The sequence below is a fragment of the Natator depressus genome, chromosome 8 (genome assembly GCF_965152275.1).
Source record: "Natator depressus isolate rNatDep1 chromosome 8, rNatDep2.hap1, whole genome shotgun sequence".
In the NCBI taxonomy this organism is placed as follows: Eukaryota; Metazoa; Chordata; order Testudines; family Cheloniidae; genus Natator; species Natator depressus.
In genome coordinates, this window is record NC_134241.1 from 11,221,640 (window position 1) to 11,276,653 (window position 55,014).

General features: G+C 43.4%; 1 protein-coding gene and 1 long non-coding RNA gene across 3 annotated transcripts; one reads left to right on the forward strand and one right to left on the reverse strand.

Annotated features, from left to right (window-relative positions):
* Positions 1-244: 244 nt before the first annotated feature.
* SLC25A48 (solute carrier family 25 member 48) lies at positions 245-35,441 on the reverse strand. Its single transcript, XM_074960420.1, has 9 exons — positions 34,977-35,441; positions 32,302-32,345; positions 29,038-29,099; positions 25,205-25,276; positions 20,437-20,689; positions 11,302-11,550; positions 9,129-9,262; positions 3,875-4,004; positions 245-1,458 (listed from the first exon to the last, which is right to left on the reverse strand). Exons 1-8 carry the CDS (start codon positions 35,096-35,098, stop codon positions 3,882-3,884), a joined length of 1,059 nt encoding a protein of 352 aa, XP_074816521.1. The 5' UTR covers positions 35,099-35,441; the 3' UTR covers positions 245-1,458; positions 3,875-3,881.
* A 17,047-nt stretch (positions 35,442-52,488) lies between these two features.
* Positions 52,489-54,720, forward strand: LOC141992742 (uncharacterized). 2 transcript variants are annotated; one of them, XR_012640636.1, is made up of 3 exons: positions 52,489-52,649; positions 53,145-53,224; positions 54,344-54,719. It is a non-coding gene; the product is annotated as an uncharacterized LOC141992742 (long non-coding RNA). The 2 variants fall into 2 exon arrangements; XR_012640637.1 differs by having other exon boundaries at positions 52,648-52,721; positions 54,344-54,720.
* The last annotated feature ends 294 nt before the right edge of the window (positions 54,721-55,014 follow it).

Sequence of the window (55,014 nt, forward strand, 5' to 3'; positions counted from 1 at the left end):
AAACAAGTAGAACCCCTTTCTTCCCACTTCCTCATGCACTTATTCAGATACTTTGTTCCACTGTAGGGTTGCCAACTTTCTAATGGCACAAAACCAAACACCCCTGCCCCTCCCCTTCCCCGAGACCCCACCCCCACTCTTTCCATCCCCCCTCCTTCTGTCGCTTGCTCTCTCCCACCCTCACTCACTTTCACCAGGCTGGGGCAGGGGTTGGGTGCAGGAGGGGAGTGAGGGCTCTGGCTGGGGCTGCAGGCTCTGCGGATGACGGCTTTGAGGTGTGAGAGAGGGCTCTGGGCTGCCTCAGCCCTGGGCCCCTGTCATGCCACTGACCGGATTTTAATGGCCCAGTCATCGGTGCCGACCAGAGCTGCCACAGTCCCTTTTCGACCGGGCATTCTGGTCAAAAACCGAATGCCTGGCAACCCTATTTCAGTGGGATTACTCACTTACTCAGCATGAAGAAGGGTGGCAGAATCAGGTCCTTAACTGATATTATGCATTACAAGAAACCCTAAGGCACAGTGAATAGATGTAATAACATTGCAGGTGTCAGGCAGTCTTGCTCTGCTTATACTTCTTAGCCCACAAAATTAAGTTCTATAATGCACTGGACCTGAGGCATGTTCCTATGTCATTTCTAACACAGCAATTCACATTTTTACACAAAAAATAATCAATAGATACACACATCTATTCTACAGGATGAAATGGAATCTCTAGATACATTCGGTACATTTTAAAAATTGTTTCATGTGATGTAAATTCTCTATATAACTGGGAGAATAATTGTTTGCTCTTGTTCTGTTTATTTTGATCTATATTTTCATCTTTCCACAAAAAAGATATGTCCCAAGAAATAAAGAGTTAAAGAAAGACCGTTTTCATTCTTTGCTCTTTGCAATTCCATGTGTCAGAGCTAATCACACGTTAATGTGTAAGCTGCTGGAAAGTGCAATTTTTGGTGCCCTCCTTCCAGCATCCAGCTTTGAGTTAATATTTAGGCCAGTGTTTCTCAAACAGGGGCTGGTCTTCTGTGTCCTATCCTGGAGCAGTACTGGGAGAATGCTGGGGACGGGAGCAACCCTATCCAGCAATCCTTGGCTGAAATGGCCCCACAGGAATGGCCAGTTACTGAGCCTCGGAGGGTGAAATAAAGGAGACAATAGGGAAATCTTGCAGGGCAAACAAATGTGAAGGTTTTATTGGGATCCGGCAGTAAGAGTGGCCCCAGCCACATGGATCTGTGACTGGACTGATCGTGGAGACATTATTCCTCTGGTAGAGATGGGCATGCTCAGAAATGGGGACAGCAGGCAGTATGTTCTGCTGGCTCATCCCCCTTTCCTCTGCTGAGGCTTGATCCTATGCTCACTGAAGCCGATAGTAAAGCTCCTACTGACCTAATGGTGCAAGATCTTGGGTCTAGTTTCTAAGTCTTCTGTGCTCCTTTGCTCTGTGCTGGGAAGAGAAGGGAAGTGTATTGGCCTATTCTTCTCTTTCCAGCATTTTAGCAAATAAAACCAAAGTCTGGCTGTTTAAGGCACAGACGCCATGCATGGCAGGACAATTCAGATACACAGTTCATAGTCAATCTTCCCATGACTTTCCATTTTAATTCATTCATGTTCCATTTTACACAGAATAGGCAAATAAATGACATATAATTTAGTTTTCATTGAAAGGAAATAATATTCCCAACCGTCTTTAGATGAGAACGATGTGTTTCAAAGTAGGTAATGCGGAGAGAATGACGCTTTAAATGTAATCAGTGATGGAAGGACTTTTGCTCAAAGGGCGCTTGCACTGGATGTATTTTGTTCTTCATTTATGGAAAACTGACTACTCTGGTTAGTCTCAGCAGTAGCAAATGCGAGGCCCAAGAGCAGGCAGCAGATGAGCATCCTAGCCCAGAGAGCCACCTCCCAGTCTGGCTGGTCCTCAAGTGGGGTGAGACTTTGGCCTTGCTTCTACTCCTTTTTAGGCCTTGTGGTAGAGGGACCCTCTTGGCCCCACTCCCATTTTGTCTTGGGCTCAAGGGGAAGGACCCAATCCAGTCTCATGGCATAGGGAAAGCCTCCTAGAGCCCACATGCTTAGCAGCTCCTTTCTGGGTTTAGGGGGCGGGACATTTTGGCCCTGCACCTAGTCACTGTTCTTCTAATGTTGGAGAGAGGAACGGAGGGAGGCCTGCAACTCCCTGTTTCCTTCTTCTGGCTCGGTGGAGGGGAGTGGGAGCACCCTCCTGGCTGCTACTCCATTCCCTTCTCAGCTTGTCTGCAGGGGCCACAAGGAGGGGGAAATTCTAGGTAGAGTTGCTCCTGTTGTTTCCCCCACCGAAAACTCATGGAGCAACTTGATGGAGGGGACCGAGGGGACTATACCTCAGAGCTCCCAACCTCTGCTCACCTAATGCACTGCCCTTCTGCCCACTATGCTTCTGGCCCCACAGCCCTTCCCCCTGGGGGTACAGGACCACAGTGGGCAGGACCGGCTCCAGGCACCAACAAAGCAAGCACGTGCTTGGGGCAACACATTTCCAGGGGCAGCACATTCATAGGCGCTGACTTTACCCAGCGCCGGTGGGTGCTTGCGCGCCCCCCCCGCCCCTAGCCCCACCCCGACTCTGCCCTTTCCCCGCCCCCATTCCAACCCCTTCCCCAAATCCCTGGCCCCGCCTCCTCCCACAGGCACACGCCGCTCCGCTTCTCCCCACGCAAAACAGCTGTTTCGCAGCAAGCCTGGGAGGGAGGGGTGAGAAGCGGAGTGGCAGCAGTGTGCTCAGGGGAGGAGGCAGAGGTGGAGGTGAGCTGGGGCGGGGGGGTGGGGTGGGGCGGGGAGCTGCCGGTGGGTGCAGAGCACCCACCAATTTTTCCCTGGGGGTACTCCAGCCCCGGAGCACCCACCGAGTCGGCGCCTATGGGCACGTTTCCGGGGGTGGCACGTTTCTAGGAGAGGCATTCCGGCCAAAAAAGAGGGGGGGTGGCCAAAAAATGTTTTGCTTGGGGCAGCAAAAAACCTAGAGCCAGCCCTGACACTGGGTCCTATTTATTCCCACCTGTCACCAGAAACCTTGCATCTGCCTCTACTTGCTAGGCTGCAACAGCCTGCACCAGACACCTGCCCCTTAGGAAAGATAGCATGAAGATTTTTTAAAAGTGTGAGCAAGGGCAGTTATGGTGATCCAAGTAAGCTAAAGGCTCAAGGGACACAATAGACCAGACTGAGATCTGATATGAGGAGTTTCTGCTCCACGGATTTAAACGGGATTACAGCTACGCCCACTATGTTTGAAGCTGAGCCATATTTTAGAGCCAACCTTTTGGGTCTACTGGGAGCTTTGTCACCTTGACTAAGTCACTTAGGCCAAGGTTTTCATGCTGGGTGGCTAAAGTTAGGCACCTAAATCCATATTTCGGCATCTTCGGGTACGTCTACACTGCAGCTGGGAGGGTCCTTCCCAGTATGGGTCGACAGGCCCTCGCTAGCTCAGCTGAAGCTAGCATGCTAAAAATAGCAGTGTAGCCAGGATTAGCATGGGCAGAGGCTCACAGGGTCAGGGCGGGTTTGTACTCAGGCTATCCCAAGCTGCTGCTGTGTGACCCTAGACATGTCACTTAGTCTCTCTGCACATCAATTCACCATCTGTAAAATGGGGGAAATAGCCCTTCCCTACCTCACAGGGGTGTCGTGAGGATAAACAAATACATGACTGTGAGAGGCTCAGATACTATGGGGAGGGGGCCACATAAGTACCTTAGATAGAGGGTTTTCAGAAGTTCTGGACAACCACAACTTCCACTGATTTCAGTGATGAGGTCTCTATTTTTAATAGCGTTGGTGGCTCTGAAATCAATAAAGATCTTTGTGAAGCTGACCTGGGTGTTAAGGGTTGGTCTCAGCTTGGTCTCCTCTTAGTGCTTTGCGTGAAAGTTCATATCCAAGAAACATGGCTGCACTCATCGGGAATCCTCGCACTGCATTGACTGTGATGCCCCTAACAAAGACCTGTTCAGGAGGGGAAAAGATGACAGCAAAAGAATAGGTCAGATATTTTTATGAAGGCAACACCGAGCTAAATCATCGGGGAAATGTGAATAACAAAACATGGTAAATTGTGATCTGCTCATAGACATTTTGTGAGCTGGAGGAGTTAGTGCCTTAGTTCCTATGCTCATGCATCTGTGCATTTTCTGCCTGAGCACCAGAGAGTCAAAACACAAGTTGCTAGTTTGACGGGGCTGCATACATACTTTGCTGCTTCTACAGAATGCCTTCCAAGCAGCAGTGAAAAGCAGGAGGTGGCTCTCAGAAGTTTCTTTTCCTGCATTAGGTAAAAAGTGGGCTAACTAATACGTGTTTAAATCTTTGTGACCAGAAAACAGGAAATCTAAATCTTCTTCTTAATCGCCCCTCTCTTATCTGTCTCTCCCTTCCTCTCTTGCACATGCATTGAAACTATATTGAACGAGCTGAGAAAAAGAAAGGCAAGATTACAGGGCCGCTTGCCTTTGCAAATGAAGTGCTCAGAATTTATGGGCTAGTCTTCAGTTGCACCAGAGTTGTGTGTGAGACAACTGGGACTTGGGGAGAGAGAAGAGGAGGTGTTACAATGGGGGTTCAGTCTCTGCTGCAAGCTGGAGAAGCCATAGGTCTCTTCCAAGAATAGCTGGAATGCCCCTCTCCTATTCTCAGGAGACATGAACACACCATCCACCTAGCAGGGCAGGAGTAGGTGGCAGAGAACCAGCTACACTGGCTCTATGGGGCTCCAGGAACATAGAGTCTCCTAGCCGGGCCCTGAATGCAGTCACTTATGACAGGGCAGTTCCCAGTTTCTCCTTCATGGCAGCTTTAAGGCCCTGACCCAACAAAGCACTTTAGCACATGCTTAAAATTTAAGCACATGAATAATCCCATTGACTTCTGCGGAGGCACTTGTGGGTTTAAGGTTAAGTACATGCGTAGATGCTTTTCTGGATCAGGACCTATACCCCCTTGTCTTTGCTAAGGGTTCCAACTCAGTGCAAGTAGAATATTTTGTAGTTTTCTCTTCTGCTTTCACAAAACAATTTCCAATCCAAGGAAAAATGTTCGATTGTTCTGTGCCTTATTGAGAATTCGTTCACATGACTGTAGAATGGACTCAACAGCAATATTTCATATAGGCCAACACTTCCAAATCTGATTTTCTAAAGTCAGGGGCCTAAGTACATATTTAAGCATCTCTTTTATTTGGGTGGCAAAATATGGATTTAGATACCCAGGTTTGATAATTTTGGTCATCATATTTTGAACTGATATGTGTTTCTGAGAGTGAAAAGGGCTTCATTTTTTGATTGCTTGAACAGTAAAGTGGAAAAGGGGTCATTGTATTAATAACAAACTTCACTTCTAGTGCTAACTTGTATCCTGTTTTAAAATTCTGCCATCCCACATACCACTATTGCAGGGGTGGGCAAACTTTTTGGCCTGAGGGCCACATCGGGGTTGTGAAATGGCATGGAGGGCCAGGTAGGGAAGGCTGGGCTCCGCCCCTCCCACTTCCCGCCCCCTGACTGCCCCCATCAGAACCTCCGACCCATCCAACTCTCCTCTCCTCCCCTTGTCCCCTGACCGCCCCCTCCAAGGACCCCCTGCCCCTAACCACCCCCCCGGGACCCCACGCGCTATCCAACCCCCCCTTGCTCCCTGTCCCCCCACTCCCAGGACCCCCTGGGACCCCACCCCCTATGTAACCCCCTTACTCCCTGTCTCCTACCGCCCCCCCTCCCTGAACCTCCACCCCATCCAACCGCCCCCATCCCCTGACTGCCCCCAGGGACCTTCTTCCCCTTATCCAACCTCCCCTCCCCCCACCCCCTTACCATGCCGCTCAGAGCGGCAGGACAGGCTTTTTGGAAAGCCTGGGAGATTGGTGGGCGCAGCTGCGGGGGAGGGGAGACAGCGGGGGAGGGGCTGGGGGCTAGCCTCCATGGCCAGGAGCTCAGGGGCAGGGCAGGACGGTCCCGCGGGCCATAGTTTGCCCACCTCTGCACTATTGCACAGAGCTCACTGTACTAAAAACCAATATCAACTTGATTTTACCAACACCAATTTAACTATTTTACCAATTTAACTAATTCCAGAATGTTTAGTGGAGTGTTTCAGTTAGCAAGCTACTAACAGAATCATATTATTAAATAAATTCACTGATAAAATTATCATTAATATCTAAATTTAGATTACTGAATTTTGGAATAGGAGTGGGGACCAAAATCATAGAATCATAGAAGATTAGGGTTGGAAGAGACCTCAGGAGGTCAACTAGTCCAACGCCCCAGCTCAAAGCAGGACCAGCACCAACTAAATCATCCCAGCCAGGGCTTTGTGAAGCTGGGCCTTAAAAACCTCTAAGGATGGAGATTCCACCACCTCCCTAGGTAACCCATTCAGGTGCTTCACCATCCTCCTAGTGAAATAGTTTTTCCTAAGAGCCAACCTAGACCTCCCCCACTGCAACTTGAGACCATTGCTCCTCGTTCTGTCATTGGCCACCACTGAGAACAGCTCCATCCTCTTTGGAACCACTCCTTCAGGTAGTTGAAGGCTACTATCAAATTCCACCTCACTCTTCTCTTCTGCAGACTAAATAAACTCAGTTCCCTCAGCCTCTACTCAGAAGTCATGTACCACAGCCCCCTAATCATTTTCGTTGCCCTCCGCTGGTCTCTCTCCAATTTGTCCACATCCTCTCTGTAGTGGGGGCCCCAAAACTGGACGCAATACTCCAGATGTGGCCTCACCACTGCCAAATAGAGGGGAATAATCACTTTCCTCAATCTGCTGGTAGTGCTCCTACTAATGCAGCCCAATATGGGGTTAGCCTTCTTGGCAACAAGGGCACACTGTTGATTCACATCCAGCTTCTCGTCCACTGTAATCCCCAGGTCCTTTTCTGCAGAACTGCCGCTTAGCCAGTCGGTTCCCAGCTTGTAGCAGTGCATGGGATTCTTCTGTCCTTAGCGCAGGACTCTGCACTCTCCTTGTTGAGCCAGATTTCTTTTAGCCCAATCCTCCAATTTGACTAGGTCACTCTAGATCTTATCCCTACCCTCCAGCATATCTACTTCTCCCCACAACTTAGTGTCATCCTTGAATTTGCTGAGGGTGCAAACCATCCCATCATCCAGATCATTAATGAAGATGTTGGACCAAACAGGCTCCAGGAGAGACCCCTGGGGCACTCCGCTTGATACCGGCTACAAATAAATGCATTTAAAAAATCCTTCAGTCCTTACAAAGGGAAAACTTAGAAAAGGAAAAAGGAATTTTGCCTGATTGTAGTCCAGTACTAGGAAGTCTATCATTTAAAATAACTAGCCAGCATTTTCTTTGAAATCCAGAAATTTGCTAATCAAATAAAAAGGCCCCAGGGAATAGAACCCAGCTTTACAAAGCGTGGAACAACTGATAGTCCCACGGTGCCACCAGGAGGCTAAGCAATAGTACACCCAGAGAGCAGTATGCAGAGTAGGCACTACAGGATGTACAGCCCAAGAGATTCAGAGTGACAATACCCTGTGGCCCTTTGAGTGGCCCAGCTCCTGCCCAGCAGCTACCGCCCATGGTGGTCAGACCTGAGCCCAGGTGTAACCGCTAGGCCACACCACTTAAGCCCCAGTGCCTTATGCCACTGAAATGTACGATACAGTGTCTGAACATGGTGGAGTTTGTACTATGGGGTGGGAGAGTTGTGTGTTTTGGTTTTTGGAGATGATGGAATTTTATATGACAAAGGTGTGACTCCTGTCCTCATTTTTTAAAAGTCACATTCAAGGACAAAGATAAATATCAACTGAGATTTACAGAGAAAGGCCTTAGGACTTGATCTTCCTATATTCAGAATGAACATGCAGGATACTGAGTGGGCAAAGGGGCCACAATTCCTTTTTGTACACTCCGAGGTTACTTGGGGTTTTAACAACCCTGTTTCTATCTCCCCTAATATAAACATCCAAATCAGGGTTCGACATCTCCCAGCAATGCTCCATTACTTTGTTTTCACCCAATAGGACACTGACAGAAATAGGTTTTCCCTATGAAACTGTCCTTGTATTCAGCTCTCTGGTGGACCTGCAGATTCCCTCTCCTAGCACCAGAAATGACAGCAGCACAACCATGACTGGCTGCAGACTCTGTACATTGAAATTTGGCCATCGAGGGTAGATGGGGTAAGATCAGAAAGACAAAATGCTGAATTCCTGCAGCCCTTATTCCTGTGACTGTCCAATCATTGTTTTACATGGTTACTTGCTGTATATTTGTCCATGCCCCATACTCCCCTGCATCATATGAGTGAGAATAAATGGTGGAAACAGCCCTCATCTGGGAAAAGGATCAGACTCTGAGCTTCTGTGGCTGTTGGTCTGACCTACTGGCATGTTGCAAAAAGATGCCAAATATTTAGCGGCTGACAATTGCACATTTGCCAGTTATTTTTCTAATTGGTTATTTTTCCTCTCAGAACTTGGAATTTAGCACTCTTTAGTTAAGAACTACATAATGTTTTGGTGAAGGCTTAAGATGCACATGGCATTCAAGTGTCAGAGACAATGACGCAATGTTCAGTCATCGTCGGTGTATAATACAGTAAACCCGTTGGGCTTCATTCTCTGCCATTCCGATTTAACAGCTTTTTACACCCACTTCCTCCTTGCGTGAAACGACTTTAGGTGCTAAAGGGCACCAGAGAAACAGACCCATCAAATCTTATCCAAGAATAACTAAGTACATAATAATTCTGGGTGAAATCCTGGTCCTAGCGAAGTCAGTCGCAACGTTCCCATTGACTTTAATGGGGCCAGCGTTTAACCTCATGATGAACAGCACTCTAGTCTCAATTAAACCTTTTAATTTCAATCGTGTTTCCCATGGAGTAAAGTACTACTCAAAATGGGTAGCAGAACCTGACCTTACATCATTTAAATCTTTGGTTCTTTAGGACATATTCTTGTCATCAATATTATGACTTGTAATTAATTGTACTGGCTTTAATGATTGATTGTCTAACTGCAGTTTGGATAACAGCCATTTCATTTTTCACTAAAGATTAATGCCTAGTAGCAATTTTTTTCTTGCAATACCACTTACTTTTAAGCCCTCACTATGGTAGCTCTGGGAGATGCAATCAATGACTCCTTTGTATTTGTTTAAATAAACCCCATCAGCTTGAAGTCGACTTTTCACAACATCCATCGGAGTAGCAGTCCCCCAGGAAATTGCTCCTAGAAATAAGGAAAAGAGAATTCCTTCTGTATACTGCTGCGGTGCAACCGTGCTGCGGTGATTATGACTGGAGATATGTGGGTAATAATATACTCTCTGCTAGTGCATGCCTATACACACCCTTCCTTAACCCCAGCCTGCTACCCCCACTAATTCACCACTCACCTAGTGCATCCAGTTGGTGGCACTTCCAAGAAGGATGAATACACTGCAATGATAGTGTAAAGTAGCATTTCTGGCATCAACATGGCATTTCTGGGGGTAATGTACCACATTTCTGGACAAACTGTTTGAGGAACTGGTTGTCAGTGTAACACAGGTAAAGAGCAAGGCAGGTAACCAATTACAGGCAGATCAGAAGTACCCTGTGTGTGGAGATACTGCTGCAGTGCCCAGGACTAAGACTTGAGAAAGTACCACTTAGTACAAATTTGTGAAGAAAGGCTCTTCCCCGCCCCCAACCCCAAAACTTCCCAGGCTCCACAATCTACAAAAATGTACCCAATTTCTAACCAATTTAGGTTGCTAATAGAAGCAATTTAAAATAACTGGAATCCTGGGGGTATATTGAGAAAGAGGGCATTGGTTAAGAAGGTGGGTGTGGATGAGGTACTGGTTTAATCACATGGGGATGGACTGAATCTGAATCCTGTTGATTACTCCACAATCGGATGGGATGTTTTTCCTGGTTGCAAAGGTCAGTGGGGCTTACATCGCTTATGACTGAGGTCTTCCAGTTACTCAGGATCTTGCTCACGTATAGAAAACCTAGTCCTCTATTTGCTCCCTTTTTGCGTCTGGAATGTGATGTTTCCATGCTGACAGATTTAATGGTTTGAGAAAGTCTCATGCATATTAATTCAGTATTATAATGAAACCTGTGGTCTTTCATGCCAGTGACCGTGTGATTGGGTTGTATGGGGGAGATGGATGGAAGGAGTGTGCCTAGAGCTGTGCCAATGTCCTGACATACTAGAGAATTTGTTCAAATGAACCAGTGCTCTGTTTGTCTGCAAGTGAAACAGAGCCAGTGAGTTGTAATCATTACCAAGGCTAATAAGTAACTGTCTTCATTTGGGATCCAGAGATTTAGGAATTATAAATAAACCATTAGCTCGTTTAAGGGCAATTTTGTATATCTCAATGTATATGTAAAAGTCGTACTGGCCAGCATAAACAGAGAAAGCAGGCTTCAGCCTCCAGCACTGAGACAAGATTAGCAATGACTCCCTGAGTTTTGCGGCTTCTCCTGCTGTGGATGCATGTTTATCCTTATGAGGTACATACAGGGTAACACACTGCCTTCCAGGCTTATGGGCCATTCAAAAAGCTGAAAGGCAAGAGTGAACTGCAGTCCACTGACGCTGATACTAATTACACAGGCTTAGGGCCTGATGCAAAGCCCATTGACATCCATGGGAATCTTTCCAATTATTTCAGTGGGCTTTGGATCAGGCCCTTAGTGAGAAGAAAATAAAAACCTGAGGCCCTAATCTTGCAAGTAGTTATATAGATGCTTAACTTTACCCACATGAGCAGTCCCACTGCACACAGAGTGGGGCCTGATGTGAAATCCTGGCCCCATTGAAGTCAAAGACAAAATTCCAGTTGACTAGAAAGGGGCCACGATTATATCCTGAGTTCATAAGTCACTGGTTCAAAAGTACAACATTAAAGGCCTGAATCTCCAGGGTAATTCCACTGACTTCAACAACACTAGGCCCGATTTACGGCGGTGTAAATGAGAAGAAAATAAGGCCTTAAAACACTGACATTTTATGATTCAGATTGATTTTTGCAGAAAATTATCCAATATACAGGTACATATATTGTGCCTAATATACAAAGACTAAACACAATAAAGAAATCTTACCCTGCCAATAAAATTAATGCTTTGGCTGTTCTGCTTTTTACTGGTTTTGGGTATGGCAAGGATCTGACTAATACTTACTAGTACGACTTCTATAATGTTTCTGAAGTTTAGATTAAGCTTCATGTTAATTTGTTTCCCAACCTTGTGAAACAAAAATGACCATACCTGCTATACCTCCTGCTATCCACACAGAAGAGGGACTAGGAGATATGCATCCCTCAGGAGTAATCCAGCCACAGAGAAATGTATAAGGGATGAAGTATAGGCAATAACCAGGAACATCCCTCAGAAGCATTGCGCCGGCACCTCGGTATATTCCTGCTAAGCCCTCCTGCCGAAGGATTGAACTAACACAGTGAATTGGGCCTCTGTATGCGGGAAACCCAGTTGCCCTGTGCCTTAAGTTTATGTTTGCTGCAAAAACAGATACAAATCATTTTAACAACTGCACATACTTTGGGCATTCTCACATTTTAGTTTGTTTAACTTCCCTTATGTAGTTGGCAATTTTGACATCGAAGTGACTTTGGCATTTTTGAAAACGTTACCCAAATGTTTTAAATTAAAGAAAATATGTAAACTTCTTGTATTTTATATAGTATTGCTAATTAAATACCAAAAGCCCCCTTAATATTTTAATAACAGGACAGTTATTAAAGAAGCTGACAAAAGCCAGGAACTCCTAAGATGCAGAGTGCTTTGCCCTCATTTGTGTGTGTGTTTTTCATTAAGAATTTTTTCCCCAAAATCAGAAATCTGTTCTGTATTGGAGATCAGCAATATAAATCTCACTGAATCTCTACCCAAAGAAATGGGCTCATTATTATGCTGGCCTAGGCTAACTTGTGCCTGCCTGTGGATATCCTGCCTTGGGTGTCATTTCCACCTGGTAATAAATGTATTCCCTTTGAAGTTTATTGCTACAGCTACCCCGGCAACTATTTTTCAAATATATTTTTAATGTCACCATTCATTCCACTTGTATGTAATGAACAGAGATTGTCAGGATACCAGATCTCTCTTGTGTGCAAACCTTTTGTGGATAAACACTAGAAATAAATTCTATAGGCAGTGATATAAAGTTACAGATGATAGATGCATCTCTCTGGTACATATACGTCAAATATTGGTATTCTAATAGAATGTTTATCATTCCCCCTAAGCTCTTCTCCGTAGCTCTCTTTGGTAAGTATATGTATTTCCGTGAGATTCAGTGGAACCTCAAAGTTACAAACACCTGAGGAATGGAGGTCGTTCCTAACTTTGAACAAAACGTTATGGCCGCTCTTTCAAAAGTTTACAACTGAACGTTGACTTAATATAGCTCTGAAACTTTACAATGCGGAAGAAAAATGCTACTTTTAACCATCTTAATTTAAATGAAACAAGCATAGAAACAGTTTCCTTACCTTACAAGTCTTGTTTTTAAACTTTCCCTTAATTTTTTTAGTAGTTTACATTTGACACTGGACTGTACTGTGCATTATTTTTATTTTTATTTTTTTGGTCTCTGCTGCTGCCTGTTTGCATAATTCCAGGTCCAAATGAAGTGTGCGCTTGACTAGTCAGTTTATAACTCTGGTGTTCATAACTCTGAGATTCTACTGTATAAATACAGATATACACTCTCTCTCTGTCACACATCCTAATGAAATATATATACCAGTACATAGCAAAGAGAGAGACTGAAAAACTTATATTAAAGGAGTACTAGCAGCTAACAATAAAAATCTTAGTAGGACACTAATATTTGGCCTTTGAGTTCAGAACTCACTACTTACAATCAAAATCATTGTCAGACATGACAGCTTTCCAGGAGCTCAAGCTACACTTTTATTTTCTGTCTCAGCTGCCAGCACTAATGATGATTCCAAATAGCTCTTCATTGCAATAAATATATTAGGCCAAATTCTGATCTCTGATACACTGGTGTAATTGAACAACAGAGTCATTGATGTCATTGTAGTTACTCCAGATATACACTGGGATCAGAGAGATCAGACTTTGGACATTCAACATGAGAGATTAGCTGAATCAATCTTTTAGTACATCTGAACCTGAATGTTTGCAAAGAAAAGTTGTGTCTATGTAGTTAGAGTCAGGAAACAATACATTGCTGGTTGTGGGCTTTTTTTCAAGTATTCCCACAAGCTCAGCAAGAAGCAAAACTATTGCCTATTCTTCACATGTCTATTTGGGACCTTTTTCTTTGCATTTTATACAGTATGTCAGTTGTGGTCTGTCTCTCAGCCCATTACCAGTGGCCTTTGGTCTGGAGCAAAATTCAACAAGTTGAAAGAGAGAAAGATCATAACAGAGTGAATTAAAAGCCAATATTTTGGGTGCTGTTCCTATAAGAGGTTCTAGAAAATCCATTAACATTTTTAGAATGCCATGTTATTGCTGATTAACCCAGCTCATACTGGGGAACTACACAAAAGAAGCCCACCTTCTAAAGAGCATCATTTGTTACTGCTGACTCAATCAGGCAGCTGACTGAAGTGACACAGCTGAACACCTGCCTCGAGTTAAAAAACAGACAATCACAGGAATACAAAACAGAAAAGACCTGTGGTCTCACCCCGCCCACCTCCTGCTCGTCAGCAGTATGCCATAAAGCACGTTTTCTATTAGTATTTTGTCCAAGCTAGTATTAAATGTCCCAAATGAATGGCCTTTAACCATCTCCTGTTGAAGTGGTTGAAACGATGGCAACAGTATGTTCCAGAAAAAGTGATTTAAATCTCATTGTTTCATATGGGAGACAATTCCATCACCTAGTGCATCTTGCTGTCAGGACACTTTGCCTGATACCAGCTCAACTTTTCCCCTTCTGAATTTCATCTCATGAAGACTAGGAATGGTCTCAAGTGCCACGCTCTACATTGCCCAGTGTTTATACCCTTAGACCTTTATAGGCGTAACAAATCCCGCCTTATTTAAGTAGCTCTTCTCTGAACTGCTTCTTGCTTGTCAAAATCACCCTGCGATGCCCAGAAAGCAATGCAATGAAGCTATAATGATTTACACCGGCAGGGGAGTGGGCTCAAGAGTTTAGGTGCAATTGTTCCAGATCCAGAGGGAGGAGGGGTCCTTTTGGCTGGCACTAGGACTTTCAGAGTCTGAATTCAGCGCTAACCAAATTTAACTTCAGGAAGCTGCTTAAAGAGGGTTCTGGTCTTAGAATTAAAATAATGTTTCAGTGATTCCATATACACAAGGGCATAAAGCCATTTTGACCAACAGTTACCTTCATATGAGAACCTGAAGCCTGAAATCAGATTCCTGATGTGAATTCAAACTTGCCCTTTAGAACACCTAGTTCACTAAGATAGCCCATTGGTCATTTGCCTCAGCTGCTTGCCTGAGCAAACATATCCGAATACTGTACAGTTCCACCATATCTTTGAGAGATGACTAACCTAATCTCAAAAACAACCGTGGGCCTGAAATCCAGCATTTCCACATTGTTGACCTTACCAGGAAAAACATCAGACTGCATTTCTTAGCTTTCCATGCCTCAACAACATAGATAATATCACCTAGGCTAGCCAGGGGCATTTGCCATTATACTGTCATTTATAGCAAAGCATATGTGATTAGTATAATCCACGACCATGGCTTTGATGTTAATTAATAGTTAGATTGTAAATATTTTAAGTACCACAGATAGCCGGAGTCATTGCTGGACTCATGAAAATAATATTCAGTTTTCAACAGCACCTTTCTCTTTTCTCCTTTTTATCATCATTTGTATTTTGGTAATGCTGAGGAGCCCTCATCGTGGACCAGCACGCCATTGTGCCATGTGCTGTACAAATACAGAACAACAAAACAGTCCCTGACCCAGACCGCTTATTTTTGGTGCTCAGAAAGTTGCAGGACTTACAGTAGCTGAGTCTTGTATCTTTGCAGGTTTGCCCACCCTGCTGACAAAACGCCACCTCCCTAACACGGCAACCTCCTGGACATGGTAATAGGTTTCCTTTTATATAGAACACTTGTGTCAGATGGAAAGTACCCACGTGATATCTTGCCCTAGTTATTCGCAGGTTAAAGGGCATGGCATTTTCTCTACTCCTCAATCACAGCCTCCTCTCTGGCCCATTCCTCTGCGGTTTGCTAGAGCAGGGGTGGTTACAGAAAAACACCACTGCTTTTTTGTTTGTTTTTTGTTACAAGGATAGAGTACTTATTTATTTGTCCTAACTCATCTGTCCAGACCTCTCAGACCCCTCCCCACAGCCCTTAGTCATTGACTTTGAAACCTTTATTTACTTGGACTGGGAAAAACAAGTAAAGAAAAAAGGAACAAACTGTTTCTATGTTTTTTATATATTTCTCTCCACCTCTGCTCTCCCTCCTTCTCCTCTGTCACTCACAGAATTTGGGGTCAAGGTGTAGGGCTCTCTTTTCGGGTATTCAGACCATGCACATTTTGATGAGAAACAGTTGACTCTTCGCTAACCAGGAGCATCTTTTAAACCTCTTTAGCCCCAGTTAAACATGTATCCTGTTAGAAAACACTTTGCTCCTTTATCTGGGGACACAAAGTACAGCAAATGTTTTGTTCCTGGGTGCCTGCTCTATACACTACTGGAATACACTCAAAATTATGACCTAACAAAAACCACAATTCTGCTCCCCTTCCAACACCAGCTACCCTCTAAATATGGAAGTAAGTCTTCAAAGAGACTTAGTCACTGCTTCTCACTGTGTATCGACAACCCTTATAATTAAGCTCCCCAAGTTTCTATCACAGTTTTGCCTGCTCTGCCCAGCATAAATAGAAACAACTCAAGAAAATAACCCTAGAAAATAACTCAAGTGTCCTTTGTATTTGCCTTCCCAAATCTCAGCAATCCTGTATTTGCAATGCCTCACGTGCCAACTGGAACCATTCTGGAAATGGGCAGAATCTGGTCCAAGATTTTTAGAAATGAGCCAAGTTGTCATGGCTTTTATACCCAGTTATCTGTTGTCTCATCATTTCTGATATCTTTGTAATATTGCAGCAATGACAGATCTCAGCACCTTTGTGCTCTAAGGTATTAACTGGATTAGACATATGGTCTCACCATTCTTAAAGCATGCCTTCCCTCTCTGTGATGCATAAGGGTTTGGAATATAGCTTTTTCAGAACAGTAATGTAAAAATAAATACAATGAAAGAGTCAAATAACACCCACACAATAGGACTTGCACAGTCATTGGCACTACGATTCCTAAGGACCCAAGGCCGAATTAATAGAGCTATTACAATTCCTACAGTGAGAATGGTACACCAAGAGTAGCAATTGTATTATCCTGGTATAGAACAATGAATTCTGGGAAGTAGGTAGCTGTTTTTCAAAGTTAAACAATTCAGAATTTTGGCAGTACTGAAGTCAATGGAAAGCCTCCAATGGACTTCCGATCAGGCCCTTAAGCAGTGTATTTCTATAGTGATTTTATTTCTCATAAAAAACATCATCAAGACATTCCCGTTTAACCTAAAAAATCTTCATTCAGTTTTACCTGCAACTGCCTGCAGTGATGGAAAGCTTCTGACTGTTGAAGGAATGAAAAGAGGTGGGAATCATATTTATGAATCATGTATAACCATAAATGCTTAAGCCTGTGGCAGGTTGCACATGGCAGCTTTTCAGGACCAGGCACATCATTATCACTGCTTTTGGTTTTAAGAACCAAAAAAGTTTCTATGTATAAAGAGCTGAGGGGAGCGCCTGGGACTTTGTTCCATATTGGGGAGGGATGCCAGGCAAAACTGTGCTGTGTGGCTGTACTCCACTGATGGGCAAGTGGGAGAATTTGCTTTTTCCCCAGATGGAGAAGTCTGTTTACAGATAAGCTCAGCCGCAATATTTTATGTTTGTGATGATCAACTGGCACAAGGTTTTGCTTTTGAAAACTTTGTGTAATGTTATATTTTGTAGAATACCATGAATGCCACGGGACTGAGTGAATAGTTTATGGGCAGAGGATTCAAATAGGTCCAAGGTTTCAAAGAGTGTCCTGCCTTGAAATAAGAACGGGTGAAGCCAAAGGAGTGGAAATAGTGCTAGAATTACTAACAACTACAATCTGAACAAGAAAAGATTCTAGGTTCATCAGTGCCCTAGGGCAGCAAGCAAAATTTAGTCTTGCCACCTCCCTCACACAGGAAAAACTGTGTCACTGATGTTCTTGGCAAGCGGGAGGATTCAGCAAATATGAGTTAATTTAGTTTCGATTCCCCATTGGACTTCTGTAAGAGAAGTTCTCTGACATGCACAGAAAAGTGGAACATCATTAAATTCAGTGGTGGTTAAAAATATTCCACTGGATAACAACCATAACCACTTTTTTAAAAAAGTATGTAAAACGGAGGGACTGCAAAAATCTTGTTAAGAACATAAGAATGGCCATACTGGGTCAGACCAAAGGTCCATCCAGCCCAGTATCCTGTCTACCGACAGTGGCCAATGCCAGGTGCCCCAGAGGGAGTGAACCTAACAGGTAATGATCAGTGATCTCTCTCCTGCCATCCATCTCCACCCTCTGACAAGGCTAGGGACACCATTCCTTACCCATGCTGGCTAATAGCCGTTAATGGACTTAACCTCCATGAATTTATCCAGTTCTCTTTTAAACCCTGTTATTGTCCTAGCCTTGACAGCCTCCTCAGGCAAGGAGTTCCACAGGTTGACAGTGCGCTGATTGAAGAAGAACTTCCTTTTATTTGTTTTAAACCTGCTGCCCATTAATTTCATGTGGTGGCCCCTTGTTCTTATATTATGGGAACAAGTAAATAACTTTTCCTAATTCACTTGCTCCACACCACTCATGATTTTATATACCTCTATCATATCCCCCCCCCTTAGTCTCCTCTTTTCCAAGCTGAAAAGTCCTAGCCTCTTTAATCTCTCCTCATATGGGACCTGTTCCAAACCCCTAATCATTTTAGTTGCCCTTTTTTTAACCTTTTCTAATGCCAGTATATCTTTTTTGAGATGAGGGGACCACATCTGTAAACAGTATTCAAGATGTGGGTGTACCATGGATTTATATAAGGGCAAAAAGATATTCTCCATCTTATTCTCTATCCCTTTTTTAATGATTCCTAACATCTCGTTTGCTTTTTTGACTGCCGCTGCAGACTGCATGGATGTCTTCAGAGAAGTATCCACAATGACTCCAAGTTCTTTCTCCTGATTAGTGGTAGCTAAATTAGCCCCCATCATACTGTATGTATAGTTGGGGTTATTTTTTCCAGTGTGCATTACTTTACATTTATCCACATTAAATTTCATTTGCCATTTTGTTGCCCAATCACTTAGTTTTGTTGTAGCGGAGTTGGTCCCAGGATATTAGAGACAAGATGGGGGAGGTAATATCCATTCTCTCTCTCACCAACAGAAGTTGGTCTAATCAAAGATACTCCCTCACCCTCCTTGTCTCTCACAGATCTTGTTGGTGGCTGTGAGGGATTGTACTTAACTTCTGCAGGAATCTCACTCAGGAAAACTGGTTTGATTGGAAGTGTGTTGTACTCATTTTAAAATGCTCAGTGGTAGGACAATAGCACACAATTTGCTACAGATGTGGATGTTCTGAGGCTCAGTCCTTCCACTGCAGGGTGGGTGTAACACCCATTGGGGCCAACAGACAGGAAATTCAGGCCCCTAGCATTGAACTGAGATGTCAAACCCTAAACCATGCATCTATTTTGTCTTCAGGAAAGCTGCTTTCCTACCGTCTCAGGCTGGAGTAAGCTTTCCTGAGAGAGGTGGGGTGGTGAAAAGGCACAAAGGACAAACTAAATTTGTTAAAAATGCAAAGTTAGTTCTTGCCCAAACTTTTAACGTAAAGGGGGTTTCTGTGGAGATAATTCACTAGGACTTTATTTTTAACAGTTAGATGCAATGCCTCCCAATTTCATATATTTGTCTCCCTTACAGACTGTGTGTGTCATCTTTATGAGTGCTCACCTTTGCGCCGACTCTGCTCCTATTGACGACAATTTATCAGTGACTTCAACGGGAGCAGAGTTAGGCCAACAATGAGCACTTCCAAAAATCCCACCTTGAACTGCATTAAACGTGAACTAAATAACTGAGTGGGTGGCATGCTCTGGAGATACTTTGTATTGACGTAGCATATAACACTTACCTAGTGACAGAACTGAATTAGAGATTTTTTTTACCCTGAGCGTTCTGTTTTCCTGTAGCCTAGATTCTAAATAATGTGCTTGAAAATGGAGAATTTTTTTAATCCACTTGATAAGCATAGTTGCTCTTCTTAACATTAATGGGAGTTATATGAACACAAAGGGTTTGAATATTCTCCTGCTTTCTGCCCCTAGAACTCCTATGGACATCAGAGGCAGTTTTTGCCGAAGGAACAAAGGATGAAAATGCCCATAAACTAGACTCCATCTTGCAGTCTCAGTTGCATTATACAATGTGTTCTTGTGTAGCAAATCTATAGGAAAAAAAAATCATTCTCAACAGTGTGGATCTTCATGATAAATGGTGAGAGGATACTACCATGAGCCAAATACTATAGTCCATCATCAGTGCTTATTCAGGCAAAATTGCAATTGAAGCTTGAGGAAAGACTGCAGGATTGGCTCACATTGTTCCACCTCCTGTTGAGTCACTTGTTCCACAAACAAACAAAAAATCAGACTATTACTGAAAACAAAGGTTACCCTGTGTCTCAGGTGACTGTGCCTTTAATGCACTGTCTAATCCGTGGCTGATCACCTCTCCTTCAAGGCCTGGCTGGTGCAACTGCTGCAAATTAAAATCTTTCTGGATTCATTGCAGTTTATGACAGGTTTCAGAGTAGCAGCCGTGTTAGTCTGTATTCGCAAAAAGAAAAGGAGTACTAGTGGCACCTTAGAGACTAACCAATTTATTTGAGAATAAGCTTTCGTGAGCTACAGCTCACTTTAGTACTCCTTTTCTTATTGCAGTTTATGAGCATCTTATGGCATTCAATTTAATTTAGGAACCATGGACCTGATTCTCTGTTGCCTTGCATCTGGAATAGTCATTTACGTTGGTGCAAAGTGGTTGTAGAACACATCCATTGGTGTAAGGGCCTGATCCAGAGGCCACTGAAGTCAATGGGAGTCTTTTTACTGGTTCCAATGGCCTTTTGATCAGCCTCTGGGGGATTGGAGAATTCTAATTGGTTGAGTGTTTGCATTAGTGTCAATAAGCGCAATGGATGCAAAACAGTGATGAATCCAGCCTTGAATCACAGATTCAATTAATCTGAATAAGCAGAAAAGACTGAAAAACAACCTTCTTACCTTTAATAAATGGCTGTGTCTGCATCTGTAGTCTTATCTTTATTAGGTCCACAGGACCACCAATTCCTACTGAGACAACCCCTGCTACCATGCTGGCAACAATCAAGTCCGAGAGTGCCGGGGCATGGTTAGAATCTCCATAGCGCTGCTGGCTAATAAACCTTTGAGTATTGCTGAAGACACCAAATGTCACCGAGCTGTAGACAGCAATGCTGGCCAATGGGAAAGACATCCCTTTAAAGAATCCGACAACCTAACAGTGAAATAAAGCAAGAGTTAAAGGAGATGTATCAATTTGATTATTTTTCCTAGTTGGTCACACTTCACAGTAAACCTTAGAATTCCACAGTCCCTGTGTGACACATGACCAGAAAGTGTTAAGTATCCTGCAGGCTAAATAACCGAAATTCAACCCTTAAAGACATATGGGTAGATATGTTTATGTTTTTGTGTTTTTACATATATATTGGTAGAGGTCAATAATGTAATCAAACAGTCACTGTCTATGCTGTATTCTGTTAATTCAGAGATCAAAAGGACATCTTAACATTTAAATGAACTGTAAACACAGGATATCACTGTATTCCTCTATCTTTGAAATGTATAGTAAGTCATCTGCGAATGGTGGAAAAACAGGCAATTGCTTTATGTGGATCTGTGTGAATAATTACGGTTGATGCTTAGGAAATGAGTGTCTATTGTTTGCCAAGGGACTCCGAGCTGTCACAAGAGGGCCTGAAACTGAATAAAAAATGGCGTGGGTCCTGATCCTGTCATCTCAGATCTGCTTGAGCCCTCATGTAGCGGAAGCCTAAGTCACAAGGGCTGGGCAGGGGGGAGGCATAGCTCTGTGGTTTGAGCATTGGCCTGCTAAACCCAGGGTTGTGAGTTCAATCCTTGAGGGGGTCATTTAGGGATCTGGGGCAAAAATTGGGGATTGGTCCTGCTTTGAGCAGGGGATTAGACTAGATGACCTCCCAAGGTCCCTTCGAACCCTGATAGTCTAGAGATCCCAGTGCTGACTGGACCACCCTGAATACAAACATTGGACTATAACCTATGGACTATTTCTGAAAGAACTCTTTGCATCTACAAAGCTTACCATCTCTGCTGTGAATCTGAAGCTCAAGATTGTACTCATGTCTGTATGTATACTGATCTTTTAACCTATACTCTCTCTCTTTTCTTTTTAAATAAAATTTAGTTTAGTTAATAAGAATTGGCTATAAGCATGCATTTGGGAAAGGTCTGGAATATTCATTAATCTGGGAGGTAATGTGCCCAATCCTTTGGGATTAAGAACATAAGAATGGCCATACTGGGTCAGACCAAAGGTCCATCCAGCCCAGTATCCTGTTTACCAACAGTGGCCAACGCCAGGTGCCCCAGAGAGAGTGAACCTAACAGGTAATGATCAGTGATCTCTCTCCTGCCATCCATCGCCACCCTCTGACAAACAGAGGCTAGGGACACCATTCCTTACCCATCCTGGCTAATAGCCATTAATGGACTTAACCTCCATGAATTTATCCAGTTCTCTTTTAAACCCTGTTATAGTCCTAGCCTTGACAGCCTCCTCAGGCAAGGAGTTCCACAGGTTGACTGTGCGCTGAGTGAAGAAGAACTTCCTTTTATTTGTTTTAAACCTGCTGCCCATTAATTTCATGTGGTGGCCCCTAGTTCTTATATTATGGGAAAAAGTAAATAACTTTTCCTAATTCACTTGCTCCACACCACACATGGTTTTATATACCTCTATCATCTCCCCCCCCCCAGTCTCCTCTTTTCCAAGCTGAAAAGTCCTAGCCTCTTTAGTCTCTCCTCATATGGGACCTGTTCCAAACCCCTAATCATTTTAGTTACCCTTTTCTGAACCTTTTCTAATGCCAGTATATCTTTTTTGAGATGAGGGGACCACATCTGTATACAGTATTCAAGATGTGGGCATACCATGGATTTATATAAGGGCAATAAGATTAATGATTCCTAACATCCCGTTTGCTTTTTTGACTGCCGCTGCAGACTGCATGGATGTCTTCAGAGAACTATCCACAATGACTCCAAGATCTTTCTCCTGATTAGTGATAGCTAAATTAGCCCCCATCACATTATATGTATAATTTGGGTTATTTTTTCCAATGTGCATTACTTTACATTTATCCACATTAAATTTCATTTGCCATTTTGTTGCCCAATCACTTAGTTTTGTGAGATCTTTTTGAAGTTCTTCACAGTCTGCTTTGGTCTTAACTATCTTGAACAGTTTAGTATCATCTGCAAACTTTGCCATCTCACTGTTTATCCTTTCTCCAGATCGTTTATGAATAAGTTGAATAAGATTGGTCCTAGGACTGACCCTGGGGGAACACCACTAGTTACCCCTCTCCATTCTGAAAATTTACCATTTATTCCTATCCTTTATTCCCTGTCTTTTAACCAGTTCTCAATCCATCAAAGGATCTTCCCTCTTATCCCATGACAACTTAATTTATGTAAGAGCCTTTGGTGAGGGACCTTGTCAAAGGCTTTCTGGAAATCTAAGTACACTATGTCCACTGGATCCCCCTTGTCCACCTGTTTGTTGACTCCTTCAAAGAACTCTAATAGATTAGTAAAACAGGGTAGAACTCTAATAGATTAGTAAGATTGGTAGAGCTTTTTTTATATGATGAATATGATTTTCATTAATCCTCATCATTTTTGACTTGGGTGTTTAGCTGGAAGCCTGAGGCTGGGTTACTTTAAGGGAACTGTGTTGTTGACTTCTGAGTAACCAGTGAGGTATATTAGAAGCTTTTTTGTGCTGGCTTGGTAAATCTAAGTATTGGAATATCCACCCGTTTTGGGGATTGTCTGCCCCATTCTTTGCATTTCACTCTAACTGAGTGACCTCAGCTGGCACCCCTGGGATTCTGGTCACATCCTGCTATACTTGACTTTGCATATCTCCACTTCAATTCAGTTCCCCAGGAATTATAAGTCTGCTTTTATACGGTGTGGGAAATTGATCACTGAATACTTCTCTTGTCATTTTTTTAACCTATGTTTTCTTTGATCCTTTCATAGAGCTAATTGGATGTGAAATGTAATGCCCTAAGTAAATTCTCAACAATTCTTTAACTAATGTCATGTCAGGCTAGCTAGCTAGCTAGCTAAAACCCAAGATGGATGTCAGACTGAAAATGCAAAAACTGAATAGCAGATGTTTCTTGGAGCAGACCAGTTACACTTAGAAAATGGAAGTGAATTTAGGACACTAAGAAATTACTGTCAGTGCTTTTCAGAGATTATACAGCATAAGGGAATATTCTTAATATAGCAAATCTGGAGACATAGGAAAATACTATAAATATTTAGGGCCAAATTCTCTTCTGGTATCACTCCATTGGAGTCAATGGAGTGATACCAGCAGAAAATTGTGCCTGTAAAACTTCAAGGAAGAGGTACTGCAGCTTGCAATATGGTGAACAGGGGAAGCTGAACCAGGCACAAGAAAAGAGACAGTCACGAGTAATGATATGTTAACTATGCTGTACATATAAAGCAGATGGTGGTGCACTATCAGTTCAGCATTATTAACCTTTCATTAGATTGCCCCCTTCCCCCATACATTGTTTGTCAAATTATACAGGTGGAAAACTTGCCCATTTTACCTAAGCCAGTCTTGCCACGCTATTCAGTCCCCACTAAGGCAAAACTCCCATTAAAGTGGATTAGACAGCACAGTGAAGGTACAGCAGTGTACTACCCAGGGTAACCTTGTTTCTAATAATCATTTGGCTTAATGTTTACTGGGAGTTTTGCCCGAGTAAAGAATGTAGGATCGGACCATCAGTGTCATAAGACCTAAATCTGTGTCATGGTTATGAGCCAGTTTCTGTACTGATTTACACCCAGGCCATTCCATTCACTTCCATGTTGTCACAGGGGGACTAAGTCAACACAGAACTTGGCCCCAAATTACCTTCAACGGGCCTGGCTGGCTGTTCTAACAATTCAGAATCTGAACAAGAGGGCAAGACACCTGAGGGCTTGTCTACAGGGTGCAGTATGGCACACCAGGGTGGTGTGAATTCTAATGCACACCAATGTGTGGCATACTCACTGGCCCACGTAGACCTGACTGGCGCAAACTAAAAGCTCACTATCGTGCATTAAACCTAGTATTGTTTGAAACGTGCACTAGGGAACTTTTAGTGTATGTCAGACAGGTCTGCATGAGCCAGTGAGCGTGCAACTTGTTGGTGTGCATTAGCTCCCCATGTAGACAAGCATTTGGTTTAGGAACAACTTTGGATTTCTCAGTAAGGGTAACAAGAAAGGAGATTAGTCTGCTCCCAGTGAAGTCCAGGGAAGCTCTGTGAGTGAGGTCAGTAGGAGTAGGATTGGGCATAAAGTCCACTTCTGTACTTCCGAAGTTTAGGCTCTAGGTCGGACCTGTGTCGAAAGAGGTTGTTTGCCCTCCCACTCACAAGCAGATTTATTCTGGGAAAAACAGTGTTCCGGAAATAAAAAGGAAATTGAAAGTCATACATGCCTGTGTCCTGCCCACTCAAAGGGGCCAAAAATCCTTAGGCACTTCTTTGAGGAGGAGGAGTCTCTCTTGTAGGTCAGGGTTAGCTGGGGCAGAGGAGATGGATGGATGCTTGCAGTTCTTCACGTAAGGGCTTTGAATGCTATTGCACTGAATGCATACTGTTTTGTAATCACTTTTAATATCTTTTTCATTTTCTATTCTGGCATGTTATAGACAAACCAATTTACTTACACTTTCATTTCTGTACACGGTAAGGATACAATTAAGTGTATTTCCATATCCTTGTCCAGCTTGTAAGCGAGTCTGCAAAATGTATTGATGAAATGTAATTGAAACAATGCATTTTCAATTCAGTGAAAGCTCATGCTATGCAAACAATGCACATTTTGATTTGACAGTAAATTAGGGCTTTGCGCCTAGGACAAACGGGACAATAAAGTGAAATAAACATGCAGCAGCCCAGTTTGCACTGCGCCAGTGGTGGATCCAAACAGAACCTCAGAAGTTCGGGGCTCTTTGCTTCATCCAGAATCCGTGATTGTCACACTGGTTTGAAATATGGAAAGGCCAAGCCTCCCAACTCTGCACAGAATCATTAGCACATGTGTTATGCAGAATAATATCATTTGCAAAGGAGACTATTAGCTACCCAGGAATGCAGTGGAGTCTCTGTTACCTGAAGTCTTTAAATCAAAATCAGATAGCTTTCTGAAAGATATACTCTACATCAACAAGAAGTTATAGCTTTTATGTGGGAATCACTGGCTAAAATTCTATGGCAGAAGGACAGACTAGACCATAATCGTCCCTTCTGGCCTTAAATTCTATTAATCTAATGTAAGTGGAAGCTTGCCTATGATTTTAAGCCTTTTGTTATTAGACTTCAGGGAGTGTAGCAGGTAGTTCATCATTTATCATGTGTTCTCCTTTAAGTTAGTTGATATGCCTGAAAGAAACCTTGAATAGCAGGAAAACTTACCCTCTCCCCCAAAGTCCAAGTAAATGGCAGGAGAAGAAAATGAGTGCTAGGTTTCTGGAATTCAGACTCTCAGCATATGTTAGGTCATGGCTCCATGGCTTCTACATCAGCATATGTGCTTGAATCGGTGCCACAAACCTTAAACCCCTTCCACCGGGGATTGTGGCCACTAGATCATAGATCCAATGGCCTTGCCCCATCTGCAACCTAACTCTCATTGCTGGTGGAGCTGGTGCAGAGCTTAGCTGCACTTTATGGAGGGTGTGCAGTGCACCTCACCTACCTGCTCTTTAGCTGCCCATCCCTGCAGATCAGACCTGCAGCAGTTCTGTTGCGTAAGGTGCCTTCCATGGCCCTGACAGTGCTAGGTGAATTTCACGCTAGATGTCTAAACATTAAATGGAGCCAAGGCAATCATTCCAAGCTTCAGAAATATCTAACTTCTAATGAAAAAAAGGTGTTTGAGCCATTGCTCCAAACCAAGAGGATTTGTTTCTGGAAAGAGATATTTATATGTTTTCTAAAAGGACCAACAGCAGTAATGAAACCCAGCACATTAACCATGACAAACCCTGTATTGTTTAACACACATTTCACCTCTCACATATATAGCTCATCCATCAAGCTGCTTTCATGTTTTTAATAGAAAAAAAGTCATTGCAATCAACTGACAAATTTTCTTAGCTTGCAGGTTTATTTTAGGGGAAATTCAGTCCCTGTTTTTTATCCTAATATCAAGAGCACTGACCCCTTTTCCCCCTCTGTAAGTGGCTGCACAGAATGATGGCCTAAATGACCCTGTAGTGTTTGCATCCATCCCTTAAATCTGCAATGACATTTTCCCCCTTGTCATGACCCCTCTGCACAGCATGCCCTATCGCTAGCTATCTGCATCACCATATCTTGCCCCCAGCATATAGTCACAGTGCAATAGTCTTTAGAATGGACACATCAGTAGGCGGTTTGGTAGGATCTCTCTGAATAACAGAACCCGGACAGTTTGGAAACTGTCTTTCAGAAAAGAACAGCCAGCTACATATAACTGGTTTTAGTGGAGCTACACCATTTTACACCAGCTAAAGATCTGGCCCAATTGTTATTTACAACATATAGAAAATTGGAATGTCTGACACTGGCAAGTTCTTCAGTTGGAAGGAGGTTTGAAAAACAAGAAACAAAGTCTTACATGAAACATAAGGAATTTTGTGATTGGCCTCAGTAGGATCAAGATTTAACCATTACTAATGCTCTCTGACCTCTCTCTTGAAAACGGTGATTTCCCTCATCCCAGCCTTCGACTTCCATTATTTAATTACATTTTTTTCATATACAGGAACCCCAGATTTGGCAAAACTCTTTTCCCCTTCTGCAGACTATTATCCATTTTCCTCCAATGCAAAACCTCCTCCCTCTTTACCTACTGCTTCATCTCCCCACTCCCTCTTCCTCTGATCATCATCACACTATGGCACCTCACTAACAGCTGAGAAAGCAACGTATGCCATTTTCTCCAGAACACGATAAAAGTTGCTTATGAAATACGTATACACAACCATATCCCTACTCAACGTCTACATCATTCCAGTTGCTCCAAAATCAGCATAGCTGGCAGCAGCAACCTCTCCCTCCAAGAATGAATGGGACATTTCATATTGCACCCAATTGCTTTAGCAAGCAGAAGTCCCCAGGTATTTTACTCTGGCTATATCAATAGCTATCTATGCTATATATTTAAGATGAATATTGAGAACTCACTGAAGGACATGCCACAGACGAACCATGGAGAGGAGTTTTCACGTTGAAAGCACTGAATGAGCGACTGCAGGAATCATCACTGGGATCCTAGCCCCAGAGGAGTGAGAGACTAAACCCAAGCTTTGCAGGTTTATCTAGAATACTGAGAGGAGTGCCACTGCCATATGCCGTCGTCTTGAGGTATGGGACGTGATGCACATAACTCCTCATGTAACAAAATGAGTCCATGGAGGAATGGTCCATAATTTTTTTAAAAATGTGCAATCAAAGAGAAATATTTACACCAGCCTTTTCAAACACTCGCCATTCTAGAGGCAGGCGGCAGCTGCTGTTCATATACCACATATAGGAGGTCTCGATTTCAAAAAGACAGGCACAGAATTGCAGTTGTGTGGAGAGCGGCATACCCGATTTGTGCATCCAGTTACCATCATGGCAGGAGTAACTCAGATATTTGCATAGATATGGGCCTGAATGGCTATTTGCAAGGGTAAGCCTTGCCCTTGCCATCATGGTTATTGCTTACTCTGACTCTGAATTCTTTCTTGTACGGATTTGCGTCCTTAACATGGGGTTTTTCCATTTCATCTCCTCAGGTTTGTTTTCTTTTCTTTTACACACTAACCAGGTTCCTAGAGGTTAAAGTTAATGCGTTTTGGAGTAACAAAGGATAATCTCTTCTCATCACAGAGAGTATTCTTTAACTAAACTGTCCTCTGCGTACTAACAGTGAGGGTTGAATTTTCTGCTGGTATAATTCTATTGAAGTCAATGGATTTACACTAGTGGACAATTTGGTCCTGAATTTATTACACCAGTTTCCTTTGGAACTTATTCCTCCATATTACATTTTAATTTATGGCACAACAAGGATTTCAGACCTGAGTAGCCTTGCTACCCTAACAACCAACGATACCTCTTAGATTTCGCTATTCCAGGTTTACAGTATTGTATCTCCTATCCCGGATCCTTAAAATTCCACCGGTTGTTCCTTACAGAAACTCAGTGTCATTCAATAGCAGTTACTCTGCAGTGCAGGAGAGGTAGAATTTGAAACCTCCCACAGTGTAATGAGATTTTCTTCTGGAAATAAGGAGGGATAAAAGTATTCAGCAAAGCAGCTTGTTACACTGAGGCTTCTCTGACTGACCCCAAGATCTGGGAGCACATAGCTGGTATAAAGATCCCATTTGAGTGCAGGTCAGCCAGACTTGAGGATCAGGGCCATCATCATTGTATGCTTAAAATGCAGAACTGTTTTTATACACGCTAAAGATTCATCATCGTGCATGAATGCAAAGAATCATATTTTCACTTGGAGGACTCTTACCTGCATGGCCAGTGTGTGAAACTGGCTCGTGATATATAAGACAGAAGAATGCAAACTAATATCTGTGAATAAACAAATTCATTAATTAAAGCATTCCTCAAATGTTAGTCTGACTTGGGTAACTGCAGTGGCAAGTGAATACAACATTCAATGTGCTTCTCTCCACATGAGTGAGCCGTGAAAGCACTGCAGGCATAGCAGTTAAACCTTATTCTGAATTGAAACAGACTCCAGTTCAAAATGACACTGATGGCATGCCCTTGAAGAAGCTGGATAAGTGTGTTCTACTGCTATAATGCATACCGTGGCTTATCAGAAATGAAAGCCACCTAAAATTAACAAAAGCAACAGTCACTAAAAATAAGCAGAGGCAAGGAAAAGCAACCAGTGGCCCAACAGAGGTAACACAAGTGAAAGGGAATGTCCCAGCAAATGACTAGGGAGGGCTTTCTCTTTAACAGAGTCTTAGAATGGTCTTTTCTTTGGGTTCTAGTTTAGAACCCTGACTTTGGACAACCATAAGGAGATAGCTCGTGTAAGCTGCTCCTGCCAGCATGGAGAAGGATGTGAAGCCATTGGTTAGAATAAACAAAGTGAACAGATCAAAAGGGGATAATTGCTAATTTGAAGGTGCATTTGGGGTCCTCCCCTGACATGAACATAGGAGCAGCTTTCTAGTTTATTCTCTGGTTTCATTAGTGAAATTGGCTTTTGTCTTGGAGAAGACCCAGCATCTCGAATCACATGCAAAAGCTGAGAACAGCAACAGTGCCTAAACACTACTCAAGAAGGTTCTGGTGTATAAAGGGTAAAATGAAAGATGTGGAGTGAAAGGTGAATGAAGCTAAGACCATTTATAGACATGACCTCATAATGCAAGGGAAAAAACTTGCTTGGATTTTAGGGGATGGAGAAGGGAAAAAAACTGCTGAACCAAGTGTTTGGTTTGTTTGTCGAGAATTGCCATGCTGGTAACTTAATATACATGAAATAATGCATGTATTTACCCAAGTTTCTCAGCTCCCAGAAAGAGGAAACCTTCATTCCTTATTCCACTGGACACTATGTTCATAGGTAAACACTGTTCAGATGCTCACTTTGTAGTTCAATATTGGTTAGATTCCTTCCCCCTCCAATTTGGAAAAGTAACAAAACTGCCTACTTGGTATTCCCAAACGACATCCAGAACCAAATGTAACAGAGGTGTCAGCTTGACAGTTGTCTTTATAAGCACTGAAAAATGCACTACTTGTTACTTGGCAGCTCCTGAACAAACATAACTCAAACGCTCCCAACAACGTACATTGTCAATGTCCATCACCCACACACTAAGATGACATCAAAGCCATATATTGCTGGACTTAAAGGAAGACACCTCTCTGGGATGTAAGCAAACAGTATTTCCAGAGGCATTCATAGACAACGTAGCCAACACACAGTTCCTGCTGTACATACTCGGCTCTGAACATTGGCTTCCCAATGTCATTTGTTAATGCCCTGGCACTGCTTCTGCAGTCAGTGACACAGTTCAGTAGTCAGCACCATGCATCCCTGAAGAAACCCAAGTACCTCAAGCAACAATGATCCTCAGTCTGATGGTATCTAACTTCTTAATAAACACATGATCAGCTCTTCTGGAGCAAGAGCACAAGGACTATAAGCTGAGATTCTTAAAGCCCTATTCCTGTTCATTTTCATTGCAATTTGGCTACCAAATCTCTTAGCTGGCTTTGAAAATAGCAGGAAAGTAAAATAAAATGTGCCATCATGTAGCCACATGTTGCACAGGTCCCTGCACAGGTTTGCAGGGGCTGGGAAGATGATGCAAGAAGCCTCCCTACCCACCCTACTTCCCCACCACCATCACTCCTAGGTCCATGCATAGGGGCTAGATTCTTATTACACAGCACTGTGATTGCTCCAGGGTAATAGTGATATCAGCATTAGCCTCCCTGCAAAAGAGGAACCCTGGCCCCACTTCCCATTGCAGCATGTGTGAGAGGGACAATCTTCTTCAACCTGTAGAAAGGGTATCACATAGGCCACTTTGGTCTACACTTCCCTCAGAGTTCTCAGAGCCACTGTTCTTGCCCAACAAGCTATGTAATCCTCTCTCAGCCAATGGTGCACCTCAGGACCTACTCTGCAGCCCATTGGGCTATAGCAGTAACTGTGGTGCTCCATGAGTGCCTGATGCAGGCAGTTCATTTTGGATTCTCGACACAACCCTCCCCTGCCCATCCACAACTCCTCCATGCAGTTGTGGAGATAGCCACCATGGAACATTTGATGAAAGGGCTTCAGAATCTTTGTGGTCTGATCATCCCCGCTGCAGAGCCACGGTATTTCTACTGGCTACTGGGCCTTGCACTGAGATACAAGTATAATGACCTCCATTAGGGGTCATCAGCAGGGTGGGAATCCTGGCCTAAAGCACAGGCCTCTTCCACTTGAGTTGAAGAAGTAAATCCACTAGCTAGCAATGGTATTTCTATACATCCACAGAGGGGGATGTATAACATACTTTGCCAGTGAAGAAGGAGAGGGAGTGGTATGTTCTTCTAAAGCTTCAATGACTAGAGTAAAATACTAATGTGCCCCAACAGTTGTGTGTTCAACCCAACTAGCTTTATCTGTGTTAAAGACTATGCTGCCTTGTCTGCACTGCAGTATAAGAACCTGTTAATAAACATCTTCTAACACCACACCTGTAAATCCATCTAGAAAAAAAAAACAGGTTTCTCTTGTAGGAAAGAGGATGATAGGAATGGCTATTGAATAACTGCAGCTCCTAGCTTCCAGATAGCTATATTTGTACTTTGTCCTTACAGTACTGCCAACTTTAGGAAAACCTTTAAAAAAATACCTCTTCAGCAAAGACAAATACAGCTTGCCTTTTGGCCTTTGTAAACTCAGCCATTACACAGGTTGATAAAGTATGTGCTGACCTTTTCAGTATGCGGAACATTATATAATGGGTAGTTTTCGCTTTCAGTTTTGATCCCATCCAGGGAATTTACCTGATAATCATATTTTTATATCTTCCTTTTGAAAGGTCTTTCAATAATTTTTCTGTGTTAAAATCAGAGGTGAGACAAAGAAAGAAAAATACAAGGAGAAATATCACTAAATGTGGGTGCATTTTCCTTAGGGGTTAAATTTATCCCTGGGCAGGAAGCTAGTGTGTGGGTTGTTTGCTGGCCCTCTGCAAAGGGATGAATCTCACGATCTGTGTAAGTGAAAGTGCGGCTTAAAATATTTTACCTTTACTGTGTCCAGAGGATGCCCCACAATTACACTTGCAGCTCCTGGGGATTAAAATAAGGTCATTAGACAAAACACATTTGGGTGAGTCAACTAAAAGGAGAGACTTTTGTAACATTTACCCAGTGAAACTCAAATCCGTGCCCTGTTGCATAGGTGCTCCCCTCAGCCAATCAGAGCACTCGCCATCATTCTGCTCATTACTTAGTTGATGAAAATTTACACGTCAGTAGAACCTGAGGGTACACCTTGAAGCAATGATGTGAGTTGCAGAGCAGATGCACAGGGAGAACTGACATTCCCTTTGTGAGATGGAGCTAATAATCTGCTCCAGATCCCCAAGAGCCAACCCAGAGAGATGGTGGTGGGGAGACCAGTTGACATGAAGGGCACTGTGCATGATTTATGGAGGATACTGCAGACCAGGGGCTGGAATAGCATATGTGGAGGGGCTGCGTTGCTGTCCCATGCACTGTCTGCAACATGGAGGACAGATTTTTATACTCAACCTCTGCACATGCAAAACCTATTTTCCCATGCAAAACCTATTTTCTCTTAACCAGGTTTTGTGTGTGTGCGTTTGAGGCTGCTTGTCAAAATCTCTGTCATTCAATGGCGGGACAAGGGCAGTCTAGCCTAGTGATCAGAGCGGGTGTGAGACTTCATGGCTGGAGCAGATGTCAGGAACCAGCGATTAGGGTCAGAACTGGAGTCAGTAGTTAAAGGTGGAGCCAAGAGTCAAGCTGAAGGTCAAGCACTCAATGCTGGAGCTGAGAGGCAAACCAGAGTCAGCAGTCAGAACCATGGATCAAACCAGAGGACAGTTACTGGAAACCAGAGCCGAGGATTAAGCCGTAGTCAGAAACCAGAGGCATGGGTCAAACCGGATGCTAGGAATTGGATCCCAGAGCCTAGGGTCAAGCCAGAGTAAGTAGTCAGAAGCCAAAGCCATGGCTCAAGCTCAGGGTCAGTAACTGGAGCAAGCAGGGTAGCAGGCAGTCCAAAGGGGTCCAAAGCAGGGGCAGGTCAAAGGCTAGGCTGGGTGGAAAGCAGGAGCAGCAGGCACAGAGGTGGCCATGAGCATTGAGCAGCCAGTGAGCTGCTGCTGCTGCGGGCCTAAGAGCAGGCTTGCTAGCTCCAGCAGCCCATCAGCTGGCATGGCCAATGGTGGCGAGGCCAATCAGGCAGCCTGCTGCAGGCCAGCTGTACTGATGAGGCTGCCTGGAGATTAGCTCTGGTGCAAGCCCTGGCTCCTGACAAATGGCTTCATAGTTAATTGATAGCTCTGTTGAGAACTGGAATATTACCACATTACTCAGTTGTGGGAAATCAGCCGCCGCCCTGCAATGCCCAGGAGAAACATTTCCATTATGGCCCATCAAAGGGAGAACAACAAGAAGTGGGAGGAGAGAAGCAAAGTGGGGGTAGAGAATAAGAATCTTTTAAAAACTGCTCCAGAAGCTTAGCTCAGGATCACATGCATTCATGAATTTGATTTATGTGAGTATTTAGTACAATTGTGCATGAAAATTGCACACACAATTGGCAAATTTTATCCCTAGCTGGCTATTTGCTCACCCAGTTTTCCTGCCCCATATATGCATGTTTTTGCAGTAGTAGACATGGGCAAATTAGCCAGAATAACATCACAACAGACACTCCAGTCTCCTCAGGCTTTGGAAATCAAGCCTCACCCTTTCTCGTGGTAATTTGGAAAAGATTCCAGTTTTTCCCAAATAAATGAGGACATTGACCTGAACTATTTAGTGGTCTCACACCCTTGTGTGGGACCAATACAAAAGCCTCATGTGCTCTGTGTGGGCATTAAAAATCCACAACAGTAGCACTTTTTAACAGTAGCCACCTGCTCTTAGCCAAAATTTCTTTCTCTACCCTGCTGTGTTGTCCACCTGCCAGCTGTCTTCCCACCCAGTGATAGCTGCATTTTAGTGGTGCACTCTAGGATCTTTCTAGATAAAAGGAGCTCTCTAGAAGCATAAGATACTTCTTCCTACACTTTCTAATTGAGATGGCACTTATTTTACAGAAGGCCAGAATCAATTCTTTCAGAAAACTGCCTGATCAATAATTCTAGTCTGATAGTGAGAAGTGTCCTGATAATACTCTTATTATTAACAGGATGATCCACTCAGAACCAGATCTGTGCCTTTCATAAAAGGGTGTGGATTAATGGAGCCATCTGATTGGCTGGTGAGGATTCCCAGCTGTTTAAATATGAGGCTGTATGCACAGGGATCTGAACTCAATAGGCAAACACTAGAATGCCTTTATAAAACCATAGTCTTAAGTATTGGGTTACAATATCATTTTACATATTTCTCAGCTAGAGACATTCAGCCTTGTAGATCATGCACTTACCTCAGGAATGTGTAATGTAAAGATGACACCATAATGTCATATCCCACAGCTCATTGCATATTGATATCTTAGAACAGACAGATAAAACTGTGTGATGTTCTGTTACTGCTTAATTGAAACTATCCTCTCTGTACAAATGTGGCAAATGACACATACAAACACAGACAGGAATAAATGCACGCAACTTGATAAATGCATCCATCACTAGACTTCATTTTTAAAAATGCACAAACACTTACCTATTTTTATAGCATTCTGGTGTTACTGTCCCAAAATATCCCACCAGTGTTACTTACCTCCTATCCAACCAGCTACAAAATCTTCTAATTGAAGACTGCCCATGTTTTAAAACTGCTGGACAATTCCTATTCAAATCGTTTCGTGGAAGTTTGCAATTCACAGTCAATTTCTTCAGCATGTGCTGTTGAGGACTGCTTGAACGTGTCTCTTTGACTCTGTTATGTAGAAAAGTGAATTCAACACCGTGGGGTGTCCCAAAGGGATTGTAGTAAGAGTTTGTGTCTTTCACATGTTTCAGCAGAATTAAAACTGCAACAACTCTGACTCTAACCTCTCACACAGCCTGTCTCAAAGTGCCTCCAAAGCCCACTGTGACATCATTCCCCCAAACCTTAAAGGCACAGTACAACCAGAGCATAGGAATTTTCACACTTTTTTTTTTCTTTTAGAGACAAATGGGGAAGGTTACTGACTAAGTACAAACCATGCATTTATTGCAGGTCAAATTACTTTGTGTTCTAATTGTTCCTTTTGAAAGAAGCATCAGTAAAAGGGATTTTATGTTACTGGCAATAATGATAGTTGATGATAATTGCATTTGAAAAGGTAGGGTTTTTCCATAGGCATAATATTATAAAAACATGAATTAATATGAAATTCCAGGTCTGGCATGCATGGAGTTAGGGCCATAGTACGAACTGCTTACTTATGTCGGTCAGCAGATCCTCACACAAGTCACAATATAATAACAACAACAATACCTAGCTCTTATATTGTGTTTTAGTCAGTAGATCTCAAAGAAAAGTTATCATTATTCCCATTTTGCAGATGGGGAAACTGAGGCTGAGAGAGCTGCCCAGGTCATCCGCTGGGAACAGAACGTAAGTCTCCTCAGTCGCAACCCTCTGCGCTATCCACTAAGCAACACTGCCTCTCATGTGATACATAGCTGCATATGCGATCACAATATGAGTAAAGAGTTCATACTGTGGCCCTTGAATGCAAGGGAAAATGACTGTGGTCCAGAATGTCAACTGATGTAAATAAGAGTAGCTCTATTGAGTTCAACACAGCTATGCTGAGAATCTTGTCCTCTAAGTACAGACTAAGGCACATAGTATAGCTATCCTTGGGGAAGTTGTACATCTAGGGCCTAATCTTGCCAACTTTTACTCATATGAGTGGACTTTACCCACACGAATAGCCCTGTTGACTTCGATATTCCATACATGAAGCCAATGACACCATTCACGCTTTAGGATTTGTCAACATAGGGACATCCAGGAAAATTACTTAGTTAAACTTCATTAAATCCCTGTGTGGACACTGTTAATCAGAATTAAAGTGGCCTTAATTCTCAGTGACAATGTTCACACAGGGGTTTAATGTCATTTAACTAACCTACTTCAAATTCACACCTTTAATTCATGTGGATTATTTTCCTGGCTGTCCCTATAGAAACCAGCCGTTAATGCCCTTGCATAAGGAATACCTATGTGAGTAAGGGTTTGTAGGATAGGGCCCCTACTTAAACCTAAACTTGTTGCTATTGAGGAACAAGAAAAATGGAACTTACTCCTATTCAGTCAACTTAGAGCCAGGAAACTTTACTTAAGTACATTCAAAGCCAGGAACTACTGGGTTAGGATTTAGGTGCAATAGGTCTGATTAAACCAGTTGACTCTATGAACTCCCAAGTTAAAAAATTAAGCACCCTGAGCTATCATATCGTTCTGCTTGACTCTGCACAAGTGAGATCTAAAGAGATGACAAAAATGACAAAAACAAAGTGACCCTTCATGTACTGCTATTAAGTCCGTGGGACGTTTTCTCAAGAAAGCACACCATGAGCCAGCCAGATGGTCTAGTGGGTGCGCCATGCCCTTGGTGGAGAGGGGCAAGAAAGTGAGAAAAAAGGGAATTTCCCAAAGGATTATCCCTCCCCCACCATCAAAAGTGTTCTACTCAACGGGATACTTTGTACCATAATGGGTTAAATTTCCACTGGGACTAGGGCTGACTGGAAATTTTCCATCAAAACTGTTTTGACAGAAAAAATATTTTTGGACTAAATTAATTAAAACAGAATGCCTGAAAACCAAAATATTGGGGCTTTCAGCCAAAAATTTTCAATATTTAAATTTTCTCTGACCCCCCCCCATTTTTCAACCAGGTCTAATAATAAATAAAATAAATAATAAAATAACAATAATAATAATAATATAATATATAAACGGATGCACATGGACTTTGATTGTATTATTTTCATGAAGACCATTGAAAAATCTGGCCAAGTGGGATAACTATTCAGAAGGAGGGATATATGCTGGATTCGCCACGTCTTCAGTTTAACTTAATGGAGTCACACAATTACATTCCCCCACCACATTTTGAATAGTATCCCATTAAGTGTGAAATATTTTTAAATGATTTTCATGTTACTGTAAAATAGAATTGCAGCCAGCTGTTATTCAGACTTCACTGTAAATAACTTGGATATAGTTCAGAAGGAGTTGGGAAGCTAGAACTGAAATGGAGGATGAGCTCAATTTCTGGAAATGTATCTCTGAACATAGTGGGTGCCAATCTATTTGCAGTGAGCTGGGCAGTTGACAGCACTTGGAATAACTAGCTCCCAACAATGAATCAGATACTTCACTTTACTATTTCAAACCAGCGCTGGAAAAGGGCTGAGATACCTGACAAGGAGCTAATTATAAAGACTTGTAAACTGGTAATCTATCAGCAAAAAGTTAGGAGGGGATTCACTGGGAAGAGTCATGGGAACTTGGAAGAGCCTTCATTTATATGACTAGGAGATGTGTGGGATTTTGTGGGATGTGAAGAAGTCTCCTTCCAGCCCTGGAAGGATCCATATATTTTCTATGGAGGTCATCTCTGTACTGTATGTGCCCAAACAGACTGGATACTTCAGTCCTGGCCCATGCTTTAATCATGATGGGGGCACATCAACAAGTGCAGCATGGGTTCCCAGGCTTACAATACAGGTTAAACTTGATTGGGCAAGTGTACAATATTTCTTTATTATGATCCCTTACATTTCAGATACTCTGGTCCAGGATTAACTCCTCTTTGTATGTTAACCTCTTTATAAAAGCATAACTGCAACCCCAATATTGCAAACAGATACACGGGTGCAAAGCCTTCAGCCTTTCCAGGGTCTACGGCATTGCGTCTCTTTGCATGACTGGGACCTAAAAAAATTGATCAAGGCCAGTAGATTAAAAAAAATGATATGAAGCTACAAAATGACTAAAAATGAATTTAACCAATGTGTAAATGAAGTAAACCAGACAGCATCATATGCAAAGACTACCAGCTAAATCCGGACTGTATGAAGATAGACCAGCGACCGTGGAACTGCGGTGCAAACGTGTGCCAGAGTTGTTAGCCTCCATCCTGTCAGTGTGGCCTATATCCTTTGTTCCCCAAAGTCTACATTTACATTTAACCACATTAAAATGGATATTGTTTGTTTGCACCCAGTGTATCAAATGATCCAGATCACTCTGTATCAGTAACCTGTATCAGTTCTCTTTGTTATTTACCACCCCCCCCCCCAACTGCTTTGTCATCAGCACCGTTTATCAGTGATGAGTTTATGGTTTCTTCCAGATCTGTGTTAAAAATGCTAAATAGTGTAGGGTCCAGAACTGATCCCCGTGGGACACCACTAGACACACACACCTGCTCCATGATCATTCTTCATTTACAATCTAGGCACCACTGTTAACAGTCTCTGCAAAGGGCCAAGGACCAGACAGGCATGGAACCTGAACTATCCTCTCACTCCCAGAGGTGGTGCCTCCATGGTAGCCTTGAGGCACAGTGGCAGGGGTAGACCCCTGCCTGGGCTGTACCTGGGCTGTGAATAAACAGTCTTGAGGGCTACCCGTTTAGCCTCTTTGACGTACAGTGAAATTCACTAGCCAGGCAAACTGATTTCAGAAGCAGCTGTTTTACGAAACCCTGTTTACTCCAAAATGCTTCTGTGCCTCCAGCCTGAGAGTGGGAGACAGTGGGGTTTATGAAACCCCAAGAGTAGTCCTCAAGTCCTTGGCCGCGGTAGGTAGATTAGCCCTCAGTTTATGAAGAGAGATGTAATGACACCAGCCAAACACGGGAGGAAAATTGAAAAGACATATTCTACCTAAACAAAAGATGAACTGAAAATAAAGGGCTGGGTTGGGTATTAGCCATCTGCCCAGAGTAAGGGCTGCACCACTATAGCATTATACCTCAGAGAAAACTCTGATTCCTTCTGGACCACCCCCTAGCTCCAAGGGCTCCTGGCCCATTACAAGTCCCCCTTTGCCATCTCAGCTGCACTGACTGACACTATGGCCTCAGTCCTTTACCTGCTCCGCCCTTAATGGGTTCAGCCTAGGATCCAAATGCACATTTTCTGTTCAGGATCAGCAATATGGATAAATGATGGTGTTTTGCTTAAGCATCAACTAAGATTTATCAACCTGGGTCAGGAAGCTTGTGAGACTTGACACACATCGGTGACTGCATTGAAAGACACTATTGTTCTCAGGGCACATCAGTTACCTGGGGGAAGAGTTCACCCCAGTGGAATGGTACAGGGGCTTCCAGGAACATATTAAATCCCTCGCATGGTCAAAAAGACTTATTGCAATACTTGGAAGGTGCATGGAGACCTGTGGCTGAAGATATAGTGATGCATCACGAACCATAGGAAGTGATAAGGGGATTGGTCCTAATAACTGCATCATTTTGAGGCTCTGCAGTTTCAGTGGTAAAGATGCCATTACAGAGCTTCACCCCTTAAAAAGCTCAAACAGTAGGGGAGAATATTTAACCGAACAAAGCATTGCAGCCAGGGGTACTAGGACACTGCCATCTGCTGAAAGAAGCAGCAGCAGATCCTGGTTCTGCCTTTCACTAAAAAGAAAACCTAGTGCCTGCTGCACATGCTCCATTGGGGCATTACATTTTTCAGAGAAGACACATGATCAATTGGGAATGCTTGGTGGAAGCTATTAAAATTACTGGCATGTACGTATAGGAGCCCAGTCAATGCCCCTTTGGTACTGATGGGAGGAGGCAGGTGTTCTTCCTACTGCCTTGCTCCCTCAGTCAGAGGTTGACTTCTGCCCTGAAGGAGGCTTTATGCCCCTTATAATTCAGTTCATCCTATCGCACATGACTTGTTCCCCATATAGATGCCAACTCCTTTTTAAAACCCTGCTGAGTTCTTGACCTCAGTAATGTCTTGAGATATGGATCCCACTGTGTCATCAGTTTTCAGTTTGCTGCCTTTCAATTTCACCACATGTCCTCTGGTTCTTGCTTTATGAGAGAGGGTACATGGGAGTGCAAGATTCACCTTCACTCTGCCACTTATTACATTGCATATCATATAGGGGACCTTTTTACTTGTTGCCTCTAATACCTAAAGAGTCCCAGGCTTTCCAGTCTCTCTTCATATAGATTTTTCCCCTGCCCCTAATTATTTTTGTCACTCATGTATTTCTATGTGAGGGATCTTCAAAAGTGCCTAAGGTATTCAGTTACACAGGTCCCATTAACTTTTAATGGGCACCACGTGCCTAAATCACTCAGACAGTTTTTGACAATCCCACCCTATGTCCTTTTGGAGATAAGGTTTCCAGAACTGAAGACACTATTCCGGGGAGGGTGTCCCATTGGTTTATAAAATGGCACTACAGTATTTTTCATACAACATTCTACCCCATTCCTTACGTGACCGAGCAATTCATTTGCTTTTTAGACTGCTGCACACTGAGCAGAGTTTTGCAGTGAGCTGTCCACAGGGGAATGCCTGGGTTTTTTCCCCTGATGGGTACAGTTTACTTAGAATTCAGCAATGTGTCTGAATAGCCATTGAGTTCAACAGGAGCAGGGGCAGGCCTAGAGTTGCTGTCCTTTGAATAGCTTGTTTATATGTAGTAGTGCTAATCACATCACCCTAGATTTCGCATCCTTCCTAGCAATGTTCCTGCCAACAGAATGGCAAGAGAGCCACTGAATCAGGGCCAGAATATCTAGGTTACAATTGGGCACAGGGAGAAAGCCACCTGCATTCCCAGTTGATTGCCAGTGAGGGCTCCAGATTATTCATTATTATCTGTGATACATGCCTGCAACTGCTTTATTATTAGATGATTCCTCTACATAACGAGGCATATCCATTAGCTTCATAACATCCATCATTACAACATTCATTCCTTCTGTAGTAATGTCCTCCATCGGTAGCATTTGGCTCCCTGTGGACAGAGTACAATTTTCATACCTCAGCTGTTTTGATCGTGTGTTGAGTGGGGAAAGCATCTTTCCTTGTTGTTAAGCAGCACCAGGATTAAGAAATGACACAGAGAATCAGCATCATCACTAGATCTAAGGTTTCTAATGAAAGTGGCAAGTGCTGACCCAGGGTCATCAGAGAACAGCAAGCTTTCCACAAATGTTGATAACTCTCCCCTTCCAACAAAGGAACTTGTACAACTCCGAAATAGAGCTACGGAGCCACATCCTGCCTTCGGTTGCCACAGTGCCATACTGATTTTCCAGTGTGTACACCAGTGCAAAATTAGGTCCACAGTATCCTTTACATTCAGAGTGCAGCTGACCAATGAGCCAACTGTCAGCGTAAGTGTCTCACAAGAAATTGCCACGCAGTGTCCAACAATCCATTCAGTGATAGGAGCTGCTCTGTCCAGAATGTCATGTAGGAAAAGTCTTGAGATATCATAAAAATCCTGGACTTGATCCTTTTCCACAGCCAAAGGCTTTCGCAGTGCTAAGATTCTCATCAGAGAACAAGAGAAGCGATGACACCTTGAAAGGAACCCAGCAAGTTAGAATGCTCTTGCAAACTCCAAACAAATTGAAGTCAATGCCTCCCAGTGACCTATGAAGGTGAAGAAATTTCCCAGGGGATGTGTGCCTGAGCAATGCTTTAACAAGCAGATGGCTCAAAAGACACTTCTTTCCAAAACATTGCAATATAAAGGCCAGGCCACCCTCAGTGAGTGATGACTGTTTCTCTCCACCTCTCTTCCCCACATTTGAGACATAACAGCGATTTATAAGATCCTCAATGAGCAGGAAGTTTCTTTGGCAGAGAAGGCTCAAAGGGCACGGAATGAATTATGTGGCTATACTACTAATGAGCCTAAGTGGAGCAGTTTGTTCAAAGGTATTAACTAGGCTCCAAGTTGTGATTGCAATCCCAGTGAAACATTTCAACAGCAAATAATGCACAGTGCACGGCTCAGCGTACACCATGCCATTTCCCCATTCAGAAGCAAATTTCAATCCAGTGTTAGCACTACATTACTATGTTATTAGAGAAGACTGGGAGCTTCTTCAAAGAGGTGAATGTTTCACTGACAGAGCTAGCCACAGAAATATAACAGTGCGGACAAGGCAAAGTTGGATCCATAGGGGAAAATTATTTTCCCAGATCAATATGACAGATCTTGAGTCCTCTAATCCCCTCTCCAGAAGTCCCACTGACAACCACAGGAGTCCCAGCCATGTCAGAAGAGAACCAGAGTAGAGCTGAGATCTACTTTCTGGATCAGAGAGCAGAATTTCACCTTATGACTGCAGCTGTTTACATGATCACAGCCTGTGAATTCCAAAAACCATCATTCAGACCCCTCATACACTTATTGGTATCCTTCCTAAGGACACTTGGACAGAAGGCTCTGCTTCAAGACCTGCATTGTCACCAATAGGATGCAGAGAGGACTGTGCTTCCGAAACCACTTTACCACCTAAATAAGGGCTCATGATTAAGTAGATGGACCAGGATAGAGTCTAGTTTGTACAACAAAATCTGGGGGAGAAACCTCTCTTTCTAAATACTCCACGCCATAGCAGGGACTCCTTGACAGCACAGATCTTCAAGAACTTAAGCGAGCACAGGATATGCCCCACCAAGCGCATAGGGCTACACCCAACAAGATACTGAGCATTCTGGCCCCGATCCTGCAAATGACTTAAGCACATGCTTAATTGTAAGCATATAAGTAGCCTCGTTGACTTCAGCGTACTCTCAGAGTCAAGCACAAGTTGAAATGTGTTGCAGGACTGGGGCCAAAACACTCAGCATCTTGCAGGATCAGTCTCATAATTAGTAACTGGACATCAGGGTTACATAGCATTCTAAAGCCTACATTATGTGGTTAGTGAAACGGAAGACACAGCTGTTGCTGATCTCTGCAGAGACAGTAGCAAAGATTATTGCTGAGACTAGAGAAAGCTTATACTGCATAAGCAGATATTTATACTACAGAGATAACATGACGTGAAGTGTGACTATATTTGCTGGGCTTTTAATTTTTCTTTTTTTTACCTTAGTGTCCACCGTTTTATGCAGGCATGGTTTTAATCTGATTTACACTAGGCCAAGTCATAAGTAACTCAAATGAAGTCAACTGAGTTACACCAGTGTGAGTGAGAGAAGAATCTGACCTATAGGTAGGATTCAGTAGGTAAATGAAAAGGAATGATCATTTTATAGTTTGACAGAAGCAAACAATGTACAATGAAGTCGAAGAGCATCTTGCATTTTCTGTACAGAGCTAGGTTCCACTCCAGTCTTAAGTGAAAGAACTGGAAGCAAAAGCTAGTACCTCAGGCTAATCATTGATCTTTGTAACAGGGTTATGCTCTCTGTCTCCAGGACCAAGGAAAGTAGCTGCAGCCCTTTGGCAGTCTGATGAACCATCTGTTCTTAAAGGTAAAATGCAAAGGTGTTTTTTAGAAAAAGATGTTAAAGGTTTAAGAATTCTCTGTATTCCCTCCAGATTAGGCACAGAGGGGAACACAGCAAACACTGATACATGCTCCGTCATGCCCAAACAATTTTTATAGTGGGGGTGCTGAAAGCTATTGAACAAAACTGTAAATGGAAACCACTTCAAACCAGGGGGTACAGCAGGACCCCCAGCACCTCTAGCTCCAGGACCTATGCACACACTTCAAGATTTTGGTGGGGAATAAAGCCCATCCTGCCTGCTTATAGAACCATAGATACTGTTTGAATAAGCTAATACCCTCAGACTTTTACTCCGACTATGGGCATTGTATACAGAAATTTGTTGTAGGGCAGCTTTCTAATATTTAGATGTAGAAATCACTCTGGTGGAAAGGGCCAATGCAAAGTCTATGCATTACTTAAGTCCCACTTACACCCTTAAGGAGTTTTAATGGGTACATAGGCCCTCTGCGTAGGATAATAAGGACCTATGACAGAAGAAAATCTGAAGCTAAGGGCATGGCTACACTTGCAGATGTAGAGCGCTTTGAGTTAAACCAGCCTTCGGAGAGCGCAGTCGGGAAAGCGCTGCAGTCTGACCACACTGACAGCTTCAAGCGCACTGGCATGGCCACATTTGTGGCACTTGCAGTGGCATTGGGAGTGGTGCATTATGGGCAGTTATCCCAGCATGCAGGTGGCTGCAACGTGCTTTTCAAATGGGGGGAGGGTGGAGTGTGACAGGGAGTGTGTTATGTGTATGTGGGGGAGAGAGAGTGGGTTTTTTGGGGGCTGAAAGCATGTCAGCATGCTGTCTTGTAAGTTCAGACAGCAGCAGACCACCCGCCCCTCCCACCTCGCTCTCTCTCACACTGCATTCCACACTAATGGTTGCTTTGTCTCAGAGCAGATAAGCAGCTGGCTGTCAGAAACTGAGCTTTCAAAGGGCATTTCCGCATTCCTACAGCCGATTCCAAACAATGACAAGAGTGGCCACTTGACTTAAGGGGATTATGGGACATTTCCGGAGGCTGATCAGAGTGCAGTAAAGCAACAGCTCTTTCACACTGGTGCCGCGGCACTCCAGCGAGGGCTCATCAAATATTATTCCACTCGCCGAGGTAGAGTACTAGCAACGCTGTAGCCGTGGAGTCAGAGCGCTCTATGTGCCTTGCCAGTGTGGACAGGTAGTGAGATAGTGCGCCCGGGGCTCCTTTATTCCTTTATTGGAAAAGAAGCCCTTGAGGAATTCCACCATGATTTCAACAATTTCCATCCCACAATCAACCTCAGCCCTGACCAATCCACACAAGCGGTCCATTTCCTGGACACTACTGTGCTAATAAGTGATGGTCACATAAACACCACCCTATACCGGAAGCCTACTGACCGCTATTCCTACCTACATGCCTCCAGCTTCCATCCAGGACACATCACACAATCCATTGTCTACAGCCAAGCTCTAAGATACAACCGCATTTGCTCCAATCCCTCAGACAGAGACAAACTCCTACAAGATCTCTATCAAGCATTCTTAAAACTACAGTACCCACCTGCTGAAGTGAAAAAACAGATTGACAGAGCCAGAAGAGTACCCAGAAATCACCTACTACAGGACAGGCCCAACAAAGAAAATAACAGAACCACACTAGCCATCACCTTCAGCCCCCAACTAAAACCTCTCCAACGCATCATCAAAGATCTACAACCTATCCTGAAAAATGATGCCTCACGCTCACAGATCTTGGGAGACAGACCAGTCCTCGCTTACAGACAGCCCCCCAACGTGAAGCAAATACTCACCAGCAACCACACACCACACAACAAAAACACTAACCCAGGAACATATCCTTGCAACAAAGCCCAATGCCAGCTCTGTCCATATATTTATTCAAGTGACACCATCATAGGACCTAATCACATTAGCCACGCCATCAGGGGCTCGTTCACCTGCACATCAACCAATGTGATATATGCCATCATGTGCCAGCAATGCCCCTCTGCCATGTACATTGGCCAAACCAGACAGTCTCTACATAAAAGAATAAATGGACACAAATCTGACATCAGGAATCACAACATTCAAAAACAAATAGGAGAACACTTCAACCTCTCTGGCCACTCAGTAAAAGACTTAAGGGTGGCAATTTTGCAACAGAAAAGCTACAAAAACAGACTCCAATGAGAAACTGCTGAGTTGGAATTAATATGCAAACTAGATACCATTAACTTGGGTTTGAACAGAGACTGGGAGTGGCTGGGTCATTAAACATATTGAATCTATTTCCACATGTTAAGTATCCTCACACCTTCTTGTCAACTGTCTAAATGGGCCATCTTGATTATCACTACAAAAGTTTTTTTTTCTCCTGCTGATAATAGCTCATCTTAATTAATTAGCCTCTTACAGTTTGTATGGCAAATTCCACCTTCTCTGTATGTATGTAACCCTTCTGCCCATCAGAGTTGGCAGCAACAAGGGCCGGGTTCAATATCTAGGGGATCCATTCCAATAACACAATGCAAACCGGCTCGAGCCCCCACCCAGTGACCTGGGACAAATATATACCACCCCCGCTGGGCACCTCCAAGAGGCAATACTTCCCCTCTCGCAAGCACATAGTCTGAGTGTAGCAAAAAGCCTTTTAATAACAGAGAGAAACAATGTGGCATTATGTTGGGGAAACACCACCAACAGGATTCATAACACAACCCATGAGCAAAAAACCACCCCAAGCAAATTGGGGCATGCCCCTTTCCCTTGGGTTCTAGAGTCCCAGCACCCAAACGTCTCTTGAGTCCAGCAATCCACAAATCACCCAAAGTCCAAAAAGTCCAGCCCCAGAGTTCAAAAGTTCATCTGCATAGTGTTACTCCCCAGTCTGGCTAAAATGTGCCTGTGTGTGGGGAAAAGGGGCAAGGGGCACCTTACGTGTCCTGAAGCTGACTGCCCCACAGGGCTCTGCTCCACCACAACCGGCTCCGCTCTGCACCGCTCGCCGTCTCACAAACAGCTCTGCTCAGCTCGCCGTCTCACGAACACACCGCTGTCTCACGACCGGCTCTGCTCTGCACCGCTCGCTGTCTCAAGAACAGCTCTGCTCAGCTGGCTGTCTCATGAATGGCTCCGCTCTGCACAGCTCGCCGTCTCACGAACACACCGCTGTCTCACAGACAGCTCCGCTCCACCACGACTGGCTCCACTCCGCACAGCTCGCTGTCTCACGAACAGTTCTGCTCAGCTCGCCGTCTCACAAACACACCGCGGCACTCCAGATCTTCCGGCTCCCCACTACTTGACACAGTGCTTAGTGATTTCAGCTCATAGTAGTGGGGGCCTTAGTGCTGGTGCACCTTAAGGCCAAAGTGAATGCAGCATAGTACCTGTAGCAAGACTCTTAATAGACCCAAAATTAGCTCTGACATTCCACAGTGGAGAGAGACAGAGGTGCAATTGGTGCTTCAGGCCCTCACAAAGGGGCCCACACCACCAGGTACTAATACCTGTCTCAAGTCTCTCTCAATTCACACAGTTTTGGAACCCATGACCCTTGCCTAGCGAGTGCTACTTAGTTGATGGTGAGTCCCTCCATCATAGCAAAAGGCCAAGTACAGTTCCAAGCACAGTTCCCATAATCAGGGTAATAACAATTTATTCTTACTGCCCCAATAACAGAGACACTGGGGATCCCACAGCAGCCGAAGTGACCATTTGGGCAGCTATGGCCTCAGTCTAGGCGGCGTGGGTGTGCCTATGCAAATGAGATCAGCCCCTGAAGTTTTTTTTTTTCCACAACTTGCCACACCTCACCACCAGATGTCAGGGTGGAGCTCATCCTGACACTGCTTACATGTATATAAATATCTTCTTACTATATGTTCCATTTAATGCATCCAGTGAAGTGGGCTGTAGCCCACAAAAGCTTATGCTCTAATAAATTTGTTAGTCTCTAAGGTGCCACAAGTCCTCCTGTTTCTTTATTGCACTGTAACTCGCAAGTATAGCCAAGCCTGAAGACACAAGTGGTATTTATCAGTATTAGAAACTACAATACATACTTTCTGTGTATATCTTATGACTTCTTATAACTTGGGTGTTTTCTTTTTTCTTTGCAAACCCCTTCGTGATTGAGCATCTTTTCCATTAGGCTGTTTATTTTTAGTACCAAAAAGTATTTGACAGATACTAATCACAGTAGAAGAACCAGTATTTGAAACAGTGTCTAAAATAGTTGGATAAAGTCTGGGCAGACACTGCCATCTAGCAGAAATGGGATAAATGACTCATTAGAAAAGTCTGGTGAGTGGTTACTTACTGTGTAATTTGCAAAGGTTTAACTTATTCTCACATTATTTGTGAAACAACACAGCTGTTAGATATACAATTATATCCAATATACACAATTATAAGGAAAAATGCACGTGTGGAATTAATCTTTTTAATCCTTCTACCAAAGAAAGCAAATCATTTATCCTTTTATTTCAGCATACAATGGTTTATCTGGATCTATACAAGGCACTGTTTTTAGCCATTTTGATCATAAATAGCAACATACTGAGAACTCCCATTTCTTTTAGTATTTTCAATGATTATTTTTCCTTATCTCTAGGAGTATAGAATATCACTTTAGTCCTTCTACTCCTTCGTTCTGTGTATTCCTTTTATTCCTTTTTCGAATTTCTCCCTCATTTTCCTTCTAGACAAACAGGAGATTGAAAAAAATGGTGTTTTCCCTGGTCCATAAAACAATTATTGTCATTGTTTGGATTTTTTCTTTGATTCAATTTAACATATTGGGCCCAATTCTGCTCTCACTTATAGTCGTATATCTCAGTAGTAACCCTACTGAAGTAATTAGAATTGCAGTGGTGTACGTGAGACCAGAATCAGTCCTATTGGCATAGTTTTGTGGTGATGCTTTAAAAAAGGTGATATCAAAATGCCAAGTTACCTTGAAATAATATGCAGCCAGTAAAAACCATTATTGTAATGTATACAAAGAATAGGGCATAGAGTGGTTCTCAGACACAGAGAGAATTTGACTAGTGCTTTCTGCTGCAGATGCTCTATTAAACCATGCAAATGGTCAAAAAGCAAAAAGAAATTCACCTAGTGTAGACATCCAAAGATTTGTTTTTACAGCTGATATGTAAATTCCAGCAGGGAATAGGAAAGGATGTCACTGTTAGGAAATTAATATAGAATCCAAAGACATTAGACCCTTCTTGTATACAGTACAATTGCATCACTTTAGAATCAAATCTGAATACTTTAACACAGTATAACTATGAAGGGCCAGATTCTACCCTCACATCCTATCCCTCCCCATTAGGTTTGCACAGTGTGTGTGACAGCAGAAGTTATCCCTTAGCATTTATGTCAAATACAATAGGTCCTCGGGTGGATTTTTCAAGGTGTTTTTTTCATATTCTGGGTGTTTAGAAAAGTGATTATTACAATGGATGCATAGGCAAACACAATACCCATTATGTGCTTAGCTACAATTCACACACAGCTTTGAACTTCAGAATCTGTTTATTGGAAGAGCAGTTGTCTGCCATGAAAACCAGGGCTATCCCCTGCTCTTACCATCTAATAACCCCCTGGGATCTTTAAGTTCTATCAGGACAGCCACTGGATATTGGCAGAAGGGATTTCACTTTAACATCTCATCAAAAGAAGACACTCAAGAGGAAATATAGCTATTTTCAAACTGTGCTTTGTTTGATATGTATGCAAAAGAGCATGTACTACTCCTGGGGGAATTGTCCACCACTGTGCATGCACAGAATTTATGTCCCCCGCAGATTCCTTTGCTTCCCCACAGAAAAATGACTTTCTAATGGGGAAACAAAAGGAAGCCACAAGAGCAATCATGCGACCCTCCCCAGAAGTATGTTTCAGGTGCCCGGGGCAGCTAGCAGAGAGGTAAATCACTGTGGGCTAAGGGCCGGGATTGGGGAAGACCTGGCTGGTGGCTCCTACCCTGCGCCGGACTCAGCTGCTAGCCCCAGCAGAAGTCGGTTATGGATTGCAGCTATGATTCATTCATACTACGACTATATCTATAATTCTACATCTATCTTTATCATAATAAGGGGTAATAAGCATGTAGATCAGCAACAGCATCTCCTTTCTCTCGTTGTGTGGGTGACGTCTATAGAATTGATATGTGTCCTCACTGATGAACACCTGAAAATACCGACTAATACTAGGAATCACATGGAGAGTCTGTCAAGCAGCAGCAGTGTAACAGAATTGACGGTAGTGATATGCCGAGTCCTAGACCCCCTAAACTCAGATACCTATCAGTCAGTCATGTGTGCATCACCCGCCACTCCTGTCACAGATCATGGCATTTAGCATTTCCAGTAATCAGCCATAGTGCACACTAGGTGCAATTATCAGAACAGGCTTTGCTGCTCTCTATGTCAAGGGGTAATATGACAGGTGTAAGAAGAAAGGATTTCTTTGTTTTAAAATAGGTGTCACCTATATTTCATATAGTTTAATTAAACTTATGGAAAGTAATGGATTGATCAAAGAGAGTAGATCTGCTGAAAGAATTTAAGAGCCATGACCCAGCTTCCTAACCTTAGTATCACTAATCTGTCAGCAAACTGCCATGATTGTGAGCATTTCTGCTTCCTCCAGTTCCTTCATTTCAAGCCCTCCCTGCACCCCACACCACTCATCCTGGCCCCATCCCAGAGCCCGCACCCCAACCCAGAGACCTCACCCCCTCCAGCACCCCACCCCCCTGACCCAGCCCTGAGCCAGTACTCCCAGACCAGAGCCCTCACACCCTCCCAAACCCCTGCCTCAACCCACAACACTCTCCTGCACTCTGAATCCCTCGGCCCCACCCCCGAGCCTGGAGCCCCCTTCTGCACCCCAAACTCCTCATCCCCAGCTCCACCCCAGAGTCCTCACCCCCTCCCGCACCCCAACTCCCTGCCCCAGCTTGGAGCTGCCTCCAAAACCCTGAACACCTCATTTTTGGCCCTACCTGGATCCCACACCCCCAGTTACAGCCTTCTCCACACCCCAATCCCCTGCCCCAGCCCAATGAAAGTGAGTGAGGGTGGGGGAAGAGCGAGCCACTGAGGGAGTGGGAATGTAGTGAGTGGGGGCAGGGCCTCGGGGAAGGGGACAGGGCCTCAGGGAAGGGGCAGGGCTAGGGTGTTCGGTTTTGTGCAATTAGAAAGTTGACAACCCTACTCAGCTCCTTAAGGGATCAGGCCCTAGATGTGTGCTGTGTGTTCATATCGCTTCCCTGGGGACTTGATACCACCACACTGAAGTGAATGGGAATGATTCCAGTATGAGTCCAGCAGGGTTGGGCCCTCAGTGATCGGGGGCTCTGGCTGGAAATGCTGTTTGTGTCTCCAGGGGAATCATTTATTTGAAGCACAACTGTAAAACTTTCATTTTGTTTAAAAGACCCCATTAAAATGTCTCTCCTTCCTGATCCTGCAGAGGGCACTGCAGTTCAATCTCACTTGTGGGTCTAGTATGAGTGTGAAACCATGTGCAAGGACTCTTGGGCTGGAGTAGATGGGGAAGTTATTTGGCCTAGGAAGCATGGATGGGACATGGGTCACAGAATGGATGAAAAGGTGGGCACTGAAGTGTGCAGAAGCAGGGGAGAAACACTTCAGGAGGGAGGACCGAACACTTGTATTCCTCAGCTCATAAAAGAAATAGAGTTGATAAGATTCTCTCCCCCTTCTCCCACAGAGAGACCTTCTCCCTCAGCAGTGTTTCAAATATTTGTTTTACTCTGCCTGCCACAGTCTCTTTGTGAATCTAGCCCTGAGTGACTAGGGTCCCGAATGATATATTGAATTTTTAAATGTAAGCATCCTGGACCCTAATTAAAAATCTACAGTGACATAGGATATTAACATGGTTCCTACTCAGCTGAGTTTCATCCGTGCTCTAGCAATTCATCCAGCCCTTATAACATTCCATAAAGAATAAGTGGCCTTTCTCTGTTCTAACCAAGTAGCCCTCAATATGTCGCAAAGCTGCTGAAACCAGTCAGTGTTTTACTCAGACCAGTCCCGGACAATCTCTTCTTCAGCTGTTAGATTTGTGAAGGTCTTTTGGTTTGACATGGCCAAACTCAGCTGTTGGAATATCCGTCTGGTAGGTTGTTTGCCTGACACCAACACGGAAGGTCAGTCAGAACTGTATTGTAATAATCATTTGACTGTATCCCTCGTTGTTATCTTAGTGTTGGATTGACTCATGGACACCCTGATAAGGCTCATTCGGGGTGGAAACAGCCATGCTCTTCTTCTCCAGGAAGCAGAGCAGCCATGTAAACCTTGCTACTTATCTGACCTTTACAAAAGCAACTTTTAGCTGATTTAGTTGGGGATTGGTCCTGCTTTGAGCAGGGGTTGGACTAGATGACCTCCTGAGGTCCCTTCCAACCCTGATATTCTATGATTCTAACTTATTGTTGGGGCTCATTACAAGATAAAATTAGGCTTTGGCTTACTGATGTCATACCAGATCCTCTCTAGAATTTAATGTTTTAGGAGCTGTTAAGAGTCATTTTACTTCTTTAATAGAATTCTGGCCTTTGATATTCATCCATTTTCCATTGTAAAAGGCATTTTCTTCCTCTAATGAAAAATAAAACCAAGACTTTTTTCCTTCCATGTGATGCTGCGTCATCTCTTCTTTCTGTGCTCTTTTCCCTCTTTCAGTGCAGATAATAATGACTGACTGAGGGGTTTTGCCTATTATGGGAGGTTATTTTTAATCTAGTGCTCACAGCTGAGGATGTTAGGGACCACTAGTTAGACGCATCCCACCCACTACTAAGGCAATTCTTTTTAAAATGTCACCTGCCTGAGAATTCCATTCCCTGCCATGTACAGGAACATGTAGCCAAGAATATGGTCCTATGGGAACACTGTCTTCTGAGAACAAGTGCAGGTGAGTATTCTTCTCTTTTCTTCTCTGATCTCTGCTCCCATTTCCTATACTGATGGTAACTCAGCTGCTAAGGTCATTTCTGCGGTAGCTTTTAAAACCATTTCATTTCAGTATTAAACGCCCCTCCTCCTTCTCTCCTCGCAAACTCTTCAATGATTTTAAAATATGTTTTGATTCCTTATAAATCTCTCCATGGTTTTGCTCCTGGTTGCTGTTGGATTTGCTTTAATCCTGCATCCATATTGAACAGGGCTTCAGATATCTCATGTCTGTGTCTCTGGCATGGGCTACCTCTAGGACTAACAGGGAGGTCGGTGCTTCTTAGCATTTGTCTTGATATGCGTGCAATTATTCGATGTCCAATTTGTGTGTGTTCTGGTGACAGGTAGCTGACACAATTGGTGCACTTGTTTTAAATGGCCACAAGAGGCTGTTAAACCCTCATTATTTTTGACAGTGAAAATATTACAGAAGGAAATGCTATTATCTTTTCAGGATGAAAAAAACAACAATGTTGTATTTCAATCACCACTTCTCTGGATTTCTGCTTATGCCCGTCAGGAAGAATAAGTCAGGTGCGTAAATCCAAAGCTGAATGAATTTCAGTTTATTGCTGCTATATGAGGAGTTGGGCTCAAGTAGAGAAGGGGAAATAGGAGAAAGGTTAAGAGTTCCAACCTAAAATGCTCTGTGCATATAGTACATTCATACAGGGTATGGAGGATCCAGTCAATAAAACTACACTCGAAGTTCTTGTTTACACAATCAAGGCGTTTCACTTGGAAAGAGGCAGAGAAGAAGGGTCAGAGGGAGGAGTGTTCCCTTTCAGGGGCTTTGCTAGAGAAAACAACAAAGGAGGCCTGGTTTTGGTTTTGAAAAGCCTCCTCAGCTTTGGAGAACCAAAGACAGGGGGATTTGGAGGAATTCCAATTTATCCAAAGTTCTGGGCAGGTGGGATAAAAGTCTGCAGTTTTGTTCCATCTCTGCTCTGCAACAACAACGAGGCGTCCTTGTGGCACCTTAGAGACTAACAAATTTATTTGGGTATAAGCTTTCGTGGGCTAGAACTCACTTCATCAGATGCATGGAGTGGAAAATACAGGAGCCGGTATAAATACATGAAAAGATGGGAGTTGCCTTACCAAGTGTGAGGTCAGTCTAACAAGACAATTCAATTAACAATAGGATGCCAAGGGAGGAAAAATAACTTTCATTACCACTACAAAAGATGAAGTTCTAGACCATGAAAGCTCGTGCCCAAATACATTTCTTAGTCTCTAAGGTGCCACAAGGACTCCTCGTTGTTTTTGCTGATACAGACTAACACGGCCACCACTCTGCTCTGCAGCAGTGCCACATTCTGCTAGATGGAATCCCCAGGTATGGGAGTATCCTTTTGTGACCCTCCGAGTCAGGGAGCAAGGGGCTCCCTGGTATGTAGCACTGAGTCTCAGCTGCCTGACAAGCTCAGTGCACCCCACCCCACACACACTGTTGTCATGATAATTACTTAGAAGGAGTTTTGTAATATCTCATTGGAAAACTAGTAACTCACTGACCATTTGTTGTCTGGCATGACGTATGAACAGTTAACATACAAAGAGCTATGCAGATGTGCTAGAAATATGTGACTAAAATGTGTTTAAACTAAGCAGGTCAGGAAAAGTTGATAACCAGATTTTTCTTACACAAAGCGTTGTGAATGCCCTGTCTACCTTGCGAGCCATGGACAATGGGGATACACCAGTAGTAAGCAAAGCAATCAGCTCCCAGGCAGAGGGGAAGACTGCATTTGCATTGTAAAATTGCAGCAGGAAACATCATATGAGAACTCACCAGGAGGGGGCGCTTTGATCAAGGTGGTGTCACCCCCTCCCACCCCCAGAAGAGATAGAAGACTGAATCCCCCAGGACACCTTCCTGACTCTTGACACCAGGACAATGAACTTTGGGGGAATATATGGACCTGGAAGAAAGATGTTGGGTTATCCTTCACCTGAGGAGGCAAGGAAACAGAGAGCTTTGTGCTCTGTGTTGGATCCTGGCTGAAGACTGGCCAACTGTGCTGGAAGAATGACTATGGTGAGAATGAAAACTACTTTGAACAAAAGATTCTAGTTTGTTAAGTTGGATTTTAGATTTAGAAGCATATTTGTACTTATATGTATTTGTAACCATTTCTATCCCTATTCCTTCTGCTTGGCATCATTTAAATCTGGGTTCTACTGTTAATAAACTTGTTATCCTTTTACAAGATCATCTCAGTGCTGTATATTAAACAAAAGGGTAAAATTCACAGCTAATCTAGCAGTCTGGGGTGCATTCTATCTGGTTGGAGGCAGCAAAGTCAATAGCTTCGGTGAGG

What these genes read in the sequence shown, in the direction of transcription:
- SLC25A48 (XM_074960420.1), bottom strand. Translation starts at nt 35,098, where the DNA reads ATGCTGAAGAAATTGACTGTGAATTGCAAACTTCCACGAAACGATTTG. An exon ending in ATCCTCTGGACACAGTAAAG is followed by an intron (nt 29,100 to 32,301) that starts GTAAAATATTTT and finishes GTTTATTCACAG; the next exon opens with ATATTAGTTTGCATTCTTCT. An exon ending in GATAGCAGGAGGTATAGCAG is followed by an intron (nt 9,263 to 11,301) that starts GTATGGTCATTT and finishes CCTTATTTCTAG; the next exon opens with GAGCAATTTCCTGGGGGACT.